The sequence below is a fragment of the Argentina anserina genome, chromosome 4 (assembly GCF_933775445.1).
Source record: "Argentina anserina chromosome 4, drPotAnse1.1, whole genome shotgun sequence".
Lineage (NCBI taxonomy): Eukaryota > Viridiplantae > Streptophyta > Magnoliopsida > Rosales > Rosaceae > Argentina > Argentina anserina.
This window is the reverse complement of record NC_065875.1, coordinates 10,103,838-10,175,683: the sequence shown is the minus strand read 5'-3', so window position 1 is coordinate 10,175,683 and position 71,846 is coordinate 10,103,838. Positions and strand designations below refer to the sequence as shown.

General features: G+C 36.4%; 5 protein-coding genes across 10 annotated transcripts; 1 reads left to right on the top strand and 4 right to left on the bottom strand.

Moving 5' to 3' along the window:
• Positions 1-12,479: 12,479 nt before the first annotated feature.
• On the bottom strand, positions 12,480-12,911 carry LOC126792150 (30S ribosomal protein S12, chloroplastic-like). Its single transcript, XM_050518633.1, has one exon. The coding sequence runs from the start codon at positions 12,909-12,911 to the stop codon at positions 12,480-12,482; it is 432 nt and encodes a 143-aa protein (XP_050374590.1).
• A 7,909-nt stretch (positions 12,912-20,820) lies between these two features.
• LOC126790794 (uncharacterized) lies at positions 20,821-28,246 on the top strand. Of its 3 annotated transcripts, XM_050517140.1 has the most exons (11): positions 20,821-20,954; positions 21,354-21,511; positions 22,154-22,691; positions 23,222-23,369; positions 23,471-23,581; positions 23,899-24,568; positions 25,176-25,412; positions 25,565-25,634; positions 26,631-26,800; positions 27,291-27,357; positions 27,842-28,246. In XM_050517140.1, the coding sequence occupies exons 2-11, from the start codon at positions 21,374-21,376 to the stop codon at positions 27,994-27,996; spliced, it is 2,304 nt and encodes a 767-aa protein (XP_050373097.1). In that variant the 5' UTR covers positions 20,821-20,954; positions 21,354-21,373; the 3' UTR covers positions 27,997-28,246. The 3 variants fall into 3 exon arrangements, with proteins under 3 accessions (XP_050373097.1, XP_050373098.1, XP_050373100.1); XM_050517141.1 differs by lacking the exon at positions 20,821-20,954 and having other exon boundaries at positions 20,979-21,511; positions 22,241-22,691; XM_050517143.1 differs by lacking the exons at positions 20,821-20,954; positions 27,291-27,357 and having other exon boundaries at positions 20,979-21,511; positions 27,842-27,995.
• Positions 28,247-28,856: 610 nt separating this feature from the next.
• Positions 28,857-31,073, bottom strand: LOC126791000 (adrenodoxin-like protein 2, mitochondrial). 2 transcript variants are annotated; one of them, XM_050517392.1, is made up of 8 exons: positions 30,926-31,073; positions 30,743-30,815; positions 30,594-30,655; positions 30,219-30,331; positions 29,830-29,936; positions 29,519-29,568; positions 29,344-29,426; positions 28,857-29,259 (listed from the first exon to the last, which is right to left on the bottom strand). In XM_050517392.1, the coding sequence occupies exons 2-8, from the start codon at positions 30,798-30,800 to the stop codon at positions 29,145-29,147; spliced, it is 588 nt and encodes a 195-aa protein (XP_050373349.1). In that variant the 5' UTR covers positions 30,801-30,815; positions 30,926-31,073; the 3' UTR covers positions 28,857-29,144. The 2 variants fall into 2 exon arrangements, with proteins under 2 accessions (XP_050373349.1, XP_050373348.1); XM_050517391.1 differs by having other exon boundaries at positions 30,743-31,073.
• A 12,010-nt stretch (positions 31,074-43,083) lies between these two features.
• Positions 43,084-49,622, bottom strand: LOC126790797 (ATPase family AAA domain-containing protein At1g05910). Its single transcript, XM_050517147.1, has 10 exons — positions 49,296-49,622; positions 49,100-49,198; positions 47,147-48,982; positions 46,873-47,061; positions 46,530-46,672; positions 45,697-45,942; positions 45,080-45,266; positions 44,310-44,375; positions 43,984-44,233; positions 43,084-43,585 (listed from the first exon to the last, which is right to left on the bottom strand). The coding sequence occupies exons 1-10, from the start codon at positions 49,539-49,541 to the stop codon at positions 43,176-43,178; spliced, it is 3,672 nt and encodes a 1,223-aa protein (XP_050373104.1). The 5' UTR covers positions 49,542-49,622; the 3' UTR covers positions 43,084-43,175.
• A 5,631-nt stretch (positions 49,623-55,253) lies between these two features.
• LOC126790594 (protein SEMI-ROLLED LEAF 2) lies at positions 55,254-64,996 on the bottom strand. 3 transcript variants are annotated; one of them, XM_050516897.1, is made up of 21 exons: positions 64,946-64,996; positions 64,793-64,836; positions 64,540-64,696; positions 64,358-64,432; positions 64,158-64,273; positions 63,949-64,063; positions 63,624-63,752; positions 62,636-62,683; positions 61,894-62,096; positions 61,599-61,795; positions 61,234-61,523; positions 60,395-60,544; positions 59,961-60,308; positions 59,707-59,856; positions 59,282-59,357; positions 58,586-58,713; positions 58,254-58,454; positions 57,004-57,144; positions 56,797-56,925; positions 56,414-56,620; positions 55,254-55,759 (listed from the first exon to the last, which is right to left on the bottom strand). In XM_050516897.1, exons 3-21 carry the CDS (start codon positions 64,672-64,674, stop codon positions 55,601-55,603), a joined length of 2,997 nt encoding a protein of 998 aa, XP_050372854.1. In that variant the 5' UTR covers positions 64,675-64,696; positions 64,793-64,836; positions 64,946-64,996; the 3' UTR covers positions 55,254-55,600. The 3 variants fall into 3 exon arrangements, with proteins under 3 accessions (XP_050372854.1, XP_050372855.1, XP_050372856.1); XM_050516898.1 differs by having other exon boundaries at positions 58,254-58,436; XM_050516899.1 differs by having other exon boundaries at positions 58,254-58,412.
• Between the last annotated feature and the right edge of the window lie 6,850 nt (positions 64,997-71,846).

Sequence of the window (71,846 nt, the reverse complement as noted above, 5' to 3'; positions counted from 1 at the left end):
AAGTCCAACGTAGAATCTATGAAACTCAAGAAAATATTGAAGTTCTTTAAGACGTTTTCGAAGAAGATCAAAAGACCCTTAACATATTGAGCATCGGTTAGATTCGTCATAACTGGTATCAGAGCTTGTGTTGCTCAAAAACAGGTAAAAAACAGGCTTATGCCACAAAGTTGGCTCCTTTCAACCAATAAAATATAATCCAAACCAAAGAGTTATCAGTCATTTTGTACAGACAAAGGAAGTGATAAGTGGCAAGTGTGCTTTCATTCAAGAGATATCTAAGAAAGCCAATACTTCATCAAATACATCTGCAGGGTATTAAATACTCTATACAACGAGCATATTCATCTCCAGAAAGAGATTGGAGTGGCAAAACTTGATCCATTAAGACCAATTCTGATTGAAATCCTAGATCACCTATCTAGAGAAAAAAGCACAGACAAAGCCAAAGTTTCATATCAACTCGAGAGGTTTAGCCTTCGAATATATCAACTCGAGGAAATTAATTCTCGAATAGCTAAGCTTGAAGTCAAGCTCAATTACCTCAAAGAGAAGCAATATCTTTCAGATTTTGAAAAGAAGTTAGCATGAATTGAGAATCTTGCTAATAACATTTATCAGCAAGCAGCTGAATTAAAAAAGATATATGAAATCTTGAAAAAGCTTTTAGAAACTCTAGTTTTCCGAATATGATGAATCAAACAGTAAATCTAAAAGTAAGAAAGGAAAATGGTAAAGCCATAAGTTTTTACATTCTTACAGAAAAACTCTGCAAAAAAGTTGAAGCCATAATTCGCCAACAGAATTACAGTATAGCCTACCTCAAAGAGATAAGAAGTAGCCTCTAAGAACAATTTCGAGAGCTAAATAGCATAATCCTAAATCTACAAAAATATGTGGAAAAAAATGAAAGAATTAACAATTGAAAAAATTGATGAAGAGGCGCTAGCACATATTGTTGCTAGTAAAATCAAAATGCCCTCGCCAAAATGAGAAAATAAGCCTAAGTTTAGCGAACCTAAACTACTCGAGTGGAAAAAATTCAAATCCACAAGAGACATGAAGATGCTGAGTAGAATTTTCAGTAAGAAAAGTATTGTTCCAACACAGCTCATTAACGCTCAAGAATTTGAGTACAATGAGATTGAATCTAGTGTAAGAGAAGCATCTGCTCTTAGATTTATATTAAATGAGATATATAAGAGAGAATCTTTCATGTTAGATTCTTATAGGTTCAAGATTATTGAACTAACAATTCCAGCCACTGGTGGAGAAACAAATATCAGATTAATCACCCATAAGGAAGTAAGTAAAGCTATGCAGAAAAGATATTCGTACATGCATATAGGAGCAGTTCAAGTAGGCATTAAACTCTTAGCAAGAGATGGAATAGACTGTTATGTCTTGTGTGTTATACAGGATGACATAATAACATATTTCAAAAAGAGTCTATTAGGAACAATAGAAGCTTCTTTGTGCAACCAAGTTGCATGTTTTAATGTCTTCCTAAATTTTACTACTCATTTGAGAGATGCAGCTCATTACGTGAGACTGAGATTGAAGACATATGGAATCTCGATGAAAAATAGGATGAAGGAACTTGGCAACTTGCTATAGATTATCGAATCAATTACAAGCTAATGAGTTCAAATGTAGCACCCAATACCAAATTCTTAAATAGCCCTGGTGTTATTACATCTATACTCACCAATTCAAAAAATAATTCTACACAAAAACATGTCACAAAATGGCATGAAGTAACATTCCCAAGAGAATGGAGACTTTCAGCTTCAGAAAATACAGGTTCAAAGCTCAAATGCTTCAGTTTACAAAGATATGGGAGGAAAATTAGCCTTAAATTCCATCATAGACACTCATTTGCTGGATATAATGAGGCTAGTACTTTTGAATCAAGAGCTACAATCTTCCATGAAGAAGCATTCGAGGAAGAAGATTCTAAAAGACCCTTAAAAATTCTTAGAACATAGAGATTAAAAGAGCTTTATGCACAAGCAAAATCTTGTGAAGCCATAAAATGATTGGAAGAAATCATGAGGAGATTCTCCTAAATCCAACAGAAGAAGAAGAAGAAGAATATTTTTCCTTATCAAGAAGCACAAAAAATGAGCCTGATGAAGAATCAACTATGAATCCAAAGCAGGGAGACACTAGACCTGCACCAGTAATCCAAACTATTACGAACTATCCAACAAGAATTATTCGAGAAAATAAGACTAAACTTCCATAAGGATAAGCTCCTACAAGAAGGATTGGGGAACGAAACTCGCAAAACTTCATCCCTACATAGCCAAAATGAGGACAATCGGTCTCTGAAAGATGTGTATACTTAGATCTTGACAGAATTAGAGATAAGAGAAAAGCAATAGATAACTGGGTCACTAGCTTAAAACTAACTATAGTGTTATCTAAGTATTCATATGAGGATGCTCATGCATATTATGAGTCAACCTTGACAGGAATTGTCCATAAATGGTATAATTCATATAAGCAAAGTTTGATGTGCCCAAACTGAGCAACCAGACTTGCTCAAACCAATAGTCCTTTGGACTTTGCTATGCCAAATTATGCTCAATTTTGTGAAGATATAACAGGGCATAGTGAGCAAACAAAAGAAAGAGCTAGAGCAAATATTCAAAAACTGGGTATTTGTAATATGAGATACTTTGAAGAATACACGAATGAATTTCAAAATGACTACTGCACAATTGGAGACATAGAAAAAATGATCTCATCAAAATATATTACAGAAAGCTTTAACAACCATGGAATGATGATGTAGCTCAATCGGTTGAGGAAAATCCCTTTCCTCAGTTTTACGGTTGGTGGGATAGCAAAATGAGTCAGGACTTGAGAAAGCAATGCACAGATAACCTGAAGTCAATAACTGCTAAGAAACAATTCGGAGGAGTTGAGAATATGTGTCATAAAATTATGGATATTCCAACTCAATGGGGTTGCCATATCTCTAAGGACAGGAAGCATAAAAACAAGTTTTCAAACAGCTTCTCAAGCAAAGGACGTGGACGAAAGTTCACTTCTAAGAAGTATAGATTCAGGAAGAAATCTTTCAAACCTAAATCTTTTGAAGAGAAGAAAGAAAAAATCCAAAGCAAAATAATTCTTCCAGAAATACAAAGACATGCAAATGTTGGCTCCGCAAACTGAGGGCCATTACGCCAATGAATGTCCTAAGAAAGATAAAAGGACTTCAAAGGCATTAATAACTGAATATGATGAAGCTATAGAATATGCGAACCTAAATGGGTTTGAACTCACCTATTCTGATGAAGAAAATGACTCCATATATTCTCTTGAATACCCATCAGATAGCGAGACTGATAGCAATTCAGATGATTCTTTTGAGGAAGATGAAGATATATGATACCGGCCTATATTTTTGCTACATGTCCAAAATTGGAAACAAGAGCAAATTGATATTATAAGTATTTTTCGTCCAAGGCCGGAAGCATTTACATGTGACTATTGTAAATGTAAAGATGACAGCACAATACCTATGAATTGTGAGAGAACATGAGAAACATATCATAAGGAATGCTTCATCGCAGAGTTAGAAAAAACGTCAAGGGAGAATGAAGCTCATATCTTTATTGATCAAGAATATGAGATATTCTATGAACAAGAAAAAGAACAAATACTCAAGCAGAGTCTTGGGAATGATATTGAAAAAAATGGAGCTAGTAACTTCATTTTTGCGTAACATCCCTAAATTCAAAACAATAAAATTTCAAATTTGTGGATGCAACACTTTGATATAATTTCAATAAATGAAATTACATTACAGCAGCTGAATATCTTTTCCAAGTTTAACAAAACACTTAGATTACAAACTGTAACAAAATATAATTACACGAGTGTAAGTTGTACAATAGTCAACTCTCACAAGTCCTGACCAAAATAAGAAAATGAACACCATGTTGTTATGCTGCTCACTCATTCCGTCTCTACTACTGAGAAGTACCTGCAATGCTACCCCCTGCACCAATAAGGATACACTAGGATTATAAACACAAATTTAGTCAGCTACAAAGCTGGTATGAGTAAACTAAAAGAAATATTTGAGGATAATGTAACATATTTTTAAACTCAAAAATTATGTATAAAACAATATTATCATCACAACACTAACAATGTCAAACACGCAACAAATGCTACAATAAACGTCATATATCACAACACAAGCATAATCACAACTCACAATCACATCGCAGCACAGAACATTCTGAGTTAATGCGACCCTCAAGTCGCACCCAGAAGATTGGCAATAATACTAGAGCTCTAGATGATCATCCCCACAACTGACCAAGGAGTGGTTCTGACATATGCCTACGCCACTAAGGCATAACATTGAAATACATTTTGCCACTTGGGCCGCCGCTAAGGCTAAATCATATGTATTAATTTTCTTTCGCCAAATTCGCCGCCACTAAGGAAAAACAATTCACACAAAGTCTTTTGCCTCAAATGGGCCGCCACAAAGACAACACCACAACCCACAAAACCACGCACGCACCAATCATATCGGAAAGTACATTTTCTTCCCTTCTGGTAACAATATAATAACAATATAACTCAATAATGTCGGAATGTACATTTTCTTCCCTCTCGGCCACACAACATATAAGTACTTCGATTATACAAATATTTCATCCAAAATCCTCCAATTTACCGAGAGGTACATTTTATTCTCCCTCGGTCTTATCCTCCACAATTCAATATAAAACCAATTAAAAATACAGAATATATTTCACAAACATAATAACTTTATACACTTAGTGATAAATATATGCATATCCTATTACCATTTAGATATACGTATATGAATCACCAAATATATACACATTTAGATTTCAATCTCACAATAAGTACAATTATACAAAATGTAAGTTCACACGTCTATTACCGGCAAGGGTAATTATACCAAACGTGAGGTTTACTCACATTTTCGCTCCCGCAAGCAACTCGTAACCTTAAATGAGATTCACTCGAAAACTATTAAAACTCAAAAAACACTTTTACCCGTACTACCCTTACACTTCCAAGACTCCCTGAAACTTCCTCTAGCACAACCATAGCCCCACTGCGAGCTCCTCAATCCCAAACACCTTTCACTCTCAAATTCTTAACCTCTCTACCAAACTCAAACTCAACTAAACTTAACAAAACTTTAAACTCCCAAACACCAACCCAAACCTAATTAATAATTTCAGTAGCTCACTGCCTCATACTCCCCAAACTACCCAAAAACTGCAACAGACTTCTAACTCGACTAAAATTTCATTCCAAACACCATGATCGTGCCTCCGGCCTCCTCCACCTCCCACTACCCTTCTAACCACATGACTTTAGCTCTCACTATCTATACACAAAACCAGCATAGTCCTACATCACCACTACATCTAAATCATTGATCAAAGAAATGGAGGAGGTATTTACCTCAGCGACTGCCCAAAAAGGGCAAGGAGTTGCTGGAGTTGTAGTGGTATCTTTGCCCTTGAAAGAGTAACAACAAGCTTAAGTTTCAAGGCCCCAAACTTCCACCAAACTTGTAAGGATGCAATCTAGGGATTGCCAAGGTTGATTCCAAGTGAACCCGAGCCTTAGACTCGTCGGAAACACCACCTAGGTGGCTGTGTGATCCGCTGAAACTCCAAGGCAGTGGCATAACTCTCCAGGCGACAGCGACGACTTGTCTCCGCCTCAGCTCGGTGCTGCTCTACCCTGTGACGTCCACAGGTCCAGTGACAGCTGCTACAAAGGCTGGAAGTGGAAGATTGAGGGAGAAGAAAATAAAAGAAGAATGGGCTCAGGTTGGATAAGAAGAGATGGGGCTGAAAATATCTGATTTTTTATTTCTTTCTCTTCCCCTTATACCCATTTCTCCAAACACACCTTCCGTTAATAAAATCTTGCTCATACGACTTTTGTGAATGAAGTTTTTTTTAAACGAGTGACGAATTAAAAGTCAATTCTTGAGTCAATCGAATTTAATTGAATAACACGTTTTGGTTCACGAACCAAATGCTACTTTGAACAAAGGATATTTAAAGACGTAGAACAAGATTATAACCACTTTATTCATTCCATTAAACTCCGAGAAAATACAAGAAATAAATAAGGAAATTCGGGTTATTACAAGTTGGAGAGTCTTCCACACTAGAAGAAGAAAGGATAATCAATCATGTTATTGAAATATCTGGTGATTCACCAAAACCATTAAAACAAGTCCAGACGAGTGGATACAACAACTACATAACTGTAGGGCTGAAGCTTCCTAATTACAACAAATATCATCTACCTGCATTTGTAGAAAGTGAATTAGGATATAGCCTAGCAAGGAAATATGTTATTCTTGAGGAATATTGGAAATGAGATGACAAACCAGTCACATGAATTGGAATGGGAAACAACGAAATAATAATGAATATCTTCGCTAAGAAGGTTAAATTTTCTTTGGTAGGAGGAACTTTTATTGTTAAGCGATTTTGGCAGTGTTAAGCTTAGGAAACTGATTTGTTGATATCAAATGATTTTCTCCTTCAACAAGTAGTAACTCAAACTCCAGATATGCTCGGGTTTGAAAAATATAACAAGTTTTACTGGGAATCTAGACTTACATCTGTAGTAAGAATTACAGGAGAATGTTTCACAGAGCAATATCAGATATCGTGAGCAAATAATGGTGATCACAAGACAGGTTATCAACCGGTTCTGCTGTTAAAAGATCAGCTAAAGGAGCATCAAGAAATAATAACAGTTGAAACGAGTTCTAAAAACTTGGAAGACTCAGAATCAGAGGTAGATCCTCAAAGTTCAGATAATGAGAGTTCATGCTCCGATGGAGTAGATGGTTTCATAATGGAACATAACCTCAAGGTATATGCCAATAAGTTGAACAAAGAAAAGTTCATACCCTTGTGGAGATTGAGAATTTACTGAAACATGTAATCAGTGAAGATCCCCAATTGTACTGGGAAAGAGATCCAATATATTGTGAGCTAAAGATGCATGATGCAAATGCTATTTGCCATGTGAAAGCAATTCCTCATTACAGAAAGCAAGATAGAAAAGGGATGGATAGCCAAGTTCAGGAACTCCTTGAAAAGAAGTTAATTAAAACATCTAATAGTCCTCATCATGCTCTAGCTTTCCTTGTGAGAAATCATGTGGAACAAATAAGAGGAAAAGCTAGAATGGTGATAGATTACAGAGATGTGAACCAGAAGACCATCAAGGATGGTTATCATATAACTTAGGTGAGAGTTCTCATCAACAAAATTAAGGGAGCAAAAATATTCCCCAAGTTTGATGCAAAGTCAAGATTCTAGCAAATCAAAATGCATTATGATCTCATAGCATTAATTGCTTTTGGAACTCTTTAAGGACATTATGAATGGCTAGTCATGCTATTTGGATCAAAGTAAGCCCCGTCCATTTTTTAAAGAAAGATGGATGATATATTCAAGCCTTATGCAGTTTTCTGCATAGTTTATATTGATGACACTCTGGTTTTCTCTAAAACTATGAATCAACATTTAAAGCACCTCAAGCAGATTTGCAAGCTAATTGTCCAGAAAGGAATCATTCTTAAACAAAAGAAAATTCATCTTATTAAAGGTGAAATAGATTTCCTTGACAAACATGTTAAGGATGGAGAGATTCATCTCCAAGATCATATTGTTAAAAAGATTAGTCTGTTCCGAAATACCTTCCCAGATGTTAAGTCTTTACAAAGATTTTTAGGAGTTGTTAATTTTGCGAGAGATTTTATTCCTCAAGTCAGTGGTCTTACTGCTCATCTCTCTCCCAAAACAAGTTCTAAAAAGAAGTGATCTTTCACAACAGATGATATCAACACTATCAAGAAGATTAAATATCTAACAAAGAATCTTCCACCCCTACAATTACCAGAATAAGGTGATAGGATCATTTTACAAACTTATGCAAATGGTTACTATTTGGCAGGAATTGTCTTAGTTGTTGCCCCAGATAAGAGTCATAAAAATATCTTTAAGTTTATGTCAAGAAAGTTTAATCCAACTGAATTAAACTATTCCACTGGAGACAAGGAAGTCCTTGCTCTAATCAAAGCCATTAAGGGTGCACAGACATTCTTAGGAAATAAATTTCTGGTTGAACAGATAATAAAAGAGTACAAAAATTTAAGAATTATAAACTAACAAATGCAGCTGATAGAGGGAGAGTTCTTAAATTGCAGATGTTTTTATCTCAATATGAAAATGATGTTGAAATGGTTGCAGGAGACAAAAACTACTTGCCAGACGCCCTGACTAGAGAAATGGCGATGTTTCAAAGAGAAGGTCGTAATCCCAAAAGTAGAACGCTAGAATCAGAAGAGAGGTCTGAACCAGAAGAGAAGACTCTATCAGAAAGATACAAGAGCGGAGATAAGACTGTTGGGCCGCTACATGATGGACCAGGATATCAATATATAGTTTCTTACGGTGTTGCTGAATCTAGTAGACCAGCTAGAAAACATAAGCCAAGACCAACAAGAAATTTGGACAAGTATTCAGATGATAAATCCACGATGAAGAAAGAATTTCAGTGAGTATTTGTTGCATCCCAGTGGTGTAGCCATATCTGATCAATCCCAGGTTAAAGGATTGACTAGCCCGTCTTAAACGATAGACAATAAAGGCATGTCAAGTCCGTTTATGGTTGATGTCTTGCCAAAGGCAAAAGAGTCTTTTTTAGGGAAAGCAAACTTCCTGAAGTTACAGGAACAAAAAAGATTTTCCACCAGCATTTGAAGGTCTTCGACATACCAGTTTTCTAACTGAATGGGTATTATCCTTTAAACAAAAAATTATTATTGATAATATTATGTATGCTCTCTGTGATAATAATAAATGTCATATGCTTCAAGCCCTTGAAGTACTAACAAAAGAACTGTATAGATCTCATACGAAAGATAAACAGGTTGTTACTAAAGAGTCAAGCTCCAAATGTAATGTACCTTGAGAATCCTGAAAGTGTCAAACTTCCTATCTTAGCATTAAGAGATGATTAATGGTATAACTTTAATAACATTTTAGGAGATTCCATGAAGGGATCTTCTCTTCAAGAAACTCTGTCAGTAGTCCCAAACCCATATTATGGGAGATATCTAGTTGATGTTCAAGCAGAACATCCCTAGAATCACAAACTGTGGCTTCTGAACAACAGTTTTGTCCACAATCTCTAGACAAAATCAAATGAAAATCTAAAGGGATTCTATGAAATAATTTATGAAGTAGTCAAGCATATCAGACCCGATGGTGCATTCTGAGATTAAAATTTGTGTCCACACCTCTAGAATGGACAGTGATCAAGGAAGAAATAAATTACATTTCTCCTTATCATTATGTCAGACTGATCCAGAGTTCACGGTTTGATCAGCTCGATTACTGACATCAATATTAACCTTGTAAATATCGTTAGTAGTATAAAGTAAAAAGGTATCAGTACAAACCAGGGATCCAACCACTGACTGAATCACAAACATGTAATCACGAATTCATGAAAGGTTTATAAGTTTGAAAATTTCGAATTGAAATATGAACATAAATATAAAACCTAAACTACTATATACATGTGATCAACCAACCAATACACAAGCAATCACCAAACAAATCATGTACGCACAGAAATAACAAATTCCAATCTCAATCATGTTCATGCCGTAGGTATCTCTAGCAACCTAGAATCGATCATGCAATTAGGGAACCCTCGAGATTATCTTATCACATTGACAATAAACAAATTTAAGTTCAGCCCCGAGCCTTACTAGAAATCAAACACACTAACCCTAATCAGCCACCCCAAGTAACAAGTAGAGAAATGTGTTCAAATCACAAGTCCAAATCGAAACCTAGATAATCATGCTAAGCCCGAGCATACATAACTACCTAAGTAAATAATCAGGGAATATAGCAAAGAAACTAAACAACTAATCAACCCCAAGCATCATAACCGTTTGTACCTTTGGATAATTAACATATGCAACATCAACCACAAGTATCAATCACACACACAATATAAGAACATCACACGATAACACTAAAATCATTGATTGAAAATCGGAAACTTCTATTCAATATACAATTCGAAAATCCAAAACAACATCAAAGACAACGTCGAAATAAATCTTAACAAAACCTAAACAGAAATCATCCAAGAATAAAAATATAGAAAACTGAAAACAAAAGATGAAGTTCATTGCATACACTTTAAGTTGTTCCTCCAAGGCACACGAAATCTTCAAGTGGATCAAAACTATGATGAAAGAATGGCTAATTTCGGAACTATGGTTCTTGGTCTTGGAGGATATGTTTGGGCAGAACTTTGGCTATACTTGGCACAAGGATTGATGATGCAAATATGATGGTGTCATGCTCTATATTTAGAGAGAAAATAAGCTCTATGTCGTGCCAATGAGGAGATAAAGTCCAATATGGAAGCTGAAATCTTCTTTGATATAATTTCGGATTATTGAACTCCAAATCCAACTTGATGTAGCAAATAAAATCCAAATGAGAGACACCTTTGGGCTACACGGCTTAGGTTCTCCTAGTCCAACTCGGAATGTGTCACACGGCCTCCTAGTTCATGTAGGATTTTTCTTTCCTGAAAAGAATAAGAAAGTTAGAAATATGAAAATAGGAAAGTAGAGTCCTAGTTGAATAAGAAAACCTATCTCACCAATGATTTCTAACATGAAATATAACCAAGGTATATCTTTTTGATCAGAGGTTGAATCGATCACCAGAAGGAGAATTAGGCCAAAAATTAGGATACATTTTGGGAAAATAAAACTTCCATCGAAGAAAAGAAAATGAAAGGCTTTCATAAAAATTCTCGTAGAATCGAGAATGAAGTTTTCATTATGTACATGCCAGATCATGAATTAGTAACTGCATCCAATCTCCAAAAAATCTCAATTGTTTCAAATTTTCTCTTTTTGAAATGGAATTTTTACAAAATCCCCATGAATAGGATCAAACCTTATTCCATGGTATTTACATAAGATTCCACTTTTCTATTCTTAAACAAGTCCCCAAGAAGGCTTAGTTGATCCACGATTTATGTTTCGTCTTTCGTTTCCTTTTTGTTTGTTTCGAGAAATATATCGATCAATTACGATTCTTTATTTTCTATTGATTCTTTTCCGACCGAGATGTATGGATCAATGGGTCTATGTGTCTATATGGATCATGTTCATGGATTAACGAAAATGTGCAGAAGCTCTACTTTCCTCTGCCATTCTATAAGTCTCTTGCTTTTTTCATATTGCATCGCCACTCCCGTTAGCATCATCCACTAATTTGGAACTTAATTTGAAAACCATATTTCGACCTGGATATTTTCGAGATGCCCCTAATAACCAACAAATGGCAAGTGCTTTTTCTTGTGTGGATCTTATTTCAATGGGAATTTGATGGGTCGATCCGCCTACACATCTTGCTTTTACTGCTATATACAGAGTTACTCCACGTATTGCTTGGCGTAAAACAAATAGTGGATTTTTTTATGTCTTTTGTTGAATCTTTTTCATGGCTCGATAGATAATTTGATAAGCCAATGATTTTTTTTTCATGTTTCAGAATACGGTTAACCAACATGTTAACTAATCGATTACGATAAATTGAATCAGATTTTGCAGTTTTTATTCTGCAATACCTTGACCTGACATAAGCGTGAAAGGGTTCAAGAATCAGTTTTCTTTTTATAAGGGATAAAATAGTTTATTTTGGCTTTTGACCCCATATTGTACGGTGGATCTCGAAAGATAGGAAAGATCTCCCTCCAAGCCGTACATACGACTTTCATCGAATACGGCTTTCCACATAATTATATATGTATCAATGAGATCGAGTATAGAATTTTGTTTACTCACTTTAAATTGAGTATATGTTTCCTCCTTTTCCTGCTAAGATTGGAAATCTTGTATTTTACATATCCATACGATTGAGTCCTTGGGTTTTCGAAATAGTGTAAAAGAAGTGCTTCGAATCATTACTATTTGACTCGAACATGTTCTAAAAAAGTTAAGGCATTTCGAATTATTTGTTGACACGAACAAAGTCAAGGAAAATCTCTTAAATTATTTCAATATTGGACCTTGGACATATAATAGTTTCGAATAGAATCTCTTTAGAAAGAGATGTCAAGCCCTATAGTGCTATCCCTCTTTCATTTTAGCCCACAAGTACACTATGAATAGTCTGACGCCCGTAGCTACCGCATGATCGCCTGCCGCTGCTAAATGCCAACCGGTCGCTTCGTTATGCGAACTATTACTTATGGCAGATCTTTTATCACATGGTAGCCTGCTCCGGTTCCCTTATGAAACTTTCGTTATTGGGTTAGCCATACACTTTACATGTTTCTAGCGATTCACATGGCATCATCAAATGATACAAGTCTTGGATAAGAATCTACAACGCACTAGAACGCCCTTGTTGATGATCCTTTACTCTGACAGCATCTAGGGTTCCTCGAACAATGTGATATCTCACACTGGGTAAATCTTTAACCCTCCCCCCTCGTACTAAGACTACAAAATGTTCTTGTAAATTATGCCCAATACTAGGTATATGAGTAGTGATTTCAAATCCAAAGGTTAAGCATACTCTGGGAACTTTACCTAAGGTAGAGTTTGTTTTTTTGGGGGTGATAGTGGAAACGTTGACAGATAAGTCACCCTTACTGCCACTCTGCAGAACCGTACATGAGATTTTCACCTCATACGGCTCCCCGTTCAATTTTTTTGAAGTAATTTGATCATTTTCCTTGTTCGAGAATCTATTCCCTTCTTCCACTCCCTTCCGAAGAGTAACCAGGACCAATTCAGTCACGTTTTCATTCATTTTAAATCTGGGCTCCTCTATTTCATTTTTATTTACTTATTTTTCCCTCTCTTTTCTTTTTTTATTTTATTCCCTTCCATCATTCCTTAAGTCCCATAGATTTGATATTGTAGAATATTTTGATTGGAGAATTATTCATTTTTGTCTTAGAAAGAAATAAATCTTGAAGCTTGGATCAATATTGATACTGACCTAAAAAGTAATAAAAAATTTATTAAAGATAAACTTAATAATTATCAAATAATGGATAAAATAAATAAGCAAAATTTTTTTTATCTCGCGATTCATCAAGCTCAAGAAATCAATTTATCCAATCAAAAACGTTTTTTGGATTAGATGGGAATGAATGAAGAAATATTAAATCGCCCCATATCAAATCTTGAACGTTGGTTCTTCCCCGAATTTTTGCTATTTTATAATTTGTATAAAACTAAACCGTGGGTTATACCAAAAAATTACTTCTTTTAGATTCTAATATAAATGAAAACGCTACTGATATTGAAAACAAAAGCATTAAAGAAAGATCCTTTTATATCCCCTAATGAAAACAATTCTCTTGAATTAAAAAAATGAAATAAAGAGCAAAAAGAATCGGCGGACCAAGCAAACCTTGAATCTGCTCTTCAAATCAAGAAAAAGATGTTGAAGAAGATTATATGGGCTCGGACATGAAAAAACAGAAAAATAAAAAAGCAATACAAGAACATTACAAAAGCAGAGTTTGATTTCTTACGAAGAAGTTATTTTCATTTTCAATTGCGATGAGATGATATTTTAAATAAAAAAATAATCAATAACATCAAAGTATATTGTCTCCTGCTTAGACTGATAAATCCAAGAGAAATAACTATATCCTCTATTCAAAAGGGAGAAATGAGTCTTGATATTCTGATGACTCAGAAAAATTTAACTCTTACAGAATTCATCAAAAGAGGAATTTTGATTATTGAACCAATTCGTCTATCGATAAAAAATGACGGGCAATTTATTATGTATCAAACCATTGGTATTTCGTTGGTTCATCAAAGTAAACACAAAATTAATCAAGAATGCCGAGAAAAAAGCCATGTTGATAAGAATTCTGATGAAGTCATTACCAAATATAAAAAGATGACTGGAAATAGAGATAAAAATCATTATGATTTGTTTGTTCCTGAAAATCTTTTATCACCTAGACTTCGGAGAGGATTTAGATTTCTAATTTGTTTCAATTCTAGAAGGTGACAATGTTGTGGCGGACTATTTGAGCCGTTTGGTAAAAGATGCCAAGACCTTGGCTATCCAAGAGAGTTTTCCGGATGAGCACTCTTTCGAGTTGAGGTAAGTAAGCCATGGTATGCAGATATGTGAATTATCTTGTTTCTAAGCAATTTCCAGATACTTTATCGCATATTCAAAAGATTATACTCAAGGCATTAGCTAAGTATTATGTTTGGGATGAACCATTCTTGTGGAAATATTGTGTTGATCAAGGTGGTGTGTCCTTGAATCTGAACATCATTCTATACTTACTTTTTGTCATTGTAAGTCTTTTGGAGGACATTTTGGTTCACGTAGGACTACTCTCAAGGTGCTAGAATGTGGTTTCTTTTGGCCTACGATTTTCAAAGATGCATATCATTTTTGCATGACTTATGATAGATGCCAACACATGGGAAATTTAGCATCTAGGGATCAAATGCCTATGACACCGATTATATATGTTGAAATATTTGATTGTTGGGGCATTGATATTATCGGACCCTTTCCTAACTCTAATGGTTTCTTGTACATACTCGTTTGTGTTGATTATGTTTCGAAATGGGTGGAAGCACAAGCCACCCGGACTAATGATTCTCGAGTTGTTGCAAATTTCCTTTGTTCTAACATTTTCTCTAGATTTGGTATGCCGAGAGTTATCATTAGTGATAGAGGATCACACTTTTGCAACCGGACCATTGAGGCGTTGTTGAAGTATGGAATCAAGCATAAGGTTGCTACGCCTTATCACCCCCAAACAAGTGGACAAGTCGGTATCTAATCGTGAGATCAAGAGAATATTGGAAAAGCATGTTTGACCATCACGCAAGGATTGGTCTCAATGATTGGATGATGCTTTTTGGGCTTATAGGATGCATACAAGACTCCTCTTGGCATGTCACCGTTTTGGTTGGTCTATGGCAAGGTGTGCCATCTTCCCTTGGAGCTTGAACATCGTGCATGCTGGGCTATGAAGAATTTTAACATGGATATTGATGAGGTTGGATTGCATAAGAAGTTGCAATTGCATGAGCTTGAAGATTCAGAATGAAGCCTATGATTCAACAATGGTTTACAAGGAGAAGACTAAAACTTTCCATGACTGTATGATTAGGAAGAAACACTTTGCCGTTGGGCAGAAAGGTCTTTTGTTTAATTCTCGATTTAGATTGTTTCCGGGCAAGCTCCGTTCTAGGTGGCTTTGCATGTTTGTTGTTACTAGTGTTTTTCCTTCTAGTGCTATTCAGATCAAAAGTATGGTGCATGGAAATGAATTCACAGTCAATGGGCATCACTTGAAGCCGTACTATGATAATTTTGTGGAGCATAACGTTGAGGAGACTTCTCTCCTTGATCCTACGGCAAGCAAGTGATATTTTGGAGATCGTCTAGGCTATAGAATCTAAACTTAAGCCAATGAATGAGCCATCAACGAATGTTTGCATTTTCTTATCATTTATCTCTTTTTAATTTTCGTTGCTTATCATATTGTACATTGAGGGCAATATAAGTTTTAAGTGTGGGGTGGGGTATACATCATTCATTGTATTCTATTGTTTGATGCATATGTGTTTCAATTTTGTTGCTTTGATTTTCGATTTTTAGTTTGAATTTTCGGTTTTGTTTTTCGATTTTAAGTTGTTTTGTTTTTGTTTTGAGTCCTAGGTATGCCTTTAACTGTCTAGGATGAGTTGATCTTTGAATAATTGGTTGATAGATGATCACGATATTGAATTGAACTTCATTGTTATTTGATGGTTAATCGATATGTAGAGATCGTACGAACATGTAGTAGATGAAGATTTTGAAACTTAGGTACAGAATGAGCATGTTCCTTACTTGTTTGAATGCATGTAACCATATATGAGTTTCAAGCCATATATGTGCCTTTCTTTGGAGAGTTTATTCTATCATTTATTGGCTTTATAATCTCATTACATCTATTTTGATCAATTTATATGCCATAGAATTGCAATGAACTAGAGAATGCTAGAACTTACTTTGTGAAACTTTCGAAACTTTATGTCGTAATATACTCTGATTTTGAAAATGATTGTTGAATCTTTTTAGGATTTACATCATCTTAAGCCAAAAAGTCGTATTCCTTATTTGAGGCTTGCTTGGGACACCTTAGTGTTAACCCCTTTTGAGCCTACGTTAAGGTTTTTCTTTCATTATCAACATGTTAATATCCTTGCTTAGTATAGTTATATCTCTACCTTTTCTTTGAGGCTTGGCAGAGCCGATTTCTTGGTGTTAATATGGAGTGATGATTTGATTCAAGTGTGGGGTTATGCTATGTATGTATCTTGTGCCGTGTGAAAAAAGAAAGAAAAATTGATTGATGCCGTGTAAAAAGAAGAGAAAAGAGACATGATGCACGGTTAGAAAAAATTAAAAGAATGAGTGAGAAGAAGAAGTCACGGCATACATGTTGTTTTTATGGATTTGGAGTTGTGATGTATTTGTTGAAGGCTCAATAATGTTATACTTTTAGCATTTGTTCGTTTTCACAATGTTTAAAGTGAAGGATGGGTCCAACATGAAAATATATGACCCTTGTTTTATGGAGTATGGCAACATAAGGTGGATGTTTTGCTCTGCTAAGTCTTGAGGATGACATTTGTGATTCCTTTACTCTGAAAAATGATATCATGCCGAGCCAAAGCCGACCCTTTATAAATATTTGCATGATTTTTAAAATGAGTAGCTCTTGATCTGTGGAGTTTGTTTCATGAGTAAGCATATGGTGTGGGTTCATTTGTACATATGATTGGTATCTTTCATGAGGTTTTCGATCACTATATGTTTGTAACTCTTGTGTGTGAAAAGTTTTTAAGCATATGTCATGTTCTTGAGAGAAAAGATTTGGAGTGCATATCCTTTGTGAGTTGAATTTGAACTTGTTTTGAACATGTCGAGCTTAATATCACCGTTGTTTATGACATGTCTTACTTGTTAAACGAAATCTCATGTTTATTAACCATTGAATTCATCCTATCTATTTTCGATTGAGTGTTATTCTTGATGTTATGAGTTTGAAGATCTTTGAGACAAAATGTTGAAGGCATTAGAATGTTTCATGTGTTAGTCTAGTTGTTTTGATTTCCCTTTTTAGTGTTTGCTAAGGGACTAGCAAAGTCTAAGCATGGAGTTGTTGATAGGAGCACAAAGTGTGACGTTCTTAATGTATATATGTCATATTCTTATGCTTTGTTACTTCTTATTTAGTTGTTTTAGGTCCGTAATTGTCATTTGTATGAATAGTAGAGCTATGCCGAATTTGAGTGATTTGATGATGAAATTGTGCTAAGTGTTAAAAATCCTTATTGAGCTAGGATTCCTTACTCGACTAGGACTCTACTTTTCTATTTTCATTATTTCATATTCTTTAATCGTCGATTTCTTTACAGGAAAGACAAATCTTATTTGGACAAGGAGTAGTGATGTCGTGATGCATTCCTAGTGAGACAAGGAAGTCTGTCCAAGTTGGATAAGGAGAGGAGAGGCCAGCCTAGCCATTTCCTAGTTGAAGAATGAGAGATGTCGTGCAGACCTTATGTGTTTCCCAATTGGATTTGGTTTCCTACATCAAGTTGGATTTGGAGTACATGAATCAAAATCCATATCAAAGAAGATTTCAGCTTCCCAATCTGATTCTATCTCCTATTTGGGACGGCCCAAAAGGCTTTATTGACTCATATATAGAGAGGCATAATCTCATTGTTCAAGCATCATCAACCTTGCGCACATACTAGCCAAAGCTCTACTGAATTTCATACTCACCCTTCCAAGAAATCTTAGAACCGATTCCACCATTCTTCACCATCACCCTTAGCTTCAAGCACGCTTGTGAAGAAGTTTCATTCCCTTAGAAAGCCACGGCTACACCTTATAGGATCGCTTGATTGATAAAGTGTAACAATGATTCTCTCTTTGTTTATTTCGGTTTTGGTTTTTCTTGTTCTTGGTTGTGTATGCGTTTGGATATTGTGAACTTGTTTTGATTTTATCTATGAAATAGCTACTTGATTTAATTTATATAAAGTTGCGATTTCATGTTTTGGTTTTATGAGTTTCTATTTCTGCCGTGTATTATCTTTAAATGATTTCGATATTTAAGTGTTATGTATATGCTTGTAGTATGATATTTAGGTTGCTGGATTAAAGAGTTATGTTATGAACATGTTTATTCTTATATATGTAAGTTTCGGAATTGCATGATTGTTAGTTAAGTAGATGACATGCTTAATGAATTCAATGTGCATGGCGTTGGAATTACATATAGGATGAATATGATAGATTTCGATTAGGACCGCTTGGTAAGAATCGAATGTGTTAAGTGTCTATGTGTTTAGGTTACTGCTTAGAACCCTAATTGCATGATCCAACCTTAGTTGTTCATGAGTAAGTCTCGGCATGTTTCTAAAAGGAGAACTAGAACTTGTTTTCGTTATCTTTATATGGATTTTTTTGGTGATGTATTGTGTGCTGGTTGGTTGATCACATGTATATATATTAGTTTTGGTTTTATATTTCTGTCCGATCCAAACTTATATCACAAATTTATATCTCTTTGTGAATTCGTTGTTAAATGTTTGTGATTCTTTGCTCTTGTTGGATCCTTGGTTTGTGAACTATACCCTTTTGCTTTATACTACTAATGATGCTTATAGGGTTAATATTGATATCGAGTAATCGAACCGATCATCTGTGATGACGCTAGCGTTGTTGTGGTGTGAGCGTGAGTGGTGTGTTAATGTTGTGGTGATGACAGTGACTGAGTGTGTTAATGATAATGTTATGGTTATTATTGTGAGAATGTGGTGATTATTATATTATCTGAGAAGTTGTCGTAGATGCATGTTTGTTGAGTATTTCTTTTTGTTTACTCATACCAGATGTGAAGCTGGCCGAGTTGTGTTTACAATCCCGATGTATCAATCAATGGTGCAGGGGGTAGTGTTGCAGGTACTTCTTAGTAGCTGTGACAGGGCGGTGCACTACATGACAGCTGAGAGTTATTTTTGATCCAGTTTCCCTTTTTAGTTTTAGTGAGGTTTTTGTGAGAGATGTCAAACTGTACATCTTTACATCGTGTAATTATGTTTATGTATTACAGTTTGTAAACCGAGTTGTAATTAAACGTGGTTCAGATATTCAGCTACTGTAATGTAATTTCATTTATTGAAGTTATTTTAGAGTGTTAGCATCCTTAAATTCGAAATTTTATTATTTTGAATTTAGGGATGTTACAAGGACTGGTGATTGCACACAGCTTTCTAACGCCCAAGATAGTACGTTTCGTCGAGTCTAGTAAAACGAGTCAAAAATGAGATGTGTTATTTGGTCTTTGAGCCTACTTTTTATAAGAATAAAGTTATTTTGGTGAAAAGTCAGAATTAATATTGCATTATAATTGTAAACATTACGATACTTAACTCTAGTTAAACAAATAGCGAATATTAAGGATTGTAATTAAGCATAATACAACCTAACACAATGAAGTAAGACATTGCTTCATTGTTGACCTTTTCAGATCCCCCTTTGCCTATAAAGCAGATTATGTCTGATGAGCTTTTGGCAACATAGACAAGCACATCAACGCCATGGTAAGGAAGACGGGTTGGAATGAATCTATTCTTAAGCCTAATGTCCAAACATCAGCATCCAAGAAATCGAAGAAACTTCAAAGCAATGGTCATCTTTGGATCTACATACAGGTTGGAGTGAATATGATCTTAAGCCTATTGCACTTATTGATGCAATGATTTTGAAACTTATAACTACAATGATTGCGGTACTGATTGTTAGGAATAATTAACACATATTGTTGTAATTATTGTTGCACTACTGGTCGTTAAGGTTATTTTTATCACTCTTACACGAGTCGAAGTTTGAAATAATTGTCAAGATGACTCATTGACTACTTAAAAATCGTATATTTGAAGAAAATTCGCAAGCTTTTAATATATGGCGAAGTGATAAAAAAAACTATTTAGAGTACCATAAGCATCTCCAGCAATATTGCTAATTTGAAATTTTATAACATTTTATCCAATTTTTCGGTAAATTGGAGCTTCAGTAAAATTGTCAAATTTGATATTTACTAAATTGAATTGTGAAATTGGCATCAACTCATCACTCATCCATTTGCTAAAAAAATAGCTGAATATTCGCTTCCACATATCAAACTACGATTTGATAAAACATAACATTCGGTAACTATAACATTGTTAATTCGATACTACAACCCAAATTTTCAGTTAAACATAAATTTAGCAGATGTAACTATTAGAGATGCTCGATAAACCTTGATTGAAAACTCAAAAGCTTGAAACTTCCTACACAGAAACGTTGATCAGTGAGCTTAATGATTAGTGATTATCAAGAGACACGAGAAGTAATGGAGTTGAAAATACAGTAACGTCGGTTCTAGCCTCCATCGGAATTGGATTCTTCGGCGCAATAGTCGACCAATGAACCGGAAAAAAAATATTACTGAGTCTAAGAAGGACGAAAATACGTACGATCCTATTACACTTGGACTACGAGTCAATATTATAACATGGACTCAGTCACTCGGGTTGACCTTTAAAATAATATATAAAATGCAACACACTTTGGCTCCCCAATCCTTAAACCCCCAAATCTTTCAGAACCTTCTGTCTGTCTGTCTCTGTCTGTCTCTTCTTCCCAGTTCTCTCTCTTACCTCGTACCAAATCTTAAACTTCGACCCACGTTCATTGTTAGGGTTCGTTCACACAGAACCACACAACACAACACCGGTTGCTCCTTTTCTGGTAACACACCCATTTTGTATCATCTACTATTTGTTATCTATAAATCTGCGGTCTGCTCTTTCTGTTTCTGTTGTTTGTGGCATGATTGAAATGTAGGCTAAATTCTCAACTGATGTAAAGCTCACTACTGTTTATGAGAAAGAAAAACCATACAAGAATGTTCTTTTTTTTTTCTTTTTAAATTATGTTGCAATGAAACAAGTCGGTGTGGATCCAGATCCTGGTTTTCTGTTTTACTGTTCATGTCTACATTTGAGTAATCTGTAAAACCCATTTGGGGACATGTTTTTCTTAATTTACCGAGTTTATGCGTACATTGTTTTGTATTTTTGGTGTAATTTAAACTGCATCATTGAAGAAAATTGATATGGGAGTGCTTGTTTTCTTCTTTCCCACAAGTTGTCGAGGATCTTGAGGTCATGGATGCTTCGGATGTATGTCCAACCGAGGATGCCATTCAGGCTTTTTTGGACCAATTGGTTGACCCACAGCTTCCAGCAAAACCTTCCATGAGGAATACCCCATCACTCGATCAACAAGAGTCGGTTGCAAAACAGGTTTCTGCTTGCTGCTTTCTTTTGTCTTTAATCAATCATCATGATATACTCTTTGATTTGAGTTAAGCTTGTTTGCTGTACAATATTATTATAATAATAAGTCCATTTATGGTACACGATATGACACTATGACAGTGTTAGTTTCTGTAGCTTTGTTCTATATGGTGATCCTCGTTTCCTCGTGTGTGTACACAGACACAGACACACACATCGTAATGCTGATTCTTTTCGATGGTCATTTTTCATTTTAAGATGCAAGTGTGTCTTAGATTTTGTTGTTAGGTTGTTTTTGCTGTTATTCTCTTCCTTTGTAAATCTAGTGGACTACTTGTCCCCTGTATTGTATTCTTTTTTCATCTGGCAATAAGAATTTGTATCTCATAGAATATGAAAAGAAACCCTTGAAGATCAAACAACAGTAAAGGTTAATTTCTGACAACCTACAAATGTAGGTATGTAATTGGTATCATGTTGGAAATTTCTCTCTGGATGGAAGCACACTAAAGACTTGCATCTCAAACTTAGTTGGTAATGAGTGTTGGTAGGATTGTACATGATGACATATGGATGTTATATAAACGCTAGCAACTGCACTCTACCACTCTATTGAGTCTGAGTTGCTTATCGATTTGTTTCTCTTAGATGCATGCTGTTGTGCTACTATACAACTACTACCACAGAAAGCAATATCCAAAGCTAGAGGTTTTACGTTTTAAATCTTTCTGCAAGTTGGTCGTGGATCTGAAACCTGCCCTGCTGGCTCATATGAAATTCATGAAAAGGTCAAGTGACACTGAATTGGATGACCTGGAGAAACAACTTTCAGTCACCGAAAGAGCTATAATGGATGCATGTGACTTATCTACAAGTTTAGATGCATCCAGGGGTGCTCCAAACACTGAGGGGTGGCCAATTTCTAAAATTGCCGTTCTTTTAGTCGACTCCAAGAACGAGAAGTGCTTCTTGCTAGATGGTACCAGTTCCAATTCCATTACCCAGGGTGTTTGGTCGATCATTGATAAAAGTTTGGAGGTCAGAGATCACAGTTCAGATGATACAAGGGAGTTAAAACATGTCAACAAAAAACAAAGATTCATTGGAAAACCTTCTAGAGGAGAATTGAGGACTGATGAAACTAGCTGTCAAAACCTGGCATATTCAGCAATTACTGAGGCTACAGGTACACAAGTTTTCTAATCCTTTAAGATATGTGAAACTCATGGAGGGGTTTGTGCTTCCAGTTGATATGGTGAATAGTCCCTGTATGTTCAGCTTTTGTTTTGCTGTAAGCCTGGGATTGCCATCCGTTAAGTTATATGGTGATACTAGGTTGTGACTTGTGATTGTACCTGTGGCGAGGTACATTTCATATGGTACATCGGTTCTGCAATTTATGATAGCATTGGTTGATTTCCGCAAGTTATTTTGTTGAAAAATATGTTGATGGAGTAGGGCTTTATAGATAGGTACACAATAAAAAGAAATAAGTTCCATCTTATAGTTTCGGTAGTCCCTAAATTTCCGAAAGAGTTTGATTATTTCGATTTGATTAAACACAAGTTCAAATGGTCAACTATCCACTCAAGCAATGAAAGAAATAGTTGATATTCTACCAAGGAGTTGGAATTCTGTTTGTGTTTTCACTTTTCTTCTGCTTGTACTTTGCTTGATAGAGTTCGCTGACACGTATGATTTTTGTCAATGGTATAGATATTAGTCAGAATGATCTTCTGTTTTTGGAGAGCCATGTGGTGTATTCTGATAGTAGAAAGAAGGCAGCTGCTTTGTTTTTCATAGTTCAGTGTACCAAATCAGGGATCCGTAAAATTGAATTTCCTATTAAAGAAGTTATTGACAGGTATATGATTTTTGTGTTATCTTTCCGTGTAATGTGAATATGTACTTGTTTCTATCTATTACTTTGGCTTTGTCGTCCTCATGTCTTTGTTGTTTGAATAGACTGCAGGGTCCTCTGGTCACAAAGGATTCCAGCGGCTGGACAGTCACAACAGTTGTTGAGTACTTCCATCTACTTCCTTATGCTGAGATTTTGTCTGACTGGTTTCATAGGTGTGTTACTTGCCGTTTTCTTTGTTAGTTCTTCTCATTGGATGCAATCATTTCTAGCATATGTATTATGATTTATGAAGATGGAATCTGAAGATTCGGTGCTTTAGTACTCTTAATATCTAAGATCTGGTAGTGATGGATTTGGATTTCCCAAACATGTTATGATAATTATCGATGAAAGTCGTGAACTAATGTTTAAAAGAATTGTCGATCAGTAAGTGTATAGATGAGGAAACACTATTTGATTTATAGATTATTTCGTCTCTCTTTTAAATTTGTCCCGTCATTTACCTGACATCATTCAATGTGTCTTTTAGGAGAGAACTCTCAAATGGTTCGCAAGATTCGCTAGGACCAGGAGATGTAATTATGCCTAGCCCTAATAGGACTGAAAGACCTTGCAGACCAGAAAGTTGCAAAATTCAGGAGAAAAATCATGTAAGTGATGTTGTAATTGAGGATCCTGGTAGAAACACAAGTTCTGGATCCCCATCATTCAAGCAGAAAGATAGCACTGGAGGTTGCAAGATAGATCTGGCTCATGCTTTCAATGGGTCTCAGGAAATGGAATTGGAGAATTCTTCCATGGTTGCCTTGAAGAAGAACAAACGTTCTACGAAAGTTTCAAGTCCCATTCAATTTGTCAGCCACCAGGATGACACGCATTCTTGTATCAAAAATGAAATTACAAAAACCAAAGACAAGTTGTCTCATGTAAAACATACCACGACAAAGGATCTTGGGAACAACACAAGCAGTTCTAAACCTCAATTGTATAAGAATGAAGATACCACTGTTTATAAAAATACAAGACAAGCTGAAGCTTTGAATGGGCCTCAGAATGTGTTGATGGATGACTCTTCTATGGTTCCCTCGCAGAATGTAGAAAGCTGTAAGAAAAGTTCAAGCAGCGTTCAAGTTGTCAATCAGCGAAAAAATATTTCTTTGATCGGGACTGAACTAAATGGCTCAGTAACTAATAATAAGGTAAATTCTGTAGTTCTTTGCCGCTTCAACTACAGTGCTGTTAAACAGTTTCCATTTATACATCTCATTCGTGAGTCTGTTGTTTGCATAGATGTTTTGGTTATAGAGTTGTGCTTTAGAATTAACTTCTTACTTTTTATTCTGTCTGATATTGGACTAACCATATGTAGCAGGTTGAGGTTTACAAAGTAGCTAAAATTTTCCTATGGATGTAGTTGGGGTTTGTGAATTATGGAAAGTATAATTAAATTAAAATAAAATAAACTTTTATATACGCTTCATTTATGGAAATAGTTATCTGTTAAATCAAAATCACGACCTAAGATCAATTTCCTGCCGATGAAATAGATAAAATAGCGGATGGGGTAGAAAGATAAAACAGTCTGGGGTGTTGCTTTTACAAATTGCTGCAGAATAACCTCACTTTTGCAGTTTTGCCTTATAATTTTCATTATATTATGCTCTTTCTGCTGCGGAAGCTGAATGTTTAGGAAGATTACTTTGTATTACTATCTCACTTGCTATAAGCTTTTATGTGGTGTGGTAGCTTTGATTTTTTGTTTTTTTAAAACAAAATTAATCTGATACTCTGTTGTTGGGTGAGCAGGTTGAGACTGTGAAGCCAACAAGTCCATCCATTACTGACTGCAGAGTTACAATAGTTGGTGGAAACGGAACTTGTGATATAAACTCATCATCTCAAGAAAGTAAAGGTGGTCATACCTTTTCCACGTGTCAATCAAATTTAAAAGATTCTGACAAGCTACAGAATGCTATAGCTTCAAAAAAACACATCTTGCTGCAAACAGCTTTGAACGTTCTTATGAATAAAAGGAATGAGCTGGTAAAGCTTTGCTTTATTTATTATTTTGATAATCACTTTATCATCCACATTTAGCCTTTTGGTGTGTTTATGTTTTCTTCCATGGTCATATTTTCGTTAATAGTTACTTTCTCGAATTCACACTTGCTGTTTGGCCTCGTTTGTCCATGCAGTCTCTTAAGAAGCGCAATGTAGAGGATGAGCTGGCTCGGTGTGAAAAAGATATCCAGACAATTATAAATGGTAATTTTGCTATTTTGACTACACTGCCCCATCTTCTTTTGTGATATTGTTTTCATATGTTACATATATTAAATCTAAAAATGCACAGGAAAAACATTGAATCATGGTTGCAGCCCAGGGTTGTAGTCCTTTTTTATTGTTATTTATCCAATATATAGGTGCACTTAAGACGGTGGCAGGCAGCATCTTAAAAACTGAGAACATGAATGCAACCCTGGGCTGTAGTCCTTTTTGATTGTTATTTCTCCAATATATAGGATCTTAATTTCGTTTGAATTAGTGCTACTAATTCCTAGATCTGGAATTGCTGGGTGTGGAAATTTATTTCAAAACGATCATCGTTTGAACTCGTGAATACCATATGCATCATTCACGTCTATTATCCAAATGGCTTTGCACAAACAGCATACCACAAGTCACTTATATACAATTGAATTTGCATCCGTGCTTTTTTATATACTAGTTTGATCATGTGTCAACATTGGAATCATTTAGTGATTTTGTCCTTATTGAAGGAATTAGTAGTTCATGATTTAATGTATACACAATGAATACGGATGTGATTATTCTCTTCAAGGTCTTACAATCTTCATTTCTTTTCGAAGTTTCAAATTTAAAGTCTTTCTGTTTGGTATGTAGTCATCATGGTTTAAGAAGCTATCCAATAATGGTTAAGTAGTAAAACACAATCTTACTCTAATAGACTACATTAGGAAAGTGATATAACAAAATAACAATCAAGTGGTGATAAATTGTGCATTGATCCTGACTGTTTATAGCTGAGAGTCCAGAATACTCAAAATATTTTGTTTACCAGTTGTGAGATACTGTTTGTTTCATACATGGTCCCATGGTGAAACTCTGTTGGTGTTAACACTTTTATTTTGATTTGTAAAAACTTGAATTGCAAGTGCAGGAGTGTGTCCTTACTGATATGTGCTCCTATTAGTCCTATATGATTTCCTAATTGGTTGTTTGGCTTTCTTATTACCATAGATAGTGAAGATGGCTCAGCAGTAATAATTGACTCGATAATAGAAGGCTGTAATGATGGATATAAAAGAAATAGAAGGACTCATGCACTGCTAGAAGAGGAATTCTCTTCCAAATCTATCAAAAGGAAGAAGCTGTCAGAGGCTATTCTAGACGAGCAAGATCCACGCCTGGTAAGATATGATATTCAATATTCGATTTTTTGCATCATTGCCAATTCAAATTTAGAAGTTCTATCGTACTAGTCATTCTATTTAAATCCTATTTGAAACAACTCGAAGGCTCAAATCTTTCTATTCCAAACACTTATATGTTTTGCTTCAAAATAAGAACTTTTCTGGAAATTTGTTTTGTGCTGTGAAACTTTTGTGCTTCTGATGTAGGGAGAAATTCAAAATTTTGCGAGATTGTGGTTTTGACAATCATTATGGTTGGTCAGCCTACATATGGGTAAATGCACCTTTTTGCTAGTAACTTGTCAACGAAAGCGTTCTTCTCTAATTCTATCTTTTAACATAAGACGTAGTCCCTGAGAGTAGAGAAACCTATTGGTTTTACAATCTAAATATAATGGGTCTATGGTCCAGTTCTGAGTTGTGGCTTTTAACAGGATTCCACACATTTCATGCAGCTGCATTATTAATAATGCTTTCATCTTTGCAGGCATTGGATGACATATGTTTGAAAAACGGTTGGGTGTTACCAATTTATCATGTATCCCCATCAGATGGTAAGATCAGTTGCTTTATATGGTCATCTCAGAAGGATGTTTTTCTGATTGGAGAGGACAAATATATACAGTAGGTCATGCACCACTTATCCAGTAGATGTTTTGGCAGGCACGTCAAATTATTTTAACTGGGCTCCTCCAACTTGGAATTTGATCTAGTAGCAATTTGTTGACCATGACTTTAACTTGGATATTTACACTCTATAAAGTCTTTGATTGCCTAGCCGATAACGTTTGGAAAGCATCTTCTTTCTATATCTACACCCCACCTATAGCCATATACATACCAGTAAGATTCTCGTCCAATAATGGTACCTAAATATAATGCTGACATTGTACTCAATGATAAATATTAGCAGATTTAATTTTCAGAATTTGGCTGATATTGTTTGGGAATAATGGAATATTGCTTTTCTAACATGTATATCACCTAAAGTTGTTAATTTGATTATAAAGTATGAGAAAATGTTTGTCTTTGTTGAAGGTAAATACCAAGCTGATGTAACCGTAGAAGGTCTGGATTTCAATTGTACAAGTGATGTTCACCTGTGTTCCAGTCCTAGAGAAGCAAAAGAATCATCTGCATTTCAAATGTTGGTAAAGTTGAGGAGCATGGCTGTCCAGGCCAAAAGTCGGTAATGTGAAAGGTACAAATGGTCAATCGTAGAGACTGAGTTAGCAAAGTTGAAGCACCCTGGGACATTGTTCGGCTTCAGTGAACTCTAGGACTAGAAGACTTGGTAGAATTAGACTCGTCATATCATTATGAGTAGCAAGAAGAAAACTGCTGGTGCTGTTCTTATGTGCAAATTTGCAGAATTGCAGTTAATAAAATGTCTGTAGTCATATCTATATATTCGAAATGCCTGTGCATCGTCAGATATACTTATTAAAATGCTTGTGCATCATCGTCTGATCTTTTTTTTTTGAGAATGCATGATGTGATCATCTGGTAGTAAACCGTTTCAGAACTGATATCAACCTTTGTGTCTTTTGCACACGATACAAACTTGAGACGAGGTTTCTGGGAAGGAATTCGAAAACGAAGCAACTGGGAAGTCATAATCGCGTTCTCTCTCTCCAAAGATGTTCTGGATGAACCATTGTCCAAACATTGGGGGATTGGCCAGTGTTCGATCACTTTATTAGCCAGGGTTCATAATTTGATTGCTTGAAGTTAAAATTGAAGGTAGAGGGTCTATCTGGTACATTCTTTCAATCATTAAACAGCTAGCTTGACGACTAAGTAATCTGAGCCTACAAATACTCTCAAGAAAGCAACTTTGTTTTCCAGTCTAAATGTCACAATCGTTCAAAGACATCAAGAACTTGCACAGCCACCATCTTACAACAGCAAAAAAGTCCATTTTTTATTCCAACCCCCAGCATACACGATTATAATGAAGCACATTTAAGGAGATGGCAGTCATGTTATGGCATACCTTGCTTTTGTTCTAAATGGTAAACTAAAATGTCATTGGATACAGCCACATAAGAAGTTTGGAGAAAAACGAAATGTATCATTTCATTTATTCAAAAATAAGAGTGCATTACAACAATATTCTTCAAAAACAACACAATTGAGGATCTGGACAAAGGAGCCTTTACTCATATATGGTATAGATTATCTAACTACTGAACTTATAAAAGACTAGCAGCAATAATAAAACTAAAAAAAAGGGCAAAGGCTAAACACAATTGGTGCTTGGGTCAATAAAATTAGAGCTACAAAAATTGGGACAAACAGTTACATCCCCAACCAACTCTTCCTGAACTGTTCTACATCGCTAGTGTGGTTTTGGTACATACCCATCGACAGCAAAGTTTCGGGTGGCAGCAGGAATAGCTAAACGAACTCCATCAAGTTCGGGGCTTGCAATGACTTGGCAACCCAGACGAGACCTACAAGATGGCAAATATAAATATCAATCTGAACTGTGCGATGCAGACACAAGAAATATTTGACCTTAAAATCCATCAACCTACGTTTCTGTAAGTCCAAATGCCAAGTCCAACATGTCATTTTCCTCATCAGTTGGGTCTTCTAATTTGTTGTAATACTCCATGTCCTACAATGTTATTTGGCAGTGGGCTTCAATTCTAAAAGAGCAAATATAAGCTCAAAATTAGAATTTTACAAGGATGGATGCTTACAACATACCATTACAATCACATGACATGTTGAGCAGGCAAGCGAACCTTCACAGGCTCCTGCATGAGTAATAAGCATTAATTTCTGCGAGTATCTAACAATGAAACACTTGAGACTAGAAAATGGAGGGCCAGTGCCAGTGGTCAGGGCATGCAAAGTACAATTTTTAGCAACAGAAATGCAATACACTTTTCAATAATTTGGTTGACATACGCCTATCAGTTACACAATAATGGAAAACAAATTTAGAGAACAAACAAATGGAATTGAGATTTAGGTTCATGGAGAAAAAAGTAGATTTAATAAGACAAGAAACTTGCCTTCAAGTTCTATGTCATTTTCGTGAGCAGCTTCTAGCATAGACATGCCTATTGGAACCTTGATGTTTTTTTCGTCTCCATCCTTGTCAACAAAGGTTACAGATATCCTGCATATAATTCCAATGTATCTGAGAAACAACCCTTGTCTCAAGTTTCAACACAAACTTCAGCTCGGAGGAAAAGTTTACACTTTCTCAACAAAAAAACAAAACAAAAAAGAGGAAAATATTACACCAGCCAGTCACAAATTTGTGAAGATAAAAAAAAAAAAGAAATGCATTATCCATATATAAGATCTACTCATCTATTTTCTCCAATTCTGACGCTGAATATCCCAAGTCCCAGCCCATCACCAAACAGTGTATAGCAATTCAATTCAAAAGACTTACGTTTCTTCCTGCTCAATCCCTTGATCTGAAGTGCTGGCAGTAGTAGTAGAAAACTGATGATGCTTCTGAAAGATGGCTCCCCTGAACAGCTCGGTCCCCGACTGTTGATGATACTGGTTCAGAAAGTAAATGATTTAAATGATTTAAATGAGAACATGAATGCAATTTTATAACTACTGATAGACATAATTCGAACTACTTATAACTTCATGTTAATCATCTACAAGCCACAGACTTTGGACACATCAAAGATGGGGACATCACAACAAAAAGTTTCACGAGCGAAAGAGATAGCACCTAATCATTTCCCTTTAAAAATAAATTAAAGTGAATTCAGCAGTTGAACATGTCATTAAATAAAAAGAGATGACTCACGATCGGTTGCAAGAATTGAGTGAAAGAACGAGTTGCAAGTCTGGGTCCGCAAATGGATTTGCCTGCAGATTGTGAATGCTTAGTACAATGTTGTAAACCAAACTGGAGTTGGAGCAGACGACATGAGCAAATTAGAACACGGTGCATACCTGTGGTGAGCTGTTTCAGTACCAAAAGTCCGATTCTTGAAGCGCGAGAGCCCAGCATAATGATCTTGAGAATCTGCAAAACACAAATTAAGCATCTAACTAAGCATTACAACTCCATAAAGCACAACAAAGTGACCAAAAACAAGATAACAAGTGAATTCTCTTTCAGGGAGCTGGGGCAACCTAAACCCTAAACCCTAAAAAAGTAATGTTGCCTCTCTTTGGGCGGCGGCGGAGCTTCGGGAGCTGCTGGAATTCGAATACAGAGAGATATGGATTTCAATCGTCAGAAGATTGAATAGAAGAGAATACGAATTAGAGGGAGGCGGAATAGAACAGTCTGGTTACCTTGGAGGAGAGATCTCTAGTGAAAGCAACCTACTCTAAATATCAGACTGGTTACCTTTGTGACAGCTGTGGTTACAAGTCCTTTTTTTTTTTTTGAGGGAGAGAAAGCAAACTTTTTTATTTATTTATAAAAATATCAATATACACCTTAAATTTGACTATAATTGTCAGTTTACAACTTAAACTTATATTTAAGTCAATTTACATCTTAAACTTTGTAAAAATTACTGATTTACACCCAATCCGTTGAATTTAATGTTTTTCATCCAATTTTAAGTGACATTTCGGCCGTGTTTGGTACACTGGATATGATTGGATTTCAAATCCAATCCCAGTTAGACTTGACTAATAGGATTAGAGATGTCAACCTCCTTCATCAGTGAAGTGTTTGGTGAGCATCTTCTTTTAGCAGATTTGATATGATATATAAGCCAAAAACAAAATCATACAAGAATCGGTTCGACATTTCCAAGCCCATAACCATCGTCCCCAAACCCCTGTCATCATTCCGATCGAAGCCCAATGGTGGACCTAGGATTCTAAGTTAGGGTGGACTTGAAATTTTTCTCCTAATTGAAGTAATAAGATTTTTTTTTGTATATTAGACTCATTATGTCAAATATTAGACTAAAAAATATTTGTAAGCCAATAAAAACATTCAAACCACACAATTTTTGCGTCCTTGAGTCCAAATTTAATTTTGAGCCCATTTGCATTGAGAGAATGTAAGGAAAAAAAACATTTAGAAGAAGAAATCCACATAAAAAAAAGTAGAAGAAAAAGAAAAAATGAATTGCAGTGGATGGAAATCGAACTCGGGTGGACCATATATAAGTCATGATACTAAACAAGCCTACCGAGCACTCATTATGATCTATATTGACACGTTAAAATAATTATACAAAAACTTTCAGGTGGACTTGAGTCCACTAACAACTCAACGTAGGTCTGCCCCGGTTGAAGACGATTAACACCCGCACAAAGAAGAAGAAACTCAAACTTCTGATCACAAGCCCAGCATGGCGGCACCCAGATGCAACTCAATTTTGAACCTGAATTACTCTCCGTCGAGATTGGAGTATCTTCTATAACCTCAATTGCCAGAAAATTTCGGAATAAGAGAGTTCCGACGGCGAAGAAGGCGATGCGAGGTTGAGACTCAATGGAGGCGGTTGAAATTGACCGCACAAGACTAAGAAGAAACTGAGCAAGATAAGGTAGTCGCAAGGGAAAAATGTTGTTGAAGTTTCGGAGAGGAAGAGAGTCGTTGAAATGAAGGCGGACTATTTTTAATAACACCTTTTCTACAAGATTGAAATCAATGTCAAATAAGATTTAAATTTTCTGGTTCCATGTAATCTCGGTCTCCAAACATCTCATGCGGTCAGATTGACATTTTTTTATCAAATCTGTGTCCTATATCCGGGTAAACAAACACAACCGTCATGCATTTGAGAGGCAGTATTGTCATTATATATTTATTCATATTTAATAATGAAATAAATTAATAAAATTACTTAAGAGGAACATTTAACCATAAATTTAACCATAATTGTCAGTTCACAACTTAAACTTATATTTAGGTCAATTTACATCTTAAACTTGGTAAAAATTGCTGATTTACACCCAATCAGTTAAATTTAATATTTTCCATCCAATTTTAAGTGACATGTCGACCGTGTTTGGTACACTGGATATGATTGGATTTCAAATCCAATCCCGGTTAGACTTGACTAATAGGATTAGAGATGTCAACCTCCTTCATCAGTGAGGTGTTTGGTGAGCATCTTCTTTTAGCAAATTTGATATAATATATAAGCCAAAAACAGAATCATACAAGGATTGGTTCGACATTTCCAAGCCCATATCCATCGTCCCCAAACCCCTGTCATCATTCCGATCGAAGCCCAATGGTGGACCTAGGATTCTAAGTTAGGGTGGACTTGAAATTTTTCTCCTAATTGAAGTAATAAGATTTTTTTTTTGTATATTAGACTCATTATGTCAAATATTAGACTAAAAAATGATTGTAAGCCTATAAAAACATACAAACCACACAATCTTTGAGTCCTTGAGTCCAAATTTAATTTTGAGTCCATTTGCATTGAGAGAATGTAAGGAAAAAAAACATTTAGAAGAAGAAATCCACATAAAAAGAAGTAGAAGAAAACGAAAAAATGAATTGCAATGGATGGGAATCGAACTCGGTGGACCATATATAAGTCATAATACAAAACCAAGCCTACTGAGCACTCATTATGATCTATATTGACACGTTAAAATAATTATACAAAAACTTTCGGGTGGACTTGAGTCCACTCATAGCTCAACATAGGTCTGCCCCTGTCGAAGATGATTGGCGCCCGCACAAAGAAGAAGAAACTCAAACTTCTGATCACAAGCCCGGCATGGCGGCACCCAGATGCAACTCAATTTTGAACCTGAATTACTCTCCGTCGAGATTGGAGTATCTCCTATAACCTCAATTTCCAGAAAACGTCGGAATCACAAAGTTTCGACATCGGAGAAGGCGATGCGAGGTTGAGACTCAATGGAGGCGGTTGAAATTGACCGCACAAGAAGAAACTAAGCAAGATAAGGTAGTCGCAAGGGAAAAATGTTGTTGAAGTTTCAGAGAGGAAGAGAGAGTCGTCGAAATGAAGGTGGACTATTTTTAATAACACCTTTTCTACAGGATTTGAAATCAATGTCAGATAACATTTAAATTTTCGGGTTCCATGTAATCTCGGTCTCCAAACATCTCATGCGGTCAGATTGGCTTTTTTATCAAATATGTGTCCTATATCCGGGTAAACATGTTATTAATTTATATATTTATTATTTTAAGTGATATGATATGTTAAAAGATATTAAAAATATATAAATAAATAAATAAAAAATTAAAAATAAATGTGTACATATAAAAATATATATATATATATATACACACAACACACTATATTTGAATGGATTGGTATGTTGAATATATAATTAGAAGTAGGGTTAAGTATGTAGAAAAAAAGATGTAAACATATAATTTGATTAAAAAAAAATTCTCCGTTTAAAGAATATTTTTATTTATTTTAAAGAAAAATATAAATAAAAATTGACAACATTACCCCTCATATGCATGACATGTGACGCAAAATTGGATAAAAACAGTTAAATTTAACAGATGTGGTGTAAATCGGTAATTTTTACAAAGTTTAGGAGGTAAATTGACTCAAATGCAAGTTCGGGGTGCAAATTAACAATTTCAGCCAAATTTAGGGTGTATTTTAGCAATTTTGCCTTTTTTTCGATACAAGAATGTAAAATAAAGAATTCACATTAGATACCTACGAGTATAAGTGCAACTCCAACAATAGGTCTTATTTAGGGTGATATTCTCATTTTAACACTCTTTTCATGAGTCCTATAAATCTCATCTCCATCAATAAGGTCTTATATGGGGTGTTATACTCAAGATACTTAATTAGTTTACTAATCTTGTATTGTTTCATCAAAATAATGACCCACCAAACGGATGTAAGGCCCATAAATTGGTCTTGGAATTGGCTTGGATATAGGACTTCGAATAGGACCGAGTCCTATATTTCGGAGACTAGCACCCTCTATATTTTCCTGTTGGAGATGAATTTCTCAATTATAGGACAAGTCTTGGTTTATAGAACCATGGTTGGAGTTGCCCTAAAGATCATAAGTATGGAAAAATCAACAATGACAATTTAAAACCTAAAACGAAAACATAAAAATATAAGTGCGCATGTGCTGCCTTTAGCTTTGCTAAACCATGCTTATTCCAAAACGTAAGGAGTGGAAAAGTATCATCACCCTTGGTTTAAATTGTCGTTTACAAACCCGTCTCAACTCTTTTATTTTTATTTTTTTTATGGCAAACATAGTATGTTTTATAAATTTTATGTGACTTGAATAACTATTACATACCTCTCCGTTATAATAAAAAAACACAGATAAGAGGTTATAAACAAAAAAAACTCAAAGCTAGCATGCAACATATAATTATTCTTTAATATGAAGCTCAATTATTCCTAACCCTTGCCTATTTTACAACTTAGACAACATAGTAATAGACCACAAACTAACTAAACTGAATTATTTGGGGGTCTAGAGCCCCAAATCCATAGGTGGGTCTTCCAAAAGCCTAAATAGAAGACTAAATTGGGCACTTGCATGTATGGCACCACCCGGGCAAGACGCCATTGCCGCCGGCCGTCAATCATCACTGCTACCAAAAACCAAGTTGCAACCAGTCTTACACCAGAGAAATCCACCTTCATCTACCTGAGAAAGGAAGAATCTCTATTGAAAATATTGCCATAGAAACTGAAGCCCTAGATCTAGAGTTTCCTCCTCTAATACAAACAACCCAACATCTTTTCCTCCGTCGTCAGGCCCTTGATTCTCAGATCTCGCCTTCCTCAATTACACACCACCATCAGTGGCCATCGGTATACCACAAAAAACCATGCGCCACCACCATCACTTGGTCAGGGCCGACCCTGTGTTTATCAATGCCCTAGACAAAAAATAAATAAAAATTATTAACTAATTAAATAAAATTCAAGACCCTCATATTCATAATGCAATGTAATGTATCATTTTCATACTAAATTTATGATTTTTTAAGGTTAAATATCATATTAGATTTACAAAGATGGAAAAAATCATAATTTTGGAACTAATAATTAATTATATACAGTGTTCTAAAAATCGCCGCCTAGGCGCTCGGAGACCCTTGGTCGCCGCCGATTAATCCCCGATTAATCCTCTGAGCGCTGGTTTTTAGCTGTCCGCCCGATTAACGCCTAGCGTTTTTTAGAACCTTGATTATATATTAATTTTTATTGAAACTTTATATGTAAATTTAGAGGAAAAAAAAGACCCCCTATTTTTTTTTTTTACCCTAGACCTGGGCGTACTTGCTCTTGTCTCAGGGCCGGCAGTGCACTTGGTTGGAATTGATTGAAAAAGTATGAATGGACAGAAGAGAAAATCTCCTCTGAGAATAGAAGACGGCATAAGCCGCTATAGTAGTCATCGCCGGCAAGGATATGGAATAGTAGGATTAGGGAAAGGATGGAATATGAGGTTTAGAGACTGAGGTATCATTGAGAGCGGATAGTTCTGCCTGTTTCAGCTCTCTTCATTTTACACCAGAGGAAAAAAAAAAAAAGGGGGCGAAATTAGCGGTTACTCATTATTAGTTCACTAAAAATGACAAAAATGGTATCGCAAATTTGTAGTGAAACATTCTAGGCTGTAAATCATGCATGTGCATTTGTAGGAATATGTGCGCGCATCATTATGAGACATAAATAATTGTCAATCAAATCTATGCTGAATGAGTCGCAACATCTGCATCATCCTTAAGACCCTCTGCAGTCTGCACTAGAGGAAACATAGCTTTAAAACCCGGATGCTCCCCTGACACTCTGCGCTACGGGTTTTGAGAGTCAGGTCAAGCTAGGTTTATATGTTATCCCCCTTACAACTCTGAATGCTTGCCGCACGCTCGGGGCTTCATTGCGTCCGAAGGTAAACATCACTCAGTTGACCGGGATTCATACTCCATTTTCGGACTTTTAACATCAACTTTACATTGAATTCAAGTATAGCAGGCTTCAAAGAAAACTTACCATCAGTCCCTTCATCAGACAATAAATACTTCGATCTATTGGGATGAGAATTCTATCACTCTGATAGAGCGTTTTGTTAAAACGTCTATAATAAACCCTGTAAAACATCATCGTTAGTATAGAATAAGCAGGGATCGTTCTTTCCGGGGAATTGAAGGGAACTCTAAACTTTTAGTGTTAACAAATAATGGGGGTTTGAGATTGATTATTAACTACTAAAATAAAACCTAAATTACTATTTACATGATCGACTTCTCTTTAACAAACTTAAATCAAATTTACCATTACACCACATAATTACAAGTTCGAACCTATCATGCATTCTAATTCGACCAATTACATACTTTTTAGACACCAATACAATTAGAGCCTTAGGGGATCATCTAATCATGCAAGATTTCAATTAACATTTAGATTGACTTAGGGCCTAATCTAAATTTGCATGCAATCAAATTCAATAACACTTAGAGTAGAAATCAAACAAGATTACATTTAAGCACCAAATCTTTGTTGGAGACATGTTTCATGTGTGGCGTCACCCACCATGGTTTCACATGCAAATTTCCAGAATTTTTACCACTTTTAATCAACACAAACCGAACCTACTTAGGGCATGATTCGATTTGTGTCAATATGGTTGATGAATCTAGCACTCAAACACAATCTTAGGGATTACATCCAACCACTAAATTCATATGCACATATCTGAAAATTATCTAAAAATATGAGAAAGATGATTAGAACACAACAATAGAAATACAAACTCATTAATTATAAGAACATAGATTCGGCATAGTCTCAAAAAAATATCAAATACAACTGAAATTTAAAACAAATACAAAACCAATATTGCCACATAAACAACAACTTACAATCTTCATAGACAAAGAATTATAGATTAACACAAATAGACGAAGCCGTGGAGATGAGTTGCGAGAATCACACGTTGTAGGAACCTTGGAGGTGTGTCTTCAATGGTGAAACTCGGTGGAGATGATGATGGTTTTGGGGTGGACGGCTTGGCTAATTTGTGATGGAAGTTTATGGTGGTGTTTTGGTAGAGTTTTGGCTCTTGAATGCTAATGAGAAGTGATCATATTTGAGAGGTGAAGCCATGTATATATAGAGGAAAGATGGAGGGTTTGAAATTGCTTCTTTCTTCCTATAAACATGCCATGCTTTAATCCCTAAAACATGGAAAGTTTTATTCCCTAAAACATGCCATGCTTTAATCCCTAAAACATGTCATGTTTTATTCCCTAAAACATGCCATGTTTTATGCCTTTAATGATCATCTTCTATTTAATTGTTGCATGACTTGGCTCCATCTTTTTTTCTTTAATTATCTCTTCAATCAAATCTGAAAATAAGAAAATAAAATCATAAGTAAGAGATAATTAGTTTCAAAACCTAACAAGGATTCCTAGTCAAACTAGGACTCTAAACCAATTATGCGTTTTAACTCATGTAAGCACAAAAATGCATCCAATACCGCTCAAGACTCTTACTACGACTCAATGACTCAATAGTACAATAATAAGGGCTAAGTAAAGTACAAATTGAGGTAAAAACATGTTAAAAACGTCGCACAAAGTGCTCCTATCAACTACCCCACACTTGGCTTTTGCTAGTCCCTTAGCAAAACAAAACTAAATGAGACACTATTGCCCCTAAATGATTGTCTCAGAATCTCAAAACACATAGTTTTCAAGTTTAAGCATTTGAATGTAAGCACATAAATTCCAAGTTTCATAAACATGCTTCATAGTATGAATAAGTCAGATACGAGACAATAAGCATTTAACATGTTTAGTCAATCAAATCCTCCTCACAAGGCATACTCTCTTCTTTTCACTCAAATTCATGGTTATCATTCACACATAAGTATATGCAAGAGAAAGGATATTAAGGCATCAAATAACTTGCATATTTCAACAAATGAAAGCACTTTGTGAATAACATAGGAAAACCTCATTTAACAACTAAGTGCACAAATGGACCAAAACCATATGCTCAACTCTTGTGATCATCTCCACAAACCAAGATTTGCTCATTTTAAGAATCATTAGGATCATTAGATAAGGTAAATGTTTAGGCGTAGCTAAAGGCATGGAATATTAAGGAATCACAAATGTAATCCTATAGACTCAGCAGAGTAAACATCATACTTATGACACCACACACCATCAGGGGCCGAATATAACAAGTTGGGCACAATCATCATTCTAACCACAAAATGAACATGGACAAAGGTCAAGTAAAAATTTTTAGACCTTCAATTACAACTCAACTCCAAATCACAAATGGAAGACAACATAACATTTTTTCTTTTCTTGCCGAGTTCATCATTCTTTTTTTTTTCTTTTTCTTGTTTTTTTTTCTCGGCAATGCTTGCTTAAAAGCTTGTTGATTTTTTTTTTCAAATGTCTTCCACCCCACACTTATTTCATGCATCATCACAACATCATCTCAATAAGAATTCTGCCAAGTCTATAGGACAAGGTAGAGGTAACTATACTAAGCATGAAGATAACATAGGTGATGAAGAAAAGGCTCAATGTAGGCTCAAATGTGGTTCAACTAAGGGGTCCCAAACAGGGCACATATAGGGATACATGGTTGTTTGGCTAAAGTTGTCGTATTCCTAGAAATGATCCATAAATCCTTTTCAAAATCAGAGCATTTTATGACTTAAATGTTTCAACAATCACAAAAGTGAGTTCTAGTAAATTCTAGAGTCCATTAAAAGCTATGACACATAGTTATTGAATATGTAAAGAATAGTGAGGTTTATGAACAACCACTAAATTTCAAGTTACATCTCATGAAGAAAGTAAATAAAGGCTCGAAAACTCACAGGTTGTTATGGACTTTAAACTGACCAAAACATGTATGTCATAATCAATCAATCGAAATCTCACATGTTCATACCAAATCCACATCATCAATGAAACTTACAATTCAATTCGTATGAAATGCAAAACCATCATCTATGTATTTTAGAGACATAATCATCCTAGACTTTAGGGGCATCCTAAGACTCAATAAAACAATAATTTTTTTTTTTTGATTTTTTTTTTTGGATTTTTTTTTTATCATGACACAAATAATCAATGAACTTGCAACCCTACCTCACACTTAGAAAATTACATTGTCCTCAATGTAAGCTCAATAGTAAGAATGTAATTCACAAGCATAGAATAAGATCACATATCAACACATATACAAGTCAACCATAAGAGTGAAGGGATTAGAAAATTCAAACTCCCGTAGACGACTCCTCCACAGATACGATTGAAATGGGTTGCCTCCCATGCAGCGCTTGAGTTTTATAGTCTCTCAGCCTAGACTCTCTCATGTTCATTCTCATTTAGGCGCATCTCTCACAATTGTCTTCTCATGCGTGTGCTCCTCAAATGGCTCATAGTAGGGCTTAAGTCGATACCCATTCACCTTGAATGTCTTCCCTGTTGTATCACTTTTAATCTCAACTGCACCATGAGCAAACACGTTAGTAACAACAAATGGGTCAACCCAACGTGAACGAAGTTTCCCTGGAAACAACATAAGCCTCTAATTGAATAACAGAACTTTCTGGCCCACTTGGAACTTCTTTCCTCTAATCATTTTTTGTTATTATTTTTCATTTTTTTTGTTTTTTTATTCTTTTTAATTTTTTTTTATTTTTTTATTTTATTTTTAATGTTACGAAATCTACATAAAGTATTACTAAGTCTAATTGATTTTATTCACACACAATCCTAACATTTAAGGTACGTGGAGCAGAGGAGCTAACTGTGCAACGGACTGAAACAGCCCCAGGTAAGGGTCTTGCTTTATCCGATATACCTTAAAAGTTAGAATATCATTTTCTTTTGAAACTATATACATCTATTTATACAAAGTTATTTTCTAAGTTATAAAGCGAGGTGGACATGCGGCCTAAGTATGTTGTCTAGACACAAACTCATTCTTTTGTTTCAGAAGGCTGGATAGCTAGATTCAGAGATAGTCGCAAGGCAGGACTCATTTGTTGGACACCACGGAGGCTACACCCTCGAAAGGATGTTTCCACTATTGACTCCATCACCGAGATGTATGTCAGTCTATGGGCCTCTGAGATCCAATTTTGTAAACCTTGAACCAGGGTAATGAAAATAGTATGCCCCTTACTCAGCTCGGAATAAATTTGTGTGTTAGACTGCTCGCAAAGTGTTAATAAAAGCCGCCCTCAACCCCAAGTGACCTTACCAAGGTACAAATGGAGGGTTAAGGCTAATATTAACAAAATGGACTTTACATATTCCGTTCACTTTATAACTTACAATAAACTAAGCATAAATAAACATTTAGTTTTTTTAAAAATTATCTAAGTGTAACAAGTATCCTATATGCATACTACAACAAAATTAAAACATTTATCACAAAAAATATATTTAAAAAAAAGTTTAATTTTTTACTGTGTGTATTTTACTGTTACCTAGTACTGTTCACATACATTATTTTTTTAATTTTTTTAATTTACTATTTACTGTACACAAAATTTATTTTTGCAAAGATAAAGTTTTTTTTTTACATTTTATTTTTACAATTTATAAGTATTTTTATATTTTTACACTTACAAAAAAAAGTAAAAAAAATTTACAGAGATTTACTTTTTTTTTAGATGTAAAAAAAAACTTGTAATTGTTTTAACTGAATGTTACTATTCACCGTACTATTCACAGGAATTTATTTTTACAAATATACAATATAGTACAAAATTAACACTTCAAAGAATTGAGATTTTCTCAATTCCCCGGCAACGGCGCCAAAATGATAGAGCGTTTTGTTAAAACGTCTATAATAAACCCTGTAAAACATCATCGTTAGTATAGAATAAGCAGGGATCGTTCTTTCCGGGGAATTGAAGGGAACTCTAAACTTTTAGTGTTAACAAATAATGGGGGTTTGAGATTGATTATTAACTACTAAAATAAAACCTAAATTACTATTTACATGATCGACTTCTCTTTAACAAACTTAAATCAAATTTACCATTACACCACATAATTACAAGTTCGAACCTATCATGCATTCTAATTCGACCAATTACATACTTTTTAGACACTAATACAATTAGAGTCTTAGGGGATCATCTAATCATGCAAGATTTCAATTAACATTTAGATTGACTTAGGGCCTAATCTAAATTTGCATGCAATCAAATTCAATAACACTTAGAGTAGAAATCAAACAAGATTACATTTAAGCACCAAATCTTTGTTGGAGACATGTTTCATGTGTGGCGTCACCCACCATGGTTTCACATGCAAATTTCCAGAATTTTTACCACTTTTAATCAACACAAACCGAACCTACTTAGGGCATGATTCGATTTGTGTCAATATGGTTGATGAATCTAGCACTCAAACACAATCTTAGGGATTGCATCCAACCACTAAATTCATATGCACATATCTGAAAATTATCTAAAAATATGAGAAAGATGATTAGAACACAACAATAGAAATACAAACTCATTAATTATAAGAACATAGATTCGGCATAGTCTCAAAAAAATATCAAATACAACTGAAATTTAAAACAAATACAAAACCAATATTGCCACATAAACAACAACTTACAATCTTCATAGACAAAGAATTGTAGATTAACACAAATAGACGAAGCCATGGAGATGAGTTGCGAGAATCACACGTTGTAGGAACCTTGGAGGTGTGTCTTCAATGGTGAAACTCGGTGGAGATGATGATGGTTTTGGGGTGGACGGCTTGGCTAATTTGTGATGGAAGTTTATGGTGGTGTTTTGGTAGAGTTTTGGCTCTTGAATGCTAATGAGAAGTGATCATATTTGAGAGGTGAAGCCATGTATATATAGAGGAAAGATGGAGGGTTTGAAATTGCTTCTTTCTTCCTATAAACATGCCATGCTTTAATCTCTAAAACATGGAAAGTTTTATTCCCTAAAACATGCCATGCTTTAATCCCTAAAACATGTCATGTTTTATTCCCTAAAACATGCCATGTTTTATGTCTTTAATGATCATCTTCTATTTAATTGTTGCATGACTTGGCTCCATCTTTTTTTCTTTAATTATCTCTTCAATCAAATCTGAAAATAAGAAAATAAAATCATAAGTAAGAGATAATTAGTTTCAAAACCTAACAAGGATTCCTAGTCAAACTAGGACTCTAAACCAATTATGCGTTTTAACTCATGTAAGCACAAAAATGCATCTAATACCGCTCAAGACTCTTACTACGACTCAATGACTCAATAGTACAATAATAAGGGCTAAGTAAAGTACAAATTGAGGTAAAAACATGTTAAAAACGTCGCACAAAGTGCTCCTATCACTCTCTGATATAAACTATCGGAATTTTGCATAAACATCTGAATAAAGATTTTGTTTCTCTACGAATCAAAAATTTGCTTCATCCTCTGCAAATTTCAACAAATACTTCAAAATTAATTGCTTGGTGCCATCTATATCACTCTTGTCTTTGATGTCAAAAATGCCCTTCATAATTCTGGTGTAAAGCCTCTCAAGCTGTGGAATGTCATAAGCTTTGGTCTGCTCCACGAAAAGCAGCTTGATAGATTCCATTTGGTTTGTAATTTCACCATCTAACATCTGGACGTCTACAGAGCCACTCTCACCAGCACGGCCAGAAACTTCTACCACTTTGGCAGTCTCATGCTGTTCATGCTGATTGAGATCAACACAAGAGGTTTCTGAAATTCCAAGATCTGTGTTATTTTTCTCCGCTTCCTGGGATGACGTGGATGGGACTGAACCCTCATGCTGTGACTTGTCTTCTGCTGTTGAAGCTGGTATTCACAAGATTAGTATTGAACATCAAAAAAGTGAAAAAAAACTTAACCATTCAAACATTTAATAAATAATATTTGGAAGTATACTTGTTCTATTTGTAGCAAATTGCCAGTTATCACAACTCAATGAGCAAAAAAAAAAAGTATAGTTAACAGCTCATTACCAAAAATAAATATCATCAACATAGAGTCATAGACAGATTTATTCTTGTATCTACTAGTTCAATTATTCTTTTGGCTTTAGATTTCTGGATGCTGATATTGTATTACTAAATTCATCAAACAGCATTATGTTCAAATTTAGGTATGAAGGTTGGGATTGACCAATAACAAGATACATAAAGCTTGGAGTACCTGCAGTTGCACTGATAAAAACAGAAAGAAAAAAAAAATACCTGTAGGAGGGCCATCGATATTCTTTTTCGGCCGTTTGTGTGCCTCGTAGCTATGATCCACATTTACCTCAGGTTGGACATTACGAAGTCGAGCACTCACCCTAGTGACAGTTCCCAGCTGTACAACAGGTATTGATGCAAAAGTAGCTACACCTAGATCTTCTGGTATATGTTCTGGACCACCCTGGGCAGAAATCTTGTCACAATATGCAACCAGAGCAGGGTCCATTTGTGACAGCATTCCTTGTACCTAAGAGGAACATTACATGAAAGACATGCTAAAGCCCAAAGCACACAAATAAACTAAAGGAGAAGAAGACACTTACGGCATCTCGAAGCTCATACCCTCTACTAACAATCCTTGCACCATTGTAATCATCTCCATTATAAGCCTGAATCCAAGAAAGCGGAGCACATAAATTGGTGGCAAGATAAAACTTGAGCAAATACAGTCACTACAACCAGTTTCAACTTCGTTTAGACAAGCATTCCACACAATAATGAGATGATCAAACTCTAAAGTTAAAACGAAATGTTACAAATATTGAGGAAGTTACTTTGACCCTTTTAAATGAAAACATCCCATGCGAGATGCACATAATTAAATAGCCCATCAAATATAACAACAGTTAACAATATCAACCCCCAAAATAGCAACGACACTTTATTTTATGTGCTCTTGGGAAACTTATCCCCCCCCCCCCTTCTGCCCCTCCCTCCCCATCTTCTTTTGCAAAGATTTTTAAACAGATCATTGATTAGATATTAACAATTAACACCCTCACTTCTTACAGTCTTTGTTTTAGTTTCTTAACAACTGGCACGCTTGTGCTTCTTCAATTTGTCCTCTAAACGTGGGAGGTTTCTAATCCACTGGTCTGCAAATTCTCTCTAATTTTATTGAAACCCTGAGTACTGAGAAGAGTTCCTGAACTAAAGCTGCAAAGATTTTTGAATTATACTGAAGTTAACTTTTCCCCAATGACTTTCTAATTGTTCAAAACAATATCTTTCAAGCAACTTTCTGTTAACTCATCCATCTTCTACACTAAATCAACATATCAGCTTACACATAACCAAGAACGAAAAATCACACCTTTGCATTGGAAACTATAAGATTGACATCTTGCAGGAAAGCTGAACAAGTAATATACAATCCAGAGTCAACACGCTGCAGCAGAGTCGCAACATCCATAGGATTTTGGATAATTGACCGATAGTTCGGAGCATCCTCATCCAAAACAGGATAGTGAAAAGCACTAAACCTCTTATCATATAGAACTCTGCATCACATAACCAAACTCATATAATGAAAAAATGGGGAGAGAAAGCAAGATAGATATTTGAGACCTCACAGAATTCTGTAAACACACTATGCAAATTCACTTTGGCTAAAATCATATCCAAATACAAAGCGAAAGATACTTGAATTTACTTTTCTGTTAATTTGAACTAATCATTCTTATGTAATAAACAACCCCTTTAACATTAGTATGAAACTTGATCCAACAGAAAAAATGCTTCACGAAACAGGAAAAACAGAGCCTTATTATGAGACGAGATTACAAAATATGCCAGAGTATGATACAGTTATCCAATTGTTCATTAAACAATCTCTCTATCAAATCATGGCAATTGGCGAATACAACGAAGAAGAGGGGTAATTCACTAATCAGTATCAAAAGAACCAAGACATAGTAAAAGATTTCTTACCGATTGCAAACATCTCTGAGGCACATACGCAATCGGCGAAGAGCATGCTGCTCAGCTTCTACCTTTGCTTTTAACTCTGACAGTTTTGGAGCACTTTGTACTTTTGGAGCCTTTGGAAGTTCAGGAACAGACACCGATTCCGATGAACTTTTAGGTGTGCCCTCAAACATGATTGACAATGCAGCTTCAATCAGACGGTCAAAAAACAAAGATCTGTCTTCAGTAGCTGGCATACTCACCTGATAGCTGTTAAAAGGGGTGCGCATATTAGACTCATAACCATGATGCAGAAGTATACTTTATCAAGTTAATAACTGAATCCTGGATTCTTTCTAGAAACAAAGTCTTTATAGTGATATTTATCTTCATGTTGTTCAGTTCAGGCAGTTCAGGTAAGAAGCTTCAAAATTTTAACACAAATCTGACTGATCATTAACATGTAGATCATTAAATAATTACTTCCAATCACCAACCCGCTCAGATCTTAACAATTAACATTGTAAATGTTTCTCAACTATATTTAGAATTTTCTAATAAAAACGGACACAGAATGTACAGAGTATGAAAAGAATAAAACGTTATATATTAAAAAACCTTCAAAGCAATTGGGCAAGTTCTTGACTTATGATATATAAAGAAAGTCTTTAGCACAAACCAATTGCTATAAAATGTTACTAAATAATGAAATTCCAGCGGCATACATACAGGCAAGAAAAAAAAGATGAGGAAATTGCAAATAAATTACCAACATCTAATAATATATCTCGCACAGAATAAGTGTACAGAAATTCAATTCAGAAACTTCGATAAGTTTTAAGATGAGGACAACATACACAGATCGTTCGGAAAATATTGAGGAGGTCATGGCATCAACTTCAGAAGGTGGAGCTGATGAAGTTGAAAGTAGTAATATAGGTAAATCAGATGGGAAATCTTCCAACAAAGTCAGCAAAACTGCGCGGAGCTGCTCATGTGCCTGCATATAAAATCTATTATGACTCAAATAGCAAAATATAAATCAATACAATCTGGGGGGATGAAAATCAATAATACAAACCATTTTACTGGGAGCACGCAGAAGCAGAATATTTAAATAAAATTACCACTGTGAAAGAATAATTATTGCGCTTATCTCAGAAAATATGAAAAATTCTAAGAGTAAAAGCAAGCACCCACAGTTTCCCACCACAGATTGAAATGTGGCAAGTAAAGAATTGATGGCGTAGTTCTCCTTGCTTCACCAAATATATGTACTAGTGCTTCCTCTGGTGTCTTTGCACTAGGATCAGATAAAAGAGATGGAAGCCCGAGGGAGTGAACAGGAAACTTCTCCAGTTCATGTAAAATGGCAGGCCCAAGATGATCCTGTGAAACTAAAGCAGTAAGTAAATTCAGTTTCTGTCCGACTTACGAATATTTAATCATTTTGAAAAGGGTCCAGGATAATTACCAAGCCTGAACCTTCACCACCACAAAGAAGAAGCCGAGGCCTATAAACAAGAGGAATAGCAGAGCCACATGAGAGCAAGGAAAGTTTGGACAATTCTGGTGACACCCCAATCGGAGGGAAAATATCACAAATATAGTTCATGGCTCTTTGGAGATGCCTCTGCAGGCATGGTGCAACAACTGAAGACAATGGCCTAGAGTGAACAACAGCACCTCTGTGAGCAGCTGGGGTGATTGTTGACATGGCCTCAATGAAGTGGTACTTTTCAACCCTTACTGAATCAACATCAATTACAAATTTATCATCACTTGTGTAGACCTGAGGATATTTTTCACGAAAAGCACGTATGGCAGCTTCAGTGCATAGAGCCTTTAAATCAGCACCACAATACCCAACACAGCTAGCTGCAAGCTCGGATTTTAACTCATGTGAAGGAGGATGCTTCCATTTCCGACTGTGGATGTCTAAAATTTCAGCTCGGGCCTCACAGCCGGGCAAAGGAAAGTTGAATTCACGATCAAACCTACCAGGGCGCCGCAAAGCTCCATCAATGGCATCAATTCGATTGGTTGCTCCGATCAAAACCACTTGTCCACGGGAATCAAGACCATCCATCAGAGCAAGCAAAGTAGACACAATGGAATTGTGAATTTGCTCTTGTTTGCTGGATCTTACAGGAGCCAGTCCATCTATTTCATCAAAGAATATGATTGAAGGTTGATTTCTTTGTGCTTCCTCAAAAAGAAGTTTCAATTGCCTTTCAGCCTCACCAACCCACTTGCTCAGCACATCGGCACCCTTCCTCATATAAAAACTCACTTTCTGGCCAGCCTTGGACGCAGCAGAGGCTAAGGCTCTGGCAATTAATGTTTTCCCTGTACCAGGAGGGCCACACAACAAAACCCCCCTTGGTGGGGTGATATGATAACTCGCAAAGAAATCTGGATACAGTAAAGGAAAGAAAACCATTTCCTTCAAAGCATCAATATATTCAGAAAGTCCCCCTATATCCTCAAAACTGACACTATCATCAACGTGCAACGGTTGTATGTCTGCCCCTCCCTTTGAGCTTGGCCCAGCAGTTTGAATTCCTGAAGTCATGGTGGCAAAAGCATCACCCTGGTGACCCCAACCAGAGGCGGCAACATTCAACCCCCACGTTGTTGTTCCATGCATGTCTAGCCCCCCAAAAAGCCAAGGTGGTCCTGACCTGCTCCCACCTTTCCCCCAAGGAATCGCAGGTCCTTGGTCGAGCTCATCCACAAGAAGGGAGTCATCAGAATCATCAGTCCTTGTGATTCGATGACGCTTATGAACTCGTGATCCACCCTTTCTAACATCCCTGCCTACCTTTGGCCCCATTCCTTGGTGTAATACTCTTCGAGGAGATCTTGGTCTTCGCTTACCTTCTTCAATAGAGAACCTGCGTACTTCTGCACGATTCCGAAGATCATAACGCCTCCTCCCATCCTGTTCCTCTTCCCCCTCTTCATCATCACCATCATCGTCACCATCTCCATCACCGTCCTCATCTCCATCATCGTCACCCATGTCCTCACCCTCGCCCTCATTCTGACCATCATCGGCGTCGTTATATTCAATATCCTGCCCATTCTCAGTTTCTTCTTGGTCAACCTTCTCCTCGGAACTCCCCGGCTCATCCTCAAATCCATAAAGTACATCCTCATTGGAAACAGTCTTTGAGCGACGTGGCCGCAATCCTTCACGCCGAGGTGTCGGTCTCTCCACAATCTTTTTGTGCTTGGAAGGCGATAACTCATCTTGATACGCACTGTTATGACCCCGATTCTTCACAGATTTATATGTAGAGGGTTTCTAAAACACGCATACCAAAAAAAGAAAAATGTCACTCAACTTGAGCAGCCATATAACACACTATACTTAAAATGCAGTTTCCGAATTTCACAAGTAATTTGAGTGTATAAAGCTCACCATCATGTCTTCGTCGTCATCGGAGCTGTTGGATGCATAATCTGGATTCTTTACGGACAAAGTCCTCCTTCTTTCGGAGCGGCGCGGCGCGGAGTTTGTCTGCAATTGGTGAAAAATCCATATCTTAATCAACCAACTGATTCAACTATAGCAATTGAAAAACTGAAAAAAACATGCAAGTGTGAAAATTGGTTACATTGAGGAGCTTAGCGGAGGAGGGAGTGGCGGGGTTGGGAGATCGTTGGGAACGCATCATCTTAGCGATTCGAGCGGCGGCAGGTCTGTTCTTGGTCTTGGCCTTCCTTCTGCGTTTGCGAATCATGTTACTGGGGGTGGAGTAGTAGTAGATGTTTCGCGAGTAAGTTTTGGGGCGCCTACTGATCCGACCGCTGCTCCGTAATGCCTCCGGCGCCGGCGGCCCATCCGATCGCTTCGGAAGCATCTCAGAATGATGCGCTGGGCATTCAACCTGACTAGGGTTTTGGCAACCAAGCAAGGAAGAAGAACACAACTCACTCTAACCATCGAAAAACATATTTATAAAATGACAAAGGTCTGAAATGTCATAATATAATGATTTAAAATATTTCAAGCTACATTACCAGATAAGAAAAATGAAGTTAAGAGTGAAATAGTTGATGTACAAAATGTTAGATTCGTCACACTAATATCGGCGCTGGGTATCCTAGATTCGAGGATTTTAGTTGCAAGGCAGGTATCAGATCAGATCTGCTTAAATGGTTCAATATTTTTTTCACCAGAAATTGTTTAAAGTTCACAACCCTCACGCAAATGAGCTTTCGTTTTTTCTAAAAGAATTTTGAATTTGTATTTCTTGAGCTTAATATAAAGGGGGTTTTTTTTACCCATAACTACAATTAAGTATCAATATTTACCAATAGCAAAACATAGATCTATTATACCATGCGGTCTAAAATAAGGGTAACGGTCCATTTAACAATCCAAAAATCGAAGTTCTAATACCCCTCAAAGATGCAAAAATAACAAAAATGTCATTCTTTATATACTTGGCCAGTCCCAAAGAATAGTTTCATTTCCAAATTGTAGAACGAAATCGAAGAGCAACGACGAGTGACGGCAAGAGCGGCGAAGTCTTGAGATATGAGGTTGAGTGGCCTTGGCACGCGGCGGAGGGCGGGGGAGGCTGATTTCTGAGGTTCAGTGGCTTGGCACGCGATGGAGCATGGTGGAGTCTTGTTTATGAGGATCAGTAGTCTTGGAAGCGCGGAGGAGGGCGGCAGAGTTTTGTTTCTGAGGTTGAGTGGCCTTGGAAGCGCGGCGGAGTCTTGAGATCTGAGGTTGAGTGGCCTTGGCATGTGGTGGAGGGCGGGGGAGGCTGATTTCTGAGGTTCAGTGGCCTTGGAAGTGCAGCGGAGTACGGTGAAGTCTTGTTTTTGAGGTTCAGTGGCTTTGGAAGCATGGCGGAGGGTGGCGGAGTATTGAGATCTGAAGGTCAGTAGCATTATCTATACTTATTAATTTTGACTGTTTGCCTTTAATTCGTGATTTAATGTTGTTATTGAGGTTCAGTGACATTATATGTGCTTGATTTTTATTACTTGGCATGTATTGTATCATTTCATGAAAAATCCAAAAAGTTATTGAGGTTCAGTGCACTATTGCTATGCAATTGAATATGAGTAATGTTGGAAAGAATTTTCAGTTGCTTATTTGTAGGAGATACCATAGGTTAATGTTATTGAATTCAGTATCATTATGAATACTTGATCATTTTTGTGTTTAATCTTTTGTGTAAGATGGGCAAGTATATGAATACTTCTAAAGCTACTGACATTCAATAAGGGAGGTAGATCAAATTTTATAGAGAGAGTTTGTGTTGCAAGTTAATCCATTGAACATTAATAACAAAATTAGAACATTGTTATTGAGGTTTAGTACAAATAAATTGATTAGGTGAAAGGCTAACATGTAGGTACCAACTCTGTTGGATGATGGTCCATGTCATTTCAGGTTGTGATGCATTTGTTAACCAATTGAGTAGTTTTATGTAGCTGAGATTATAATTGGCTTTGTGATAAGAATTTGATGATAAAATGCCACCAATGAGATTTGTATTCTCTTGCTACTGAACCTCAGTAACATAATGAGTAATTGACTTTCACTAGCATTCATGCACAATGAGTAAATGCTTATGTTTCAATGATGTAGTATGAAATAAAATGTATGAGTGATACATTAGATGTGTTGTTTTGCATTCTATGTGTGTTTATCTCTTAAAATAATGAATTAGTGTTGTTATTCAGGGTCATAAGCGTTATAATGTCGTGATTGTAACTGTACAAGTGTCAGAATCTTTAGGAAAACACTCATTTAGGGTTTACGGTTTAGAAAATACTCAAAGTTACTGAGGTTCACTGGTTTAAGATTTGATTTGTTTTTTCTGCGAGATGTGTCTTTTAATTGACAATTGAGGCTCAATGGCCTTGGAAGGTTGAGATTTGAGACTAAGTAGCATTAGCAGTATGTAACTTCGATTATTTATTATTAATTCTTGATTTTTTGTTTTTTTATTGAGGATCAATAGCATTAGAAATGTATTTTTTTTTTTGCCTCTTATGGTTCTATTTCAAATTATTGAGGTTCATTAGCTTATTGAGAGTGTGGTTTATAATGTGTTGGTATTCATGTGTTTTTGCCTTTAATTAATGGTTTGATGTTGTTATTGAGATCCAGTGGCACTAGAGGTACATTATTTCTATTTTGTTTGTCTCATATTGTAACATTTCTTGATATATCCCAAAAGTTATTGTGGTTACCATTGATAAGCTATGCCGACTGTGAAATTGTTTTAATTGTGTCTCATGATTTGCTATTGAAATCAGTAGTGTTGCTTGCTATTGAGCCTTAATATCATTTTTACTATTTAAGTTGTGAATTTCTTTTATTGTGTATCATTATTTTAATTGAATATTAGTAACGTTGCATATTGTTGAGCATTAGTAGTTTTATGCATATCTTATAGTACATATTGTACCTCAGTAGTATTATGTCCTTGGAAGGGTGGTGAATTGCGGCGGAGTGTAGAGATATGAGTCTTAGTATCACTAGCGGTATACAATTCAATTGATATGCTTTTATTTATTGGTTTACTGCAGCCATTGAGGCTCAGTGCATCAAAGGTTCTTGATTTCCATCTTTTTACATGAAATGATACTATTTCCATAAAAATTTCTTAAAATCATTGAGGTTCAATAGCTTATAATTGAGAGTCAATGGTTTTTATGTGTTGGTATTCAATATATTTTGCCTTTAATTCGTTGGTTATTGTTGATATTGAAGCTCAGTGGAATTAGAAGCGCGAAAGGGGTTGATTTAAGGTTGAGTGGCATTAGGAGCACATCATATGTTGACTTATGAGCCTCTGTAGCATTGGAAATGGAGTAGAGGGCCATGGAGGTTGAGATTTGAGGCTCAATAGCATTTGGAGTGCGACGGAGCAGAAAAATTGTATATGAACCACACACAATGCATAAAAAATGCATTAAGAACATGTAAACATGAAGAATTTGTCTATTTATTATATTGTAGTGGACAAAAATATTTGTATATGAATAAAGGTATTTTTGTAATTTAATAGTTAACAGAAGTTAATTAAAAGTTGTGTCGGTTGTTAGCGTGTGACCACATGGGAAAACACAAAACATAGCCTGCCATTGGTAAATACTGACATAAAATTATAGTTGATGGTAATTATGTATAACATAAATGTGGGTTTTTAAATAGGAAGCTTTTATTCATACTTCTAAAAATGGTATACATATCTCTCTCATTTTCCAAATTGTATTTAACTTTGTCAACTCATGCAAAATTACAAATAAAGACACGAAGTTGATATATTATACTATAGGCTTATAAGCCATATCACTTGTTGATTGGATAATATAATCAAAAGACAATTGTAGGGAAAATAGGCTTTAGAGCGCCGCACATACAGTAGCACAGCCGAGAGGGCTCACAAGGTGTGATCTATGCCCAGTCCAGCGGCGCCACGTCCCGGCATCGTCGTTGGACGGGCTCTAGCAGACCTAGTGTCCAAAAAAGAGGGACAAAGTTGAAGCGAGGACTGTGGGGGTTCAACGTTTCTAGCTCGATCGGAAGATGGGGTGGATGATTGGGGGTTGAGGAAGATCGATGTGGGGCTGGTGTGCCGAGGAGTGGAGTGGCAGACGACTGGTTGGTCTGAGGCGGTGTTGTAGGATAGATGTTCCTATGGGGGTGGCAACTTGACAACATCGAGGACTGAATCAATTCGGAGTTCAGATCTCTTAGATCCGGCTTGGGTTAAGCGTTTGTGTCTGCTTTCCGGTGGTTTCGTTGCCGATTTCTTGAAGCTCTAAGATGGCTTGTGATCTTTGGGCGACAAGGTGGTAGGGGAGGTTGTGTTGGTGCGCATCGCCGGTTCCGGTGAGATGGTGGCGATCTGCCTCATGCAACATGGGTCTTCGGCTTGAGCCTAGAAATTCTTGGGTCTGGGTGGGGCCCATGGTCCATGTTATTTTTATTTTCTAATTAATTTTCTTTTTTTTAGTATTCATAGCTATTTACTGTGTATGTCGAGCTTGTCTCGACAATACATCAGACTTTTGTTCTGACTGCATGTCGTGCTCGTCCCGACTCTTTTCTTATGCTTGTTTTATTTTCTTTTGGCCTGTATTGGGTCTCCTAGCTTCTCATGGTTTGTTCATGGGTGTAATGGTTGTTGTGCTTCATTGCTAGAATAAGGTGCTTACTGCGTGTCCCCTTGGTTTCGAGTACCATGTATGTCTACTGTGATGTTGTAACGGCTCGTACCATAAATACTTGTTTACCGTAATGTGGTAGTGGTTGGATGTGTAGAGTATTTGGCTTTTGAATGAATTCTTCCATCCTCAAAAAAATTACCAATAAAGACACAAACAATTAAAAATACTAATAAATATTTATTTAAGCAACATATGTCAATCCAGTTAAGATTTTTTTTGTCCTACTAAAATGGTTCAATAAAAAAAGTTATTAAATCAAGATAATGAAAATTGAAGCATAAGAAAATCATATGCTCATTCAAACATCATCTAATTAATGCTAACCAACCATTAAAAATTCTCTGACAAACTATGAGCAACATCCAAGTGATCATTTTGCTCTAAAATCAATAATCATACTTGCATAAACTAACTAATTTCCCACCATCCTTAGAGTTTGATCAAAGAAAATGTTATAATTCATTTTGTTTATGAATTTTGTATGCATATTGTTATAAATGTTTCGTTGATTTAGTAAATTAAAATATTAAAAAGATTTAACGGTTGAATATTGAGGTATGAAAGTCTTAAAAAAAATTGAACTATGGGCAATTATGGAAAATGAGGGATGTGTAAATAGCATTTTAGTTATTTGTAAAAGTGAATTGGAGGTACAGTATGTTGAGTATGAAGGTATAAGTACCTTTTTATGAGATATAAATAGAAACTCCTTTTTAAATAACGTGTTTGGATCTTATAAGTTTTATTTTTGAAAATAAATCATTGTAGATCAAATATTTTATTTAACTTGTACCTATATTATTGTGCAAAAGAAGCATGATGCATTACGCTATAGAAACATGCATAGACTAGTGCATGTCGCTACTTCATTCATGAGTTAGCATCTTATTTGCTTTGCATCTCTAGAACTATGGGATGTATACTCCGATAGTCCCAGGTACACTCCACTCCAACCTTGCTAATTTTTAGGACCATTCAGGTAAACCAATATTTTGTTAAAACTTAACCAAAACGTATCTCAGAGAACGGGCAGCTTTCAATTTTGGCAATTATAGAATTGCACCCAAAATTTACTATCTCCATCAGAACTTTTAAACCCAAAGCATTAATATAAATGGAATCATTGTAAGGCATTCATCATTTGATTTTCTGCTGTCCTTAGAATATAGTACAGTACACGTGATTAAGAGCTAGCCAACACCTATAAAAATTGCAGAAAGACCAAGTTATCATGGCCGTAGCAACATTTTTAACAGGTGGTCTTCATAAACATCTAATATATGTCAACCAGCTACATTTTTGCAAAAGCTTTATAATGATTACGAAAGAAATAGAGGTCAGACAATCAAAAACAATCCAAAATTCAAAGGTAGGCGTAGGAAAATGAAAACTTGTATTACCAAACCTCTCCCAAATGTTTGTCCATACAATATACAACTTGGGGTGTACTGGTCATTATAAATCCAAAGTGATATATCTACATAAATATCGACAAAACATGGGCTTAAAACACTGCTTGCCTTTTTGGAAGAATCCCTTGTCTCCATTACAACTCTCCTTTCTTGCATTTGGCCATGAAAGGTAGAAGCATCTAAACATACTTAAAACTGGTTGAAATTTATGCTAAAGAATGAAAAAATAACCAATTTCTGGAAGACTGTAAGAGTAAAGAAAAATGAACTATAGATACGTACACAAGTGTGATACAGATAGTGCATTAACATCCAGCAGCTTTCAAGAATTTGTCATAAGGACTTGAAGGTGGTAATTTAAAAGAATGCTGTCCATACTCACGTGAGCATATGAGGAGCTGGTTTTTAGATTGGATTTGCTCATTGTCTTTCACCTTTGGCTCCCCCCCTGAAGATTCCAATGCCTGAACGAAATCTAAGTTAGAAAAGATAAAAAAAAAATAGTAATGCAGACAGACACAAACCCACACGTACATACACAGAGACAGGCACACAGCAACCCAAAACAAACAGATAATAGATGATAACAACAAAATGGACAGTATCACAGATTAGCATTTTTATTATATTATAATTCATAGATCAGCATAGCATGTATGCCAGTTTAACCACCTTTACTAAGTGAAAAATCTAAACTATAAGGCATATATTGTGACATCACGCTATCCAGTTATTCAAACTTTACTATTTTCTTTTTTAAAATCAGTTCCTTCACACACACAACATAAGGATACAAGTACAACTGCCAAACTACATTTCAGAGGGGGTAAACTCAATTTTATATATTGACAGACCAGAGCTTTCACTCAAATTCTAGGGCACTGCAATGTGGATCCAGCAAACCTTCGGAAGTCAGAGAAATAATATTGTTAGGAACAGTTTAAATCTAAGTATTGTAGTGATCGATGTGGGTCTGGTGAACTTTATCTTAATCCTTTGGGTCAGTAAAATCCTTTTATAATTACTTTCTAGTCAAAGGAGAATACAATTTTAGACCTGATATACACTAAGCAGGCAAAAGTGCATAGACATATGGAATCTATTCTGAATTAACTGACCATGGTAGGTGAAGCATGGGATTTGTTTACACTTTCACTGGAGAGCACTAATGCCTTGGTTTCCAGTTGATGTTTGAAACTATGAAGAACTGCCATCTTTTTCTGTTTGCCCATTACAAGGGCTTCACATTGGCTCTTCATTTGGTCATATGGTACAGGCGTCGTGGAGACTGGGAAGCTTGCAACCTGTTGGGCTGTTTCTAGAACCTGGGATAATAAGCCGAGTTGTTATATCAAAGAACATGTGAAGCTTTGTACATATATTTTGCTTATAGAAAATGGCTGGCCCTTGAATCTGACTAAGGAATTTCAAAGGCTTTTTGTCAAGCAAGATCTCAACATAATTTGTAAGATGATAGATAGTATCTAAGAGCTTGTCTTACTGAATCCAGGAGCTGATTAACATTAAGAATGTCGAGTGTATTGATGGAAAGTGATGACTTGCGGTCTGACTGACTTCCACTAGGCTCAGGGAAGGCTTCTTCGTCTGTCAAGGAACCTGGAGGCATCACCTGAAAGAAAACAGAATCTGTTATAAATACATATAGCTGAAAGCAATGACCGTACCGATACAATAAACAAAATATAACCTCATCAAAATCAGCAAAATCTATCTGGGCAAGAGGAGAACATGGTCGTGGTGTCTCCATGAATAGCGGAGCTCCTAATGGAAATGCATCATCTGGTGCAAAACCCAGTAAGAGTTCCTTCTTGATGCTTGACAATTCATCCTGTCGGGAAGAACATAAATATATAAGATCAAGTACAAGACAAAAAAGCTAGGGTGTGAAATTGCATGTATAAACATCTTTTGTAATAACTTGTAGAGATATAATAATTTTTGGGAAACAAAGAATTATATCATAGCTATAAAAAAAAATTTTGAAACTCTTTTGCCAGAATTTATACTTGAAAATCATTAACAATTCAAAAACCAAGACATGATAATAAATATCTAGTCAATGCCTGATATACCTTACCCTTACCCAAATCCAAGAAGTTTCACCATGCATTACTTCCATTAATAAAAACTAGCAAGCATTTTCAAGTTTGGTCCCTACATCAGTATAATGGGTGTATTCCCTAGCTTTTTGGATCAAGAAAGCATTTTTTACTTTCTCCAACATATTCACGCCAAATACTTTTTTGTGTGACCTCCTTTTCAGTATACCTTACGGTATCACAAGCTCATTAGTACATAATGAAGACTACATGCAATACCATTTCCTATTTGTGATGCTTAACATCAGAATTCCACCCATATCTATCATCTACTAAATAGGTTTCATCTGGAACTTTTTTTGACATTTATATGTCATCGTTAGTAGTTTACGTATAGTCACTTGTAACACAATTCTTCTTTAATTTTTTTTATGTGTCCAACAAAAGAAATTGCCTATTTTAGCAAAAGTATTAGGGCTTTGATAAAGATGGGATATTAGCATCTATTGTACAGATGTTAGGGATAAGTGACCCAAAAATAGGAAACAGTATTTGCTTTAGCGTCTACTTTTGAGTACTTCTAACACTCTACAATACAGGAAGTCTCTATAGACTTGACTAAAAATAGGACAGAACTCTGCAGACACTAAATTTGTTATGTAATGTCAGAATCAAGGCAATGTAACAGTGCGAATGATATCCATATATCATATATCGACTAACACTAAACGAGCACAGACCTATTGATCAACAGCATTACTTAGTTGGGTTCTGCGTTCTTACTAAGGTAAGATCATTTCCATTAATACTTATAAAAATTTGATTAATACATCAAAATAAGGTTAGTTTCATTAAAACCATTTGCTTAAGATATTATAAGAGAGATCATGTATATCACCTCTGACAGTATGGAAAATTTAGTCATGAAGTGGGATATCACGGTTTCTTTCAACAGTTGGTCATCTAGTTCAACTGCTGAACGAGAATAAAATGCAGCATCTTCGTCTTCCTGTGATCCAGAAGATAGCTTATCCGAATTGGAGTCAATCGAAACTGCCTGCAGACGGATATCGTCAACCAACTGAAGACGAGGATCAACCTATTAATAAAATAAAAGATATCAAAAATTTTGAAAAAAAAAAGAAGGATCCCCAAAAACAGTTAGATCAATTTTCAACAAGCACCACATTGAAAGGGAAATAATCTGAAAGGTAGGATGTAGAAACTAACCATTTGATCTGTCAATGATGCTTTAACAATGGGAATTAGCTCAGTGAAATTCCCAGCCCGGGCAGAGAATATAAGCATGTATGACGCCAACGTATAAAGAGACCTTCTACGAGATTCGTGCAAACCCCCTTCATTACAAATTGTACATGTTAGGCCCACATATGTGGTATTGGTGCCTATATGTGAAGCACGTAAAGTATAGAAATAGATGTCATGGCCCTAATTGCTTAACAATCTGGGAAATTAACTACTTTTCAAACTTTCCATTTCTGATAACAGCCAATGCAAAGCTTTCTCATTGTTCAGCATTTCAGGAAAACATTGCTGACCACACCCTTTTCTTTTTCCATCTTTGGTCCACTAATAACTGAGTTCAAGGAACGCATACAATCTCACATTCCTCAAAGTTACATTATTGTTGTCACATGTTAGGCAATTATATGGAAAATACATGGGTTGGAGCAAAAGCTTCCCTTTAACAAAAAGGCAATCACACTAGTCTGAACCAGGAAACATATAAAGGCTAATTTAAGTAGGTGTGCATACAAGAGCTAAACCTGCTTGCAGTTTTTTGTTTTGGGAGAAGGAAACCCGCTTGCAGTTAAGAGTCTTACCATTCCGATGTTCTCTGCGTGTCTGCACCAACTATGTACTTATTCAAAAAAAAAGTATCATATGATGATAACTCCAACTTACCATCTCGATCCAAAGAAATAGTCCTGATGGAGAATGCCAGCTGGAAGCATCTTACTAAAGCCATATGACTTGGAGCCTGCAAAGACAGGACGGAGAAAACTCATTATCACTAACAATTGAGCTAGGCAATTTGGCAATAAAAGAGAATAATTATCATAGTTCATAAAATCAAGTTGATGAATGTTGAAGACACTCCTCAACTCTGTCCAAACTGTAACTCATTTTTAATTCTTCATTTATTACATCTGCGCTACTAATCATCTGCCATGAGATCTTCTTCACAAAACAAATGACATGCCTTATTTAGGTCGTTATCATCGACTCATCGTTTAGCTGCTGTAGTACTACTGTAACCAACTTGTCCCCTATAATAAGGATGTCCTCAGTAAACCAATAACATTATATAATATGCATTAAGTTCCCACCTTTGTTCGGGTAAACAGTAAAGCAACATTATAAGAATTAGCCATCGCCTCAAAATTTGCTGGGGTATTCTCTGCAGATGTTGCCTGAACCCAGATGGATGAAAGCAATAGACTCACTTGATGACTGCTTAAGCGAAGTGATGGTAGTTCCTGGAAGTTATCAGATAAACTTCAGCTCAGCATATAAATTAAGACGCTGATTGTTAAGTTTTAACTACTATAAGTCTATAACCAAATAGTTTGAGATCTCATACTGTTCTTCCACCCGTCAAAGCACTCTTGAAGCTATAAGATTTGCCAGATTGGATTTCACACATATCTGATATCTGACTTCCCTCTTCCCTCACCTCTTCATTCTCAGGTGCTCCTGTGTCTTTCCCTTTCTCATCAATGGAGAAATTCCTATCCTTTACAGAGTCCAATCTACTGACAACTGAAAAGCCAGAAACAGCCTGCACAAGATTCAATTTCAGCTGTAGCCAAGGAACATGTAGAGATGGCACAAGAACAATAGAGAAAATGCTGTGTGCTCCAACACGTGTTTCATGGTCTAGGTGTGTCATTGCTATGAGTAATTGGTGAAGCAGAGCATCAGGGAATGCCTGAAGAAGTGATAAGTTTATGAGGTTAGATGGTTAAACAATATTTGAACATGAAGAAAATAAAATCTGAAAATGTAACCCCTTGCCTTCTTGTGATAAGATATATTCGGAACAGAAGAGACCATCTTTGCAGCTAGATAGACAGCAGAGACTGTCGCCCTAGCTACAACAATACTAGTTGGGATAGTCTCCAGCAGTACAGCCATCGTATCAAGTATGGGTCCCACATCTCCAACCTATTAAATCAAAAACAGTTACACAAGTGTAACAACACTGAATAAATGATCCGTTGCCAGTTGCCACCCAAAATAGACACACACACACACATATATGTAGACACACAAAATCAAAGAGCATGTTTTTGTCCTACTAAAAAATGGTCAATGTTCAAATTTACTTTCTGCTTCATAGTCTACCTAATCTACTGAGCAAAATAACTCATTATACATCTTCAACATGAGGTCTTATGAGAATCTTTTTTCAACCCAGTTTAAGAGCAACTTCCCCCTGTCTTTCCTAATTATAGCAATCACCTACCAAAGATCAGTATGTGGTGAAATAAGACAAACATGAATTATAACCTCCTAATTGTATCTTCCGTTCCTATCAAAACACCTAAGCTAAAGAAAGTACAACTAATACCAAGAGCTTAATCAGGGGATTCTCTATAATGAATCTTCAAGTTACAGTAAGAATAATATTTTCAAAGTGCCAGATACAATCGTCTTATGAAGAGAGATCACACGCTGATTGTGTAATTTACCAATTTCATGAGAGAGAGAGAGAGAGAGAGAGAGAGAACTAAACTCAATAGGAACCCCCTCATGAAGATTCCAAAAATTTTGATTCCAGAATCCATGAGAACTTCTCCAAAATCTCATATGGTTCACTCCTCACTTATAAAGTTCACATGAAAGAGACATACCTTATATGACAGTTGTGAGATACATCTCTCTAGTGCTGACTGAAGATCTTGGTTCCAATTATCTGTACTAGTAGGGTTGGACACTTCAGCTTGATTTTGCAGGCATTTTCGCAAATGCTTTATCAGGTCAGAAATTGCACCAATAATCGCAACTGATGCATGCTGCTTTGCACTTTGTGCTATTTGTGTGGTGACATTTATTATATCTGTTTGCAAGCGAGGCTGTTTGGCAACATTCTTATGATCCAAGTGTTTGACCAATATGGACAATAACAGATGGGAGTTACCGCCTGGTATTTAGATAAAAATCATAAGTCAATAGAACCCAAATGTGGATAAATAAGAAAACACAAGGAAATCCAAACCTGATTCCTCTAATAGTGACTGCAGATACATTAAAACATAGTAGGCAAGTGGTTTATCAGGGGACCAATGGTTTGCAGCATCAAAATTTTGGAAAAGGGGTTCAAGCACTCGACGCACTGTTGTAGCTTCCTTTGCCAATCTGGCTATATTACCTAAGCAAACCTTTGACCAGTAAGAGGGACACTTGTCTGTATCACTGCAAAAGTGGCTTGTGATCAAGTAGTGTACGTAATGGCAATATAAACAAATCCGAGCAACATATGAAAGAGATTACAGGGGGAAAATTAAACTAACATTGTAGGACCCAACTCAGGGTTTTTCAGGTTTGGTAATGAAGGAACCTTCTGACTAACATCAGGAAAAGATGAATCATGACCATCTGCTTTTAGGACTCCTTGAACCCACTGGTTCTGAGATTCAGAAACTTGTCCATCTTCTTTCGCATTCCCAGGTTTGGTATGGAAATCCGTGCAATTTTCCAAAGTCACTGATATGATCTATTCCGGAACGGAAAAAAAATTCAAATTGATAGCAAAAGTCAAGATTTATCCATACTCCAGAGACTATCCAACAGATATGATTGTTTTACACCATACCAAATAGTTTTTCTTAATATAGTTCTAAAGACGGATATTTTCTAAGGAAATTACGCTCCAACTGAAATCAATTTGGACATGCCCTTAACTTCATTTATTTACAGTGTATTTCACCAACGAGATGAATGGAGTCATGAGATTGCTAACTTGTACCAAATTCATCCATTTGTTTGATACAGTTGGATCAGCACACAATTTCGAATTTAGTTGACTAAAGGTACTGATGATCATTATAGTGCACTTTAATGAAGGCATGGTTCTGAATATAAAAGTATAAATGCATATTTATGACTATGAAACTACAATTTGGAATGTACGCAAATAAGAACACTAATCAGATGTATCCAAATTGATTTGGACAAGAGTACTGGCCACAAAATAATGTCTTGTTTATGCCAAAAATAAAATTACAGAGACGATGAAGGGTTTGGATTACTCACATTGTCAAAATCCATTGAGATATGAGAGTGCTCACCCATGAACCACACCTTCATACAAAGAGTACAATAGAAAAAAAAGGGTAATGTTTTAGTCAGTTGAACAAAGAGGAAACAAAAGAAACTAAGAATGGTTCACAGATAATGTGCTATATCAAAAAATTATTATCGCACATCAATACTATTATTTTGCAATGCTACTGCATATACATACTGACACCACACAGAGCGAAATAATAATAATAATAATAATAAATACTATTATTACATGTGAAATTACATGTAGACCCTTACACCATATTCTAATTTAAATTTGAATTTAATACATAAAGGAAAAAACATAAAAAGAAAAATCAAAATTGGGAAAAAAATATATCTCTCATTGTAACTTCCCACTTCTTACTCTTATTTCTTCTCACATCTTTAATAAAAATCAAAACCAAAATTATTTAATTAATTACTCACCCCCATCGGGTGTGTTTGCTTCTATTAATAATATAAATTATCAGAAACTCCAGTAGCATAGTCAAGGAAAAATGGGTGGATTTGCTTATATTTTTGGAAATCGAGAAATAATGGTTGCACTTTGGTAGACGGCTTGTGATAGTTTAGTTTGGTGAACACAGAACTGAACCAATCCATGGTTCAGTTTAGTTTAGTTTAGTCTATCACGGCTTGGTAGACAGCTTGTGATAGTTTAGCTGTCACCAAGCTCAATTTAGCACAGTTAGCCAGAGATGAAATAAACTACATCATTACTACTGTAACGACGTCACAGTCTTGAATGTAAACATGAATGGAATTGAGATGCACAGGCAGACAAGTTACTTAATATTGTCATTAACTAAATATATTTTTGAGAGAATATTGGAGACACTAGAAAAAACCAAGGAAAAATAAGAGAGTGCAGTATAATGTAACATATCATGCATGCATATGAGACTGAACCAATTCATAGAAGCTTAGAGCCAAGAGAAAAAAGGTAATGTACCATAAAAGCCAGGGATTGCAATCCAGCTGAACGTAAACGTAGAGCTCTATCATCATCTCCCATTTCTTGAGCCAATTCACAGAGTTTAGGAATAAGGCCTTCTAGGTTGAACATGTGTGTACTATCAATCTACTTTTATTTCAAAGAGTCAGTTACACTTAACCAATGGAAAAATTAGAATGTGCAATATTATGTATCTCTACAATTTAGTCAAATCCTAGTTTTGTCCCAGACCCATTAAAAGTCCTTTAACTGCAAAAATACCAAGTATGCATCATGCAATTGGCAGGATATACCTTACAGATATAAGATTATTTGTAAGTACCTGGCTATTTATAAAATCGACAAGTGTATTGCAACCCAGAATCCGCATTTCATCATGTCGGGTTTGTTCTAAGAGAACCCGGATAATTCCTAGTAGACTACTCGCAAATAGTGGCCTGCAAGCATTGTAGTTCACGGAGACATTTATCAAGCATTGATCAGTTTATGGTTATCTGCTACCATTTTGGAAACTCCAGAATGCAGACTCACATTTGCTGTTTACATGAAGATAGTAACTTGGTATAAATGCGCAATATGACTTTAACAGATCCAAAGTGTCCGTTTCGCAAATCCTTGTAACATTTTTGCTCTAGGTGTTCAGTAATCTGTGGAGAGAAAGATTGAAACACACGAGAATATATATATTCTAGTCACAAAGTAAAAATGAAAATGAGAGGATCGGAGCTTACCTTGGGGATACGCAATGGATTTTTCAAGGCATATTCACATAGTTTCGCAATCTTCCTGTCATTGGGTTCAGCATCCTGCCAAACATAAGCATATATACAAGTCAAGTGCCATTGTTTTTCTCAGAAGAGACATAAAGTCTCTAGAGAAGTGAATGCGTGAGTGTAAGAAGAGAGTAAGTAACCTGATGGCGAGGGAAGATGTCAGAAAGAAGCTTCTTGTAGCGTTTGACAGGTTGCCTGGAACGAGCACGCAATGAGGGACAGAAGAAACAGAGGTTACCGCAGGCGGGCACCACTCGCCTCGACATAACCCCCATTTTCTAACCCCCTCTTCTCCCTCTGCATTCATCAAATCAATCTCAATCTCAATCTTCAACAACAACAGGAACAAGAACAGCAACAACAAGCAAGAACAAGACGATCGATCTGAATTACCTTTACGGACCAGTTTCTTTAAGCGCTGGAGATTGCGATCCGGACTGCGCAGGCAGGCGACGAGACACAGAAACAGATATTGGTGTCAACTAGGATCTAGGAGGAAAAGTTCGAGCTGTTAAAAAAACAAAAAGGAAGAGGAGAAAGTCTTACCTGCTGGCTTGAAGAAAGGATAGCAGCCAAGGGGAGGATTCTGTCCCCCAGGCTTGTTTTTTCTTTTTCTCTCCCCGTTAAATATTCTCTCTTTTTATCCTTGTCATCATTATTACATGTTCAATTTCACTTATTACACCCTTTTTTTTTGTCAATTTCATTTCAAATCTCAATTGTTTTTGTTGTCTAGGGTTATGTCGTGTAGAGTTAAGACGTGTCAAAAAATATTCATATAGACTCAACTCATTTAGTAATCGTGTCAACAATCTGAATTAAATTCAACCTTATTTATTAAATATGTTACCCGTTTAGCACATTTAATAATTATATTATGTCATGTCTATGACAAAATGATCAATTTTCCTGTCGTATGCATGGACGTACAACGCGATCTAAAGACACGTGTCATCTAGTTGTTTCCAACTACCAGCAGCACGCCATTCACAATAAAAGGGCCCCTAGACCTCCAAGCAGAGGTAAAGAACTCATTCCCAACATTTTCCTCAATTTAGTTATGCAATGATAACTAACTTGAGTTTCGGAAATGATTAAGGGCAGAGTCCACATTCAATATTCCCTCTAACTTTGCTTACTGTCTTTGAGGAATTCGTACGGTCAGAGCTGAACTAGGAGTTCAATTGTAACCCCGAAATTACACACCAAAACATTGACCTCATCTCACAATACCGAACCCATGACATGATGACTACAAGTGATCCCCGTAAATCCACAAAAACCACAGAAAAGCCCCCACTATGTAACCAAGTGTTAGACAAGACATCTAGGAAATATTCCAAGATTGAGATTACACCGAACTTTTTTTCATGACCAACAATTACGCAAGCTATCCACCAGAAACTACTTTTAGCACCCAAAATTAATGAGTCATTACACTGCCCAAAGCGTAACCAAGCCGCTAAGCAAAGCATCCGATGAAATCCACAAGCTTCGGCGTAAGTAAGCAAGCATAACCATCTCTATATCCATTATGCGAGCATGTTGCTTCGGAACCTCATTCTGCCCTCATTGCACAAGCAACAACAATTGTTACACCTGCAATAACTCAAGGTTGAGATGGTGAAAACACAAACGATTCCAGCACAACATGAGGGAGTTATATGTTAATGTTGTTACCTACTGAAAGAACAATAAAAATGGCTTCCCTTCCTAGTTCAAAAGAAAAGCTTCCCCTTGAAATGCACCATAATTTCAAAAATAAATATGAACTTCGAATAGTAGGTGTTAAGTTGAACTTTTGGATGTTAGTTACATCTCAAGTGGCGAGTTCATAAGTTTAAATCATTTGGGTCAAAGATAATGTCATGTTTTTGCAAATTAGATTCATCTAATTTGTAGTTTAAGAAACCTATAGTATGAGTCTAATTTTATTCCTTCTACAGAAAGTGTAATTGTTATCCAAGTCCAGGTTTAAAATATCGGTAGATACATCATTTTTTTAAGAGAGATATCAGATATATCAGGATATTGGAAAAAAATATATCGTTTATATTCCGAAATTATTTATTTATTATTAAATTACATATAAACATATACAATTATTAACTTTATCTAGTACTAGAAAAATGCTCTAGGTGCTTAAAAAGACGCACGTTGGTCAACAAAACTACGATACTTTACCCAAGATGTACGAATTGTAATAGTTAATATGATAGTCAATATATCTATTTCGAGTTGCTGACAGTTTCATCGAGAAATGGATAGTAAGGATAAATCAAAATCGATGATTGATCATATACTTCTCCAAACTAACCATAATCGTAATGAGATAACCAGATTGATAGTTTGACTTCATGTGATTTGCTTGACATCCGACTATGCTATGTGCTCTATCAATATATAATCAAAACTTAAGGCAACTGAAGTAACAGAAGATGTAATACTTTGATTATCAATGGCTCCTCTTGTCCTCCTCCCGCACCTATTATGCTGTTGCGCACCATGACCACTTGCTCCAGATCCATGATCCTCATCTTAAATAACATGATCAAAATTACTTTCACAAAAAAAAACTGCTCAAATCCTCCACCTACATAAGACTGTTCATATTCCAACCTTATATCTCTACCACTTTGTCCACCACCACCACCACCATCATCTAAACTATTTGGAGTTGCTACGCCACCCCACACACTAGCATTATCAGAATTATTTCCCGGGTCTCCAACTTCATCAGATAATACCTTATTTACATCAATTCCAAAATCAGTTGTATTTTCTATGACATGTGGAGGAGGGTTGTCATTTTCATCATCGAGGTTAAGGAGAACACTTGTCACTGATATGGCTTGACTCTTAAGAGTTGAGACTTGAACCTTCACTTCTCATCCAGAATTCTTTTACGAAAAATTAAAAATTAGCCGATCGAGAGACTACTCTTATAGTATTCCTTTTTATATTTCTCGAGGCTCAGTGTGATTAATTAATCAAAAACTCCTCTTTAAGAGTCTGAGACTTCCTCAAGTTGGGATTAAAAAATTTAAATAAACTATTTCGGATATTTCTCCAAAATATCGAAGATATATTGTAAATATCAGAGATATTTTATGTTATCGGAGAAATATCGCAAACGAGAAAAAATAAGATATTTACCCTTAAGATATATCGTTTATTTTTTGAAAAAGGGAGATATCAGAGGATAGATCGAAAATATCGAGGAGATTTTGAACCTTGATCCAAGTTATGCTTCCCATGAGTGTGCCTTTGGTCTACCAGTCAGCGCTCAAAAAAATATTATTTGGGAGCAGAACATGTCGTCAATTCTAGCGTACAGTGTTGCATGCTATGTGTTAACGCCTCCCCTTGGCGGGGTAATTTCCCCTTGTTCCGACCGCGAGGCCTGCCTGAGCTTACCTCAGGGCGCTGACTCGATAGGTCAGGTCACTTTGTCACCAGGGTCAGGCGCCGCCCAGAGTAGCTCGCCGAAATAATAAAAGCACATTGAATGGCCACACTTTCCCACATTGGGAAAACGGGAGCAGCGCTTCCCCTAATACGCCCATAAAGACAGCCAAAAACCTCATAAAAAAGTAACGTATTTCTAAGTCCTTAAACTACGAAACTGGGTCCCACACTGGATCTCCAAACCCGGCTCCTCTTGTAAGTGAGCGAGACACTGACACTTTGGCCGCTACGGTGGATGGAATTGAGACATGAATAATGCTACAACCGCTGCATGGGGGATATACCGGTCGTGCTGGTCTTTTTACCCCACAGGTGCAGGCCGAGCGCCGGTTCACCGGGGACAAACCCCTCAAGATCACCAAGTATAATGGGCACTCAGACCCGTGGACTCACCTGGAAAACCTTCAATCCGCCTTGGCATGCACCCAGTACACTGACGCCATGGCTTGCCATGCTTTTCAAGAGACCCTCTCGGATGAGACCTTAAGTTGGTTCATGAATCTCCCACATAATCAGTGGAAAGCCTTGAGGAACTCATAGAGAAGTTTTTTAATTCGTTTATTCTCCAAACTAGTATCTACCACTCATCCAACTCTTTGTTCAAGATCTAGCAGTGGAAGGATTAGAGCCTTCGGGATTTTGTGTCCAGGGGGTAGACCGCCATGGCATAATGCCACGACTTGGATTACACCATTGCGAAACTGGCTTTTTGTCAAGCTATCCACTCGGGGATGTTCATTATAAAGATCAATGAAAACCCTCCTCCTCTTATGAGGCATTGATGGAAACGGCCACCAGGTAGGCTCAAGTTGAGTACCACACTTATTGGAATCCCAATGCCTCGGGCTCTTCCTCGCAAGCTGATTATCCAGTTTACTCGGGCCAGGAACATGGGCAGCAGTGTACCCGGTACATGAATGACTCCTGGGACTCACGCCGAAAGGCTACCCAAGAAGGGCATAGCCACCGCGACAAAGGACGGAATAACCGAGACCGACGACACAACTGGGGCCGCGCTGAGCCCTACCCGGTCTGAGACCACAAATTCCTGCATAGGCAAAGACCAGTGAACCCGCCGTGGACTAAGATCTTCACAAATCTAACCTTGTCTTATGCGGAGATATACGAGTACCACAAAGATCTTCTGCCACTGCCCAAGAGGAGGAAATACGCCAAGCGACCTGCCCAGCCTGCAACCAAGAAGTATTGCGCCTATCACATGGATACTGGACATGACACGAATATGTGTTACGCCCTTAAGAGCGCCATAGAAGAATTTGTTCATTTCAGAAGGTTGGAACAATATTAGACCCCCGGGACTGACGCCAATTCCATCTAGGTTTATGGAGAGATTCTAACTTTGTAAGGCGAAGCCCTCCGACCACCACCTCATAAACCCGCAAAGCGCCAACAGAGCTTTGAGCTTGACCAAAGGGCCAAGGCTGCCCTAGCCGCTTAGAACATGATCCAATTCTCCAACCGGGAAACCGCAGTCCTAGTCGCCCAGAATGATCCTATGTTGATCACAGTGAAGGTAGATCATTATGCGTGTCGTAGGGTTGTGGTTGACACAAAAGCAACTGTCAGTGTCATGTCCATCGATTGCTAGCGCAAGCTCAACCGAGATAGAGCTAAACTCTACAGTAACGATGAGCCGCTTGTCAGTTTATCCAAGGAGATTATCCAACCACTTGAGTCAGATCGCTTGACGGTCACCCTAGGCCACAAACCCAAGTAGACAACGACCATCACCCAGTTCCTTATCGTCAATTACCCTTCCTCTTACAACATCATCTTGGGCAAGGATGTCTTATGAGGACTCTAGTGTGTCATTGTCGGACACATGCTTCTACTGAATGTACCAACCCAGGGTGGAATCTTAACAATCATCGAGGATAGAATAGACACGCTTTAGAATCACCTCTATCTCATCACCTCTGAACATGGCCACCATGAAATGATGCCAATAGTTTCGGTCGATGTTATAGATGATCCCCGGAACGACCCCCGAACGGAGGAACATTCCAAAACAGGGATCAAGAAACTCAACAAGCTCCCTCCGCGGGTTTAACCGGTTTCAGTAGGAGAGACAGAATGGATAGGTCTCCCTTATACATACCCGAATAGAAAAGGTCCGGATCAGAACCACATTAGAACCCGAACTACGGGATTAGCTCATAACATGTCTCTATGACCATCAACATGTTACTGCTTGGTCGTATGTAGATATGCCCAACATTTCAACTAATTTCATTTCCCACAAGGTCAACATTCTCAAGGGATCTAGGCCAATCCGCTAGACACGTCGAGCCTTCACACATGAGAAATAGGCTATCCAGGCAAAAGTCCAATGGCTCCAGGATATTAAATTTATCTGAGAGGTTCACTACTCAACCTGGGTCTCAAATGTGGTGAAGGTCAAAAGGCCAAATGGGTCTTGGTGGATGTGTGTGGACTATACAAATTTGAACCAGAATTGCCCGATTGATAGCTTCCCACTCCCTCGGATAGACTAGCTAGTCGATGCCACGACCGAGTACAATCTCTTAATAATAACATAATAACCAAATCAAGATAATACAAGATCGATAGTTTATCTAAATAATAACATAATCGCAACAATATTTCCTTGTTGTAGCCTAGAAGTGGACTAAGAAAAACATAAACTTAAGAAACTTACTTGCTTATTAAGCTAAAGGTTGGTATGAATTCGTGGATAAGGGTTTATATTGCTACCAAGTCATGCCTTTCGGACTGAAAAATACTGGGGGAACATATTAGAGGGGTATGACCCGAATATTTGAGCAAGAGATTGGCCGGACCGTGGAGGTTTATGTGGACGACATGGTGATAAAAAGCAAAACCGCCACCGGACATATCGCCAACCTAGACAAGATTTTCTTCATACTTCTTCACCTTAGCATGTGGCTAAACCTTGCTAAATGCGTGTTAGCCATAGCGGGGGGGGGGGGGGGGAATTCTTGGGGTTTATAGTCAGTGAACGAGGTATTGATGCCAATCCGGAAAAGATCCAAGCTATATTGAATATGGCAGCCCCAACAACCCGAAATGAGGTCCAGTGCCTCACGGGTCGAGTGGTGGCTGATCAGTTCGATTACTCGACATCAATATTAACCATGTAAGCATCGTAAGCAGTATAAAGCAAGAGAGTATCGATCACAAACCGGGGATCCACCAGGGCAAAGAATTACAAACAATTAACAATGAATTCACAAAGAGATAAAATGATTGAGACATATGATCGGATCAGACATAAAAACAGAAAATAAACCTAAACTAATATATACATGTGATCAACCAACCAACACACAATACATCACCAAACCAAGGTACACAAAGCCAACGAAATTCAAGTTCCATTCTCTCTAAGGTTCATTCCGAAACATCTCATAAGTAACTAAGGTTTGATCATGCAATTAGGGTCCTCAACGGTTATCCTAAACGCATAGACACTAAACTCATTCAACTATTGCACAACGTATTCATTGAAATCTAATCAAATAATCCTAACATGCATACTCAACGCAGCAAATAAGAGTCATTGAATTCTTCACAAGTCTTAAATTCAACAATCTAAATGTCATATTATACTCAACGCAAACACAACACTTAAATATATTCGGAATTACTTCAATAACATGCACGCCAGAAACAAAAAATCATATAACAAAAACCAAAAATTCATCATCTATATATAACTTGAAATCATACTACAACTTCATAGACAAAGTCGAAATAGATTAATAAAAACCAAACATGGTAATCATCCAAATACAAGAAACCTAAAAATCGAATTGAACATAGAAGAATCATGGTTACACATTATGCAATCTCAATGCATTCACAAAGGGAGGCCAAGACTTCTAAGGGGATGGAGCTCCTTCACTCAACGCACTCAAAGCAAGGGATGATGAAAGGGTGGAATTCAGATTTAAGTTTTCTTGGTGGTGAGTATGTG

Bases quoted from the DNA above. Each gene is read 5' to 3' on its own strand.
- LOC126790794 (XM_050517140.1), top strand. From the start codon at position 21,374: ATGGATGCTTCGGATGTATGTCCAACCGAGGATGCCATTCAGGCTTTT. The intron at 23,370-23,470 runs GTATATGATTTT...TTGTTTGAATAG, and splicing joins ATTAAAGAAGTTATTGACAG to ACTGCAGGGTCCTCTGGTCA. The intron at 25,635-26,630 runs GTAATTTTGCTA...TTATTACCATAG, and splicing joins TATCCAGACAATTATAAATG to ATAGTGAAGATGGCTCAGCA.
- LOC126790797 (XM_050517147.1), bottom strand. From the start codon at position 49,541: ATGCTTCCGAAGCGATCGGATGGGCCGCCGGCGCCGGAGGCATTACGG. The intron at 45,267-45,696 runs GTAAGAAATCTT...TATGTGATGCAG, and splicing joins CTCAGAGATGTTTGCAATCG to AGTTCTATATGATAAGAGGT. The intron at 44,376-45,079 runs GTGTGATTTTTC...TCTTGGATTCAG, and splicing joins TTATAGTTTCCAATGCAAAG to GCTTATAATGGAGATGATTA.
- LOC126790594 (XM_050516897.1), bottom strand. From the start codon at position 64,674: ATGGGGGTTATGTCGAGGCGAGTGGTGCCCGCCTGCGGTAACCTCTGT. The intron at 62,684-63,623 runs GTACATTACCTT...CTTTGTATGAAG, and splicing joins TGCAATCCCTGGCTTTTATG to GTGTGGTTCATGGGTGAGCA. The intron at 60,545-61,233 runs GTATGTCTCTTT...TTGATTTAATAG, and splicing joins TCTCACAACTGTCATATAAG to GTTGGAGATGTGGGACCCAT.
- LOC126792150 (XM_050518633.1), bottom strand. From the start codon at position 12,911: ATGAATGAAAACGTGACTGAATTGGTCCTGGTTACTCTTCGGAAGGGA.
- LOC126791000 (XM_050517391.1), bottom strand. From the start codon at position 30,800: ATGCTGGGCTCTCGCGCTTCAAGAATCGGACTTTTGGTACTGAAACAG. The intron at 30,656-30,742 runs GTATGCACCGTG...CACAATCTGCAG, and splicing joins ACTGAAACAGCTCACCACAG to GCAAATCCATTTGCGGACCC. The intron at 29,427-29,518 runs GTATGTTGTAAG...ATAACATTGTAG, and splicing joins CATGTCATGTGATTGTAATG to GACATGGAGTATTACAACAA.